General features: G+C 43.4%; 1 protein-coding gene across 1 annotated transcript; it reads left to right on the top strand.

Annotated features, from left to right (window-relative positions):
• The first annotated feature begins 26,755 nt into the window (after positions 1-26,755).
• LOC124116659 (BMP and activin membrane-bound inhibitor homolog) lies at positions 26,756-52,649 on the top strand. Its single transcript, XM_046478091.2, has 3 exons — positions 26,756-27,266; positions 41,306-41,623; positions 51,850-52,649. The coding sequence occupies exons 1-3, from the start codon at positions 27,206-27,208 to the stop codon at positions 52,290-52,292; spliced, it is 822 nt and encodes a 273-aa protein (XP_046334047.1). The 5' UTR covers positions 26,756-27,205; the 3' UTR covers positions 52,293-52,649.
• The last annotated feature ends 19,440 nt before the right edge of the window (positions 52,650-72,089 follow it).

The following is a 72,089-nucleotide window of genomic DNA, read 5'->3' as shown; positions in this document are numbered from 1 at the left end:
ATGATAGATTTACAATTCCCATTTCCGAGTGTGTGAGTGAGTGAGTGAGTGAGTGAGTGAGTGAGTGAGTGATTAAAAGTAAAATCACTGCGTGTCAGATTTATTTGGGCGGAAGGCCCAAGGTGTTGCAGATCGTAGACGTTTACCACATGGTGCTAAGATTATATAATTCTGTGTAACATACAGAGTTCTTGCGTTGCGACATTAATGCACCATTTGGAAAAAGACATAAATGTTGTTGCTCACTTCTATTACAGGCAATGGTGTGGCATCTCACACCATGCCACATTGCGCATGCTCATAAAGGGTCACGGGTCAACAACGAACCCGTGACCCCCTGCTACGGTCCAAATTGTACAACCAGACATGTGACACGTTGATTTCAGAGGACGCAAATAAAGCCTTTGAAATGCACGTGCAATAAACGGTGCATTCAATTACCTGCCCGACCACCAAAAGGCGCGAATATGTATGACGTAATGACACGCCGGGTTCAAAGGTGTTGTTCTCAATCGGATTGCCTCGGCCAGTTTCGCCTCGGTCATACAACTTTGATGAGCCGACAGTGACGTAGTGTCAACAGGAAGGGTATGTTAATAGAGTCAAGTTTGTAAGGCGAGCTTATAACAAGGTACGAGTGATGCTTTGAAGTTTCGTAATACCAATTATTCAATTAACAGTTGTGATTGTTAGCGGCAGTGTAATATCAGACACGTGCGGGTTTATTTTGGGATATTTGATATCCATGAGAGTTCTTAAGGTCACTGACGGGAGATGTTGAACCGAAACGTTGGGTCTACAGTTCCATACTATCTGCGCTTGATCTAGTCTGTCATACAGACCCGGAAATAAATATGTCCATGACAGCCCATGCAGTTCTTTAATTATTTAGCAAGTTTAGATTACTGCAGTATCTGAAAATCTCTGGGCTCCTATTCATTATATTTCAAAACTATAATTTAACCAAATAAATATCAGTAAAATATATTCATTTCAAAGACTAGATGTCAGTCTACGGTTTATTATGCAGTCTACTTTCAGTTCGGTAGACTTGCACAAGTCTCTAAGGAAATAGATATTAGTTTAAATAATATTTTCGAGATTATTTAAATAATAAGGACTGGCGTCCTTTGATGCACCGTCCGCTTATGTAGACTTGCCTGTTATAAGGGAAGAAATACTAAAAGTCCATGGACTTATCATTCAGTACAGCCTTAGAGCAAGTCTACCAGTTGGACACTGGCTACCAAAGGCATCAAGAGTTTAAACATGTCAGTGATGTTCAGGACCCACATAACATAGATAGATTGACAAGCAATAGTAATTGTGATCGTATTAATTATCAAGTATACTACGTTTATAACGAACACGCTTATAACGAACTGACGGATATATAACAAACTGCCTTTTGGTCCGGTCCATTTGCTGTAAATATGCTTATAACGAACTGCGGTTATAACGAAATAAGATTAGTGGTACCTTTTAGTTCGCTATAACCGTAGTTTATTTATATTGATAACTGAAAATTAATACCACCATTATGCTAATATATGGCTTCACAAATTGAAGGATAAGGCCCCGCAAGTGTGTCACTTGTGCTGAAGCCGTTTGATCTTTCGCAGTTAAATATGTACAAATCAATCACAGGCTGAGTAAATCCTATTAGAGATCTAACAAAATTATAGTCCCAGTATAATCAATGGAATGCAAAATGTGTTTGCATTTTCGTTCGAAAAATGATAACGGTTTCGGGTGTTTTTAGGACGTATCTTTCGCAAGATTAAACACCGTGTGCTGTAATGTAAGTCTTCACAGAACTAGAGGCGGAGAAGCAATGTGCTTCTTGAAGATTACAGTACAACACAGAAGCATGATTACAGTCTGACCACCTTCTTTACTGTATGTTGCTTGCCGTAAAAAGGTGACTATGCTTGTCGTAAAAAGGGGACTATGCTTGTCGTAAAAAGGGGACTATGCTTGTCGTAAAAAGGGGACTATGCTTGTCGTAAAAAGGGGACTATGCTTGTCGTAAAAAGGGGACTATGCTTGTCGTAAAAGGCGACTAACGGGATCGGGTGGTCAGGCTCGCTGACTTGGTTGATGCATGTCATCGATCCCAATTGCGTGGATCGATGCTCTTGCTATTAATCACTGGATTGTCTGGTCCAGACTCGATTATTTACAGACCGCCGTCATGTAGCTTGAATATTGCTGAGTGCGGCGTTAAACAACAAACCAACCAAACAACTTTACTGTATGTGTAGGGCAATCATAAAAAACATGGAAAGAAGGAACACGGTTATTTTGTTAAATTCGATCCTGGGTGAATGTAATTGTAAACGTGCTGAGGCCGGCGATCATCTCAATGTTCAATGTCCCGTTATTTCTCAAACTGAAATCTAAACACATGAAACTTTATTATTATATAATAAAACCTTGGCTCTTAACGACCAGTAACAGGCCTATAGATCAAAAATCACTAACACAAATAACGGAGACGTGTGGTTAGTTCTTCGCAAACACTTATTATATTATGTCACAACATTCATTTGTAAATGTGCCATGAAATATGGCACGTGAGTTTGTGAGTCATTCATTCAGTCAGTCAGTCAGTCAGTCAGTCAGTCAGTCGCCAATGTCCCAAGTAATTCATGCGGAATATCAGTAATTCAGTCGTGCCCATGACAACCAGTCTTTGATACCAGAAACAATGGCAGATCGCACATTTTCGACCGCGACCCTCCTTAAATGGGCTACCATGACGGGTACGCAGGGTTTGCACCTCACCTGACCCCCAACGTGGTCACGGCTTGAGAAGTCACGTTTGCGGTGGAAGACCGCGGTGCTTGTAAAATTAAAAATGTCAAACGAGTTATCCCCCTTCCATTGAACACGAGCCATAAACAAACTCTCCTTTGTGACGTCAGTAGATGTAATCACGTGACCACTACGGGCAAGTCTACAACAACTCAAATCAAACATGGCCGCGCAAGTGTTTGCCAACCGTTCTCCACTAAGCGGTTTTGAATTTGTAAAACATTTTTCAGCAAACATCAACATGTTTTCACAGAGTCACAATGTTTTGCCAGGCCGGTAATACTAACAGATCTTGTTGACACGAGGGCTACTATATTTCCTATGTTAACAATGATTTTTTGGGGCCGCGCACATCACTGTTAGCTGAGCGAGCTACTGTGGTGTAACAGTGGTTGCATTCGGAACGTTGAGGCCTCAGTTTGAGTACCTTGGCAGTGGCGATACTGGCCGAGTGGGAGGTGCTGTGTCTCGGGATAGAGTCGTGACGGAGGTGTATATTGAGAGGGAATTAAAAGCAGCTGAGTATTTCGCCATTGTCGGTAATAGCGGCGGATATGTTAATAAGTTAGTGGTGACGTTTTCACAACGGTTTGTAAAGACACAGGGCCTTGATTTGATGATTTGAACAGACAAAAGAGTGAGTTGGGTTTATCGACGCTTTGAACAATATTTCAGTTGTATCACGGCGTGTCTGTTGATGTGGGATGAAAGCCAGAAGTGATGTAGATCTCAGACGTTTGCCACTTTGGTGAAATCCCCGAACACGGTATGGTGCTGACCAACCTAGGAACATAAATGGGGCGAATCGGTTTCGAACCCACAATCATAGGTTTCTGGAGTGCCCAAGGGACGCAACTCTGTATAGCGAAATGCGTCGCCTTTGACAAATGGGCCACCCGTGCCCCCATAAAGACAAAAGAACTTTGATAGAAATATATTTAAAGCCTAGTAATATATAGTTCTGCACCATGACTGTGGAATATATGTATTTTAGAAACAAAACCTTAATTTAGAAAAACAGCAAGTCTAGCCAGCTCTTTTGCACAAAATCAGCATCAGAAAAATAAATTAGAGGAAATGTATTGTGTAATTAAAGATTTCATAGACTATATGTTACACAAGTGAAATTTGGTATGCAGGCGTGAAAAGCCACGTGAAAGTTTAATGAATCCTTAAGAGGGGCGGTGATGCATCCTTGTGGTTAAAGCGTTTGCTCGTCACGCCGAAGACCCGGGTTCGATTCCCCACATGGGTACATTGTTGTGAAGCCCAATTCTGGTGTCCCCGCCGTGGTATTGCTGGAATATTGCTAGCGGCGTTAAACAATGCTCAGTCACTCACGAATTCTAAAAGTAAAAAACAATAACGCATGAGGTGTACATGCAAAACATGGAAGGTCATCACAAGCGGACTCGCTGACTTGGTTGATGCATGTCATCATCCATAATTGCGTAGATCGAACCTCATGACGTCAATCACACGATTGCCGTCATATGGCTAGAATATTGCCGAGCGCGGCGTTAATCAACAAACAACCACTAACGGTACAAATAAGCGGGTAGCAACACAAAGTGCAGGGTATATCGATACGTATATGGATGGGTATCACAGTATCTTTATATACTCACCGCCAAAAGAAACGCGAATACCATACATGTTGGTTTTATATGAAGAATTATTCATATTCAAGAGATATTAGATTGGTTCGACGCACAAACGAACATACTAGTATGTAGTGTGAATTGACGCTCACGAACGCATCACATGTGACGCCCGTGACTCGAAATGCACCATTTGTCTCGTGCAGGATTAGCGTGTAAAGTTTGGCAATAACGTGCAGCATATCCTGATAGAAATAAAGACACTCTGTGGTCACACTTTACTGATTGTTAGTTTTGTCATCCAATGGTACACATTTGAAACATCGCTTCTTAATGTACATACTTCTCTATATGTTTCTAGGGTTCGCGTTTCTTTTGGCGGTGAGTATATATTGTAAATGTAACGCATTAACGCAAACTTTACTCGATAATCTTACCTTATAAACTCGTTACATCTTCGGTGGACAAAAGAAAAGAAAACTAAAAAGTGCCAAACTCGTTTTTTACACGTTTGAACCCCGATAATAAAGATACTATAAATAAATTAAGAAAACATACAACTTAATGGATAACAACTTCTGGTTTATTGCATATAGCGACGTTTCGTTGTAGATTCTTGCACTGATATGAAGCTGGGGTGACAACAACCAAGTGATGTTGTTGTTGGACTGGATGTATTTTTTAAGTCGACTGAGGACGTTGATGGTGTTAACTGCCACGTCTCCATGGAGACGTCTTACTAACTGTTTGATTGGCATTGTAGAAGTTTGTGAGTTATCACGTGGTTGATGTCACGCCAGCTAGCAAGAATCGTCATCGAAACGTGTCTATATGCAATACACCAGAAGTTGTTATACTTAACGTTATAAGTCTTCTTACTTACCAACTTCTAGAATGATAATCAAACAGTTATAAATGTACGTTTTCCAATCATAATCGACAAAATATGTGGCTCGAATAATCACATTTACTTTCCACCTCCGAAACGGGATATTACGTTGCACCTCTTTTTCAATTTGACGGCCACTTTGACTGACAGGTGACGTCAAAAGCACTTATCTCCCCTATCAGGCAACAGGGGGCGCAGTGATAACGCGTCTCTTTGATGAAAGCCGCAAACCCATCATAATGGGGTTGTTATCTAATCAAAATTATCTGAAACACATCACTTGACCGTCATAATGGCGCAATATTGCATAGTCACCCACCAGGGGGCGTGTACTATGAGACTCTTATATTAACGCCATCTCATTACTTAGGCCAGTGGGATTGGGGGTGACGCAAGGCACTACCCCCCCCCCCCCCCCCCCCACACACACACACACACACAAACCCCCCACCCCCCACAGTCCAGATGTCCGTAAAGGGGAGATGGTTGTTTTACGAGAGTATTGTTTGATGGGTAGATACAGATGTTCCCTTTTGTTGGTTGGTCGTGATTTTATTGCAAGGGCGTATCGTGTGTTGTTTACAATCTGTTGCTGGTTCAACGAATGCTTTTATCGAGTCATGATGATGATGTTGATTGTCAATATCATTATTACTGTTGATTGTTTTTGATGGTGATAACATCGCCACCGTTGTTGTTGATATTAACATAGTGGTGACACCGATAGTGTTTGTGATATACAATAACATAATTATTGTTATTATTATCATCATTATCAATTGATCTGTTTTAGATTATTTATTGTGAATTAGAATGACGATGTTGTTATTGACGGTGACGGAGACGACAACGATGATCTTGCTGCTGCTGATGATGATTATGACGACGATGATGATGATGACGATGATGTAGCTGCCGCTGATGATGATGGTGGAGCAACTATACGCTCACACCACGCACAAATAATTATCACTCCCACAATAGAACCGGCAATAAAGATCAGTCAGTATCCCGATGGCTTTCACCGCTTCGGAAACATTTGTTCCTTACGGGTACCCATTCTACAGATATGTAACATAAACGGCATTCCAGCAATATGGCGGCGGTGGGGCACCGCATATTTCACATATTATACCATTAAGAGGAATCGAACCTTGGTCTTCGGCGTGATGAACCAAAGCGTAAATCACTAAGCTACCTCATCACTCGCAGCGTTAGGTTACGTAACGTATCCAAGGGAACACCCTGACAACTGCTGGATTCGAACTTGTGTGGTCTAGACAGTGTACGTCACTTAACTGATGGGCGTGATGCGAGCGTGAATGCTGGGGCCATGACTTCAAAGTGATCCCCATAAATATAGAAGCACAATGTAACATTCCTCCCAACAAATATTTTACGAAAATATTGATGCTCATCTCTTCGTAGTCTAACTGTTATCTTGACCTCACATCACAACAGTCTTGCGTGTTAGTCATCTAATTCGTATTGAAACGGGCGGTCGGGTAGCCAAGTGGATAATGTGTCCACCCTTCACATTGACGATCCAGGTTCGATTCAGTGAGTGAGTGATATTTAGTGTCCCTGAAAATATGTCCGCCTCTCGAGGCCACATGCACATGGGACACAACTCCGTGTGTTAGGTTATCACGAAATCCATCTTTTGATAGTGCCACAGTAGACGCGACTGGGTATAGATGGCGCCACAGTAGACACGGCTGTGTATAGATCGCGCCACAGTAGACATGGCTGTGTATAGATAGCGCCACAGTAGACGCGACTGTGTATAGATAGCGCCACAGTAGACACGACTGTGTATAGATAGCGCCACAGTAGACACGAGTGTGTATAGATGGCACCACAGTAGTCACGACTGTGTATAGATAGCGCCACAGTAGACACGGCTGTGCATAGATAGCGCCACAGTAGACATGGCTGCTGTTGATAGCGCAACAGTAGACACGGCTGCGTATAGATAGCGTCACAGTAGACGCGACTGTGTATAGATAGCGCCACAGTAGACACGGCTGTGTATGGATAGCGTCACAGTAGACGCGACTGTGTATAGATAGCGCCACAGTAGACACGACTGTGTATAGAAAGCGCCACAGTAGACGCGACTGTGTATAGATAGCGCCACAGTAGACACGGCTCTGTATAGATAGGGCCACCGTAGGCATGGCTGCGTATAGATAGCGCCACAGTAAACACGGCTGTGTATAGATGGCACCACAGTAGTCACGACTGTGTATAGATAGCGCCACAGTAGACACGGCTGTGCATAGATAGCGCCACAGTAGACATGGCTGCGTATAGATAGCGCCACAGTTGACACGGCTGCGTATAGATAGCGTCACAGTAGACGCGACTGTGTATAGATAGCGCCACAGTAGACACGGCTGTGTATGGATAGCGTCACAGTAGACGCGACTGTGTATAGATAGCGCCACACTAGACACGACTGTGTATAGAAAGCGCCACAGTAGACATGGCTGCGTATAGATAGCGCCACACTAGACACGGCTCTGTATAGATAGCGCCACAGTAGACACAACTGTGTATAGAAAGCACCACAGTAGACACGGCTGTGTATAGATAGCGCCACAGTAAACACGGCTGTGTATAGATAGCACCATAGTAGACACGACTATGCATAGATAGCGCCACAGTAGACACGACTGTGTATAGATAGCGTCACAGTAGACACGACTGTGTATGGATAGCGCCACAGTAGACATGGCTGCGTATAGATAGCGGCACAGTAGACACGGCTGCGTATAGATAGCGCCACAGTAGACACGGCTGTGTATGGATAGCGTCACAGTAGACACGACTGTGTATAGAAAGCGCCACAGTAGACATGGCTGTGTATAGATAGCGCCACAGTAGACATGGCTGCGTATAGATAGCGCCACCGTAGACACGGCTGCGTATAGATAGCGCCACATTAGACATGGCTGCGCATAGAACTCAAGTAGACATGCCTGCGTCCGGCCTTGTGTGCCGAAGGGGACAAGTGCCCTCCCACATATGACTCCTACCTTTAACACTGACCACTCGAGGCGAACCTGCTACGTTCCAGCTCAAGGCGTGTTATGACGGTAATCGTATTTCGGTATTTATCTCCTAATTTCAAAGACATTTGGACAAAATTATCCATTCAGGAAGAGTCTCTTCGACCAGAGATTCGGAAACTTCCCCGCCATGAGTGGTAGAATCAGTTCTGTTAGCAGACAACATCGACTTGAGACGCCGCGCAAGATACGATTACACGATCATTTTGTCCTTAACGGCGCCAGAGCGAAAGAACAAACCAAAGCCTCTTTGAAATTGGCATGGGCGTGATAGCGTTAACCATCAAGCTCTGGAAGAAACAAACCAACATCACGCATCATCAGCCGGATCATTTCGATTATCATTTCAAATTTTAAAACACGTCACTTTGTACATCAATATGTGGAACTGTCAGTTTCAAATATGTTGGCGTTGGGTTTTAACGCAATTGGTTCCTGTTGGTTCCAAGTGTTGTCAGATTAAGGGTTAATGGGAGATTTACGAATAACCATGTATAAAGATCTCTGTCTCCCATTCGTCTCGGGGCGAGCCGATATGCTGGATATAACACGAGGTCTGATATACTGTGAAGTTGTAAATGAACAGTTGGCATTTTGCGAACTTGTATAATGTATATATGTATGTGGGGGAATGTATGCGTATAGGAACGCAGTAATACTGCGCTAATGGCGAGGTGTGGGAAGGCAAGTCTAGATTAGCTCCACGCCAGACGGTGGAAATATTGAGATTAATCTCGAGATAATTGATGACGATGAGATTTGGTGTTCAATTAGTATGGTAGACAAGACAATGAAAATTATGTTATGAATGGCAAGTGTTTCTTCCTGTCTGGGATAACCTAGACGTGTATTTAGTCGAACATTAACTTTATTTTATGGTGCTCAATATCATAAATAACTTGGCCTGAAATGTGGTTAGTCTACACTGGCATCCATCATGGCAAGACAAAACGGCATTGGAAAGTCTGCTTGACTCGAATGTAGTTTAGTCTGTTTACGATAACATGCCCTTTATGCATGAACCTAAATGTATTGTGGTGTGAGTGAGTGAGTAAGTGAGTTGGGGTTGACGCCGCTTTGATCTGCATTGCTGTTAAATTATGACAAGGGTGACATAAATTATTGTATTGACAAGAAACAGACCATGTGTCCTTTGCCAGAGTGAGTGAGTATGGGTTTAAGCCGCTTTTAGCAATATTCCAGCAGTACGCGGCGGGGAGAGACCAGGAATCGTGTTCACACATTGTACCCAAGTGGTGAATCTTGGCGTGACGAGCGAACGATTTAACAACTAAGATTCGCACTTAATAGTGAAGTCAAAAACGTTTCAGTAGAATTAAAATACGCATGTCAATATATTCTTCTTCCGCGAAATATTTATCTGAAGATACACTCAAACATTAACATGATTATCAAATAAAAAACACACTGATGGTATAATTACTGAGGACGATGTTGGATAACTGATGAAGTCTCACACTCGGTTTTTTTTTATAGAAAAGATAGAAAGATATCTCGTCGATTCAAAAGACACGAGATCTGTATGGCTCAGACTAAAACTTTGAAGACACAGACTGTTTAAATGCCATTCAAAGAGTTGAGACTGTTTCCAGTTTGCAGGGTACACCGAATCTCCTCCCCTGTTTTATGGTATGTACATACACGGTTCGCGAGGTGAGGGACACTTGTTTTTCAAAGCCAAAAAAATACACTCTTTCTCCAGATAGTCTAGACTCTGCAGACACGCGTCAAACACCACTGTCAGTATATTGCAATTTGATTTCTTTTACACACTTAATGGCGTGATGATTTTCCTGTGTGGGGACATGGCGGAAAATATACTCCAGACTGTACGATGTATGCCAACTCGGCGGGCTGGACGCTACACACGTTGGTGTGTTTGAGTGAAAACCACTTATGACAGATTACCGTTAGCTTACACACTCAAATTGTCCTAGTTTAAATGAAGGGTAAATAGTTTTGTAACTACACATAGATAAAACCCACTCAGGAAACATTTGCTGGAAGAAACATCGCTACTTCTGATATCTTTCATACCAGACATTTTGCTATCAGGACACCGCACATTGTGGACATAATTAAAACAGACCTCGCGTATTGTAGGCATTTTGGACACCGGATACCGCTAATCCGGACATCTCCAGTCCATACGACTCGTATTCCATACACCCCGTATTGCGGTCATGTACATTCAAGACCGACGCCCATTACGGACACCTTCTTATCTGGAATCAACACACTGCACAGGCATATTCTTGACATCCATCCCACCGGACACTCCACCACCCTCATATTCCGGACACTCCACCCCATATTCTGAACATTTACCCCATTCCAGACATACAGCTATCCCAGACACCCTAATATGAGGAACCTACACTCCGTACAGCTATACACCCACCCACATACCAAACACCCGACCCGCGAAGATCCGGGGTAGAATAGGTCTTCAGCAACCCACGCTTGCCGTAAAAGGCCACTATGCTTGTCGTAAGAGGCGACTAACGGGATCGGGTGGTCAGGCTCGCTGACTTGGCTGATGCATGTCATCGATACCTATTGCGTGGATCGATGCTCATGATGTTAATCACTGGATTGTCTGGTCCGGACTCGATTATTTACAAACCGCCGTCATATAGCTGGAATATTGCTGAGAGCGGCGTTAAACAACAAACAAACAAACGAAACACCCCACCCCACCCCTTATTGAGGACATCCTCATCCAGGGAACTATGGCTCACTGTACATGCATGTTCCGGGTGTCAGGCTTGAGGACATGGTATCTGCCACACGTTACCCGAGTCCTGTTATTACCGACTACCCAGAGTACCATGTTACCTATCGCTTATAACAATTACCCTGTCGCCGTAACTCCTTACTGTGGCCGATTCGAATTCGGCGACGTCAAAATAGCATCCAATCATATTACCCTCATGAGCGAGATAATTTCTATGCGAAACCATTGATTCGAAGAGAGCTGGAGATCGTCACTTCCTGAACGAAGCTAAGGTAAGCGAATGGAAAAGAGGATAATTTATCATAATATGCTGTAGAAATACCCTGGATTGACACGAGTGACAAATCCATAGGAAACAAATCCATATTCCGAACACCTCCCTGCCTGCGACTCCTCTCCCGAAAAGACGTTTATATTACATCAATATCCCGATCACTTTCATCCCAGAGACACATGATGCGACCACCTTCTCACGGAGACACATATTACGGACACTTTCCTCACGGAGACATCTTTCGAATATACAATCACTGGATTGCCAGGCCCCGACTCGATTATTCGCAGACCTCCGTCATATAGATGGAACACTGCTGAGTGCGGCTTTAAACAACAAACAAACAAACAAATGCGGAGCCACATATGTCTAACATACATATTCAGGAAAACAATATTGACGTGCTATGCACCACGTGCTCCTAGTTAGGTGTCTGTACTAGGACCTTGGCCCCGTTCCACAAAGCGATCGTAACCCTGTGACTGTCGTAAGTCATTGTTAAATTATGGGAGTTACGGTCACCTTAGCGCTACGATCGCTTTGTGGAACAGGGCCCTGGTGTATAAATCATCTTCCTGATGTCAGGGGTTATTTATTTCACCAGGAAAGGTATGTCATGCCATGCATGAGCTTCATAACTGTCTGTGCATTACTTCCTTTATATCACCTTATAAGTCAACACCGAAAACATAATCACCAATTTAGAAATGTATAACAATCATTTATTATTGATTTATTGCTGTTCTTCCGTTACAAGATTTATACTAAGGTCTAAACGATGACGATAACGGTCATATTTTTAACAAGTGCACACCGCACGTATATGAATTAGCAGGACGTAAAACTGTAGCAATAAATTCTTATCACATGTGGAATTCCCACAAAGTTCTCATTATTGTAAAGGTTGGGGAAGTTATTGTGGCATTAAACGGTATTGATTAGTTACTCAGAAAACGATATTAAGTAGTATAAAATAGCCACCCAAATGGGCGTTGTCAACCATTTCAATAAATCCAATTGTATTTGGTCATGTCAAACATTGAGTGTATTTAATTGCGCATTGCATAAACGTCAGCAAAGATCTTGAGTTTACAGACATGTTTACCCAGATTAACTTTTTAGACCACCCATCATTTTTTCATCTCCTCACGAACAAACTCTCTCTATACTATCTCATAATTCAGCTATTAACAGCACTTAGCGAAAATTCTCGAAGCAGTAAACTTTAAGAGTCCTCTAAACCGCCCTCCTTCGGTGATATCGCTACTGTGGAACACCGGGGGCCTCCGCAGTGAGAGGGACTCATCGGGCGGGTGGGATTTACGATCTATGGCGGCCATCTTGGATTGGAGCGGCGCTATATTGATCCAGTCCGTATGACCGTTACACGACGTTGTCAATCTCCACAAGACGAAAGATATTGACTGTCACTTTTGCATACACAAGTCGGCACAACCCTCGACACATTGTCTTTGATGGCAGACATGTACAAAACCTTTCTCCTAGCGGGTTCTCACGGCGACGCTAGGTGGCGTTTTTACGGCGAGATTTGGCGAGACTTAATGGCGGGCCGCGAGACGGGAGAATTCGTTTGAGGCGAAAGGGAGTTGCGGTCTTCGCTAAGCAAGGGCCGCGAGCCGAAGACGAGGCCAGGCAACTGGAATTTTGTCTCTGGTTTCGAAGGTGTTCCCGTGACTGGGTTCTCGACAAACAGAGCATTAGCTGCACTGTGTTTACACGTAGAGGTAGCCAAACTAAAAATCCAGTGTTGGTTCTCAGTCTAAGAGTTTTTGGATCAACGTTTGTTTGTTAAAGTCTTGGTTACAAGAAGGGTGAAAAAATAGACGTTTGTCCAAGTACAACTGCAACACACTCTACAAATAAACACAATTTCTTGGAATTTGCAAACTTGACCTAATCAATAGGAACATCTATAGTTACGGGAACACCGGGATCAGTCATCTTTAATCATCACTAAAATATGTAGACCACGTATCTTGTTCAACGTCATCCCGTCTGATCGCAGTGTCTGACATCAGTGAAGATTGAACACATATATACATTTAATAAGAAAATATCTCGAATCAATGCTCGCTTTATCAAACCTGTGACATGCCCATGTATTTTGTACTTTTTTTCAATTCGTGTTATATGATACACACTACAAACATAATTATAAAAACTATTTCATACCAAATTCATATACAATTATTTTTTCTCCACAAAATATGAGACCCACACAATATTGTCTGAATTGATCGACCTCCTACGAAGATCATATTTTTGTTGCACATGTTGAACTTAAGCTGTTTACAAAGCGTTGGCCAGGTCGAAGATCTCATAGATGAACAGATATTCTAATTTGGCAAGAAAAGGGCATAAAAAATGGTTCTGCTAAAATATTTAAACAATTGCCTAAATTTTAAACCTCTTAAAATCTATACCTGCGTTATGAGGAAGGTCACACACGAACATATATGGAGCGGAATTTCCCTAAAACTCAAAGCTTTCGTTTTCTTTAAAAAAATTAGAAGAAGACGTCGAGGTAATTTGGCAAAGTTTGAAAAGACGAGCTGTTGTCCTTTTGACTAATCCCGTTGTGTTAGAAGTGGCTGTGGCATCACGATGCCTTGTTGTTTGATAACGAACGTCTTGTACCAAGTTTAATCCCCGTTCAGACAGACTTACCTTCGCGAGTGCGTGGCCTGTTTCGTGAATTGTACCGCAAACAGTTAAAAAAACAGGATTCGATTTTCTATATTGCATGTCACGTGGGCAGTCATTGAGGACTCGGTTTTTATAAGTATTGTGTGCTTAGGTTTCTTGTCGTTTGGTTTTTTTAATTTTCGGCCTATTTTGTGTAGAGTCTGAATATTCAGACACTGTTGCGGATTGAATTTAGCTTGAGATCCCCTTGCAGGCTGAGTGAGTGAGTGAGTGAGTGAGTCCCAACTAATTCACGGAGGATTAGCAGTAATTCAGTCGTGCCCATGGCGTGAGTGAATGAGTGAGTTATAATAGCAACACCAACAGCGTTTCTTCTAGCTATGAGTATATCACAGAAATTGTTTTGCGTATATTTTTGTGTAATTTTATTTGGTGACGCTGCTTAGTCACAATTGTACGCGTTCATGTTGAGCTTTCTGTAGACATCGCAATAACATAACAAGCGGCATATATTTGTCTCCAGTCGCAGCTGGATATCGTTATATAAAGGTTCATTCCTCGGCGTGCAGATGCTGAGGAACGGACAAAGTTCAGGTAGAAACAATTGGTCTAGCAGACGCAGCACTGGCTCTGTTGACATAAATAATGTCGACAATATACTCAACAGCACAACGCTTGTGCATAGTGATGAATGATCGACTGTTTCTTAATTGGGCCATAAACTATCATGAATCAGGACAGGAAATGGGAATGCGTTGTGTGTTTCAGAGTGTGTTGTCATGGCAAATCAAATCCTGGAACAAGTAGTAGAAAGAGTCTGTGTGGATCTATGATTAACCGTTCGCTCGTTTTTTCGTACGTTTTTTTCGTACGTTTTTTTTCGTTCAAGTGAGTGAGTGAGATCATAGATGTTTAACACTTTGGTGAAACCCACGAGCTGACCAAGGATCATAACCGAGCGGAATAATCGAATCCTATCACGACAAAGGGAAGCAACTTCTTAAGCACCTTAGGCCACTGACCCCATGCCATCATCATAGTACAGATGAAGTAGACTGGATACACGTTGTTACGTGGAACTATTCTTGGAGACATCAGACAGCCTTATGTATGACTTACCTTCTCTGTTCTCACGCATCAGACACTGAAAACAAAATGTCCGAGAACTCTCAAGCAAGTCTGCATATTTTCAGTTTGTCTGTAATCCTTGACAGAACTAAGGCGTGCGTTTTTTTAATCTTATATGAGCTAGCCTGTCTCCCAGCAGTCCCTAGAGAATAAATTAAAAAATGAATCAAACTCTAGATTGATTTGGTAATTTAAATTGCCTCGGTTCTGGACCTAAAATTATGCATTGCGTCATATTTTTAGCATGTAAAAATATTTTTAAATAAGGAAATTTATCGGGTTTACTGCTGACAGACAAGAAACAGACGTTTAATAGAAAATTAAATAAAACCTGTTGAACTAAAACATTTTAAAAATAATTCTGTGATAAATTACTGAAAACACTCAACAAGTAGCGTGTATAAGTACACGTGTAATACTTCTGGTCGCAGGGGTACAAGGACCAAGACACCGGCCTCACCACCCCATTCCTTTGTTGGCTGGCTTTCCAACAAAGCGGATGGTGTGTTCGAATCCCAAATTGGTACTAACCATCATCCATGGTTTGTCGGCACCATGACGTAGTCGTAGGTAAGCATCTACGACATGAACTGCTTAACGCCATCTTCACACATATTACTGCCAGGAATAGTGAGTGAGTGAGTGAGTATGGTTTTACGCCGCTTTTAGCAATATTCCAGCAATATCACAGCGGGGGACACCAGAAATGGGCTTCACACATTGTACCCATGTCGGGAATCGAACCCGGGTCGTCGGCGTGACGAGCTAACGCTTTAACCACTAGGCTACCCTACCGTCCCACTGCCAGGAATAAACCATAATACATGACTGTTCAATACTCATTCATCTGCAAACTGAGATGATGCTCATCAGTAAAGCATATCAATTGCAATGAATTGGAAATTCTATCAGAGAACGACGTGGAATATTGCTGATCACTTATAAACATACGAGGAAGTGTTCACTAGTGCAGTTAATCTACTATCTATCCTGCAACGTTTAGTTCGTGTTCACCCGTGTAGTTAATCTACTATCTATCCTGCAACTTTGAGGTCGTGTTCACCTGTGTAGTTAATCAACTATCTATCCTGCAACTTTGAGGTCGTGTTCACATGTGTAGTAAATCAACTATTTGTCCTGCGACTTGATCATCAACCATGTGTCCTGCAACTTCAGCTATTGCTGGGCTGTTAATCAACCACCTGTCCTGCAACAACTTGAGGTAATGTGCGGCATTATAAGATCCTGTAGTCGTAGAAGAGGTGTGGGGTCAGGACGTACTGTGCAGACGCAGTTCACACTTGTCGGACACAGGGACAAGGTGCATAAACTGCTGAGCAAGTGAAAGTATACATCCATGTTTGGTGGTGACTAAAAATGAAAGAAGAAGGAAATGGTTATTCCTGGCGATGTTTTTGATACGGGCATTATGTTTGCCGTGTTTTCAGCCCAGTAACGTTTTGATAATGTTTGTATTTTTTAGGTCAAATTCAATTTCAAGTGTATAAGTTCTTTTGCCTGGCTGTTTAAGTTACAGGATAGAACACGTCATTCAAAATCATTAATTCCGGATGCAATAACACCGAGCGAGTATTCATCTACAGCTACACTTAAAAATTAAATTTTGATAAAAGGGACAAATTGAAAGTACTAAACATTTGGTTTTAAACACTGAGCATGTTGTCAAGACGTCCATTGTTGTCTTGGGCTGGGCAGTAGGGACCTTGATGATGACAAATTCAAAAGATTTATATCTGATAGATCTGACGGTTCCCATGGATACCAAACCGAAAATTCTCTTCATTATTTCTCCAGCTGTGCCAAATATGACATTATTTGAAATATACTGTAATATATTTTAATCGGGAATATAATGCTTCCTTAAAATAAACAAACTTAAATGGAAATCAGTCCATGCCTTCATCATAAACAGCGAGAGATGAGATTTAATCAAGTAGCTGACTGCAACCTGCTGTACATGTGTACTGATGTTTATACATTGTCAACATGCATTCCGCGTTTATAAGTATGCGTCCAACTCAAGTCTAGATTGCCCTGGCTGAAACTAGGGATAATTCTGGGATCCGTCTTGATATTTGTTTCTTATGTTGTAGATATATCAGGAATAGATATGTTTTCAGGAATCGTGCATGTCATAGTCTTCTCACACGGAACACCGACTCATCCCGAGTGACATTTAGTCTGCATGATATTTCGTCCTTCGGATAATCCAGCCCCCGTGTCTTTCGGACAGGGTGCCTGTTATTGACTAAAGTGGCAACCACGCCTCTCTGAACAGGCGACTGTCATTGACTATAGTGGCTCCCACGCCTCTCTGAACAAGGGACTGTCATTGACTATAGTGGCTACTACCCCTCTCTGAACAGGCGACTGTTATTGACTATAGTGGTTACCACGCCTCTCTGAACAGGCGACTGTTATTGACTATAGTGGTTACCGTGCCTCTCTGAACAAGGGACTGTCATTGACTACAGCGGCCACGCCGCTCTGAACAGGCGAATGTTATTGACTATGGTGGCTACTATGCCTCCCTGAGCAGGCGACTGTTATTGACCACAGCGGCCACGCCTCTGGGAACATGTGACTCTTACTGACCATAGAGGTCCACACGCCTTTCGTACAGGCGGTTACCGTTGACTTGTGAAGGCTCTGTTGCTGCTGAGTAGGGTGTATAACCTCGGTTAACCACCTTGTGATAAAACCCGACTCAGGTGAGGATCAGTTGACCACAATGGTGACAAAACCCGACTCAGGTGAGGATCAGTTGACCACAATGGTGACAAAACCCGACTCAGGTGAGGATCAGTTGACCACAATGGTGACAAAACCCGACTCAGGTGAGGATCAGTTGACCACAATGGTGACAAGAAGTTTGGGATGTGCCGAAAGAAAGCGCCCTCGCTGAAATAGATTGTTTAAGGCCGCGTTCAACACTATTCTAGCTTTGTGAACCATCCTGTAAATATTCGAGTCTGGGCCAGATAAACCAGTGATTGATATAATGAGGAACTATCCACGGCTCCATATACCAGAGTTAGCAGGACAAAAGGCGTACCAAGGCATCGATCCATGTCACCCCATCTACAGATGGATTTCATATATATATATATATATATATATATATATATATATATATATATATATATATATATATATATATATATATATATATATATATATATTGTATTCACATAAAGTGAAATGGATTTCGTACACGTAATGACAAGTTGGAAAGAACACTCTTAAGCATACAATGGCAGATATGCATTTAGCACATAGGTATCAAAGGGGTCCGGACATTGCCCCACATATTGATCTAACACGGTTAAGACCTGATTTCGGACATTGAGTAAGACGAAAGTCAATATGTATTATTATATTTTGTCAAATGTAAATAAAACGGCGATTTAAATCGTATGTAGTATTTTGTTTTATATCATTTCATAATCAAAGTGGGGAAAAATTCAAGAATGTTAGCGTGAGGTTTTGTCCGAGTGTGAAATTGTCCGCGTGCCGAATGTCACACACTCAGGTTAGTCGATAGCTATTCTAAAAAAAAATCCCCACGGCGATATCTTCATGGGGGATGTTACCCCCAAAAGTCAGCGTGTACCACTTATCAAACTAAAGAGTGTGATTTACGTTTCCATATCTATATTATCAAATGTTTGAAAATATTTGTGTTTTTAACAATCAATGTTATAGACCGGAAGGTCGGTTCTCCCGGCAATACCTTATCAGTGTATTAATCAGCTCCACGTCAAGCCTTCCCTAGCCATTGTCCAGTGCTCCCTGACCAATGTCCATCTCAGCCCTTACATCAACAAGTGTCTATCAGGTTGAGTAGTGCTAGATCTGATCTGATTTGACCAGAAACACCCCAAGGACACGGTCCGGAATGTCTGGAGCCTGGTCAAGCCTAATCCCCAGACCAGACAGTCCGACTGCCCACTTAATTAGCCACAGAATAAGTCCTTAATCGGGTTAGGGGATTAGAGTGGATTCATCTATCTAGTGGGCGTCTGTCAGCTGCGGTAATCCTGGCGGCGGAGTGGATGAGGAGGGTTAATTAGACTTCCGACTCCTGTTGGGTTAATCCGGTATCGGGTTAAGCTGCGGAAACTGGGGTTAATCCCGTCAGCTGTATTGCACGGGATGAGGACGTGTTTGTTTGTGTTGGCCATTTTAGTTGTGGAAAAATAGATAATCCAATCCCTATTTGGAATTAAGCAGCAATGGGGTTAATGGGGTTCTATTCAACGTCTGGTAAATGGCGGAGTAGTAAAGAAAGAGTTAATCCATACCGGCGCTGGCGTGTCGGGGAACTAGCATGTGAAGGGTTAATCTGGTTTCTGGAAATAAAACAAGATAAATGTGACACGCAACTGAAGATGTACAATAATGCAAATATTTATTTAAGTATGTGTCTTTTTTTCAAACTATATCCATGCCTAATGTCAAACTATACCGGTGCTATCATTGTGCATGACGATCTGATATTAAATATTATTATATTTTGGTTATATCATCTAATATGTTTCTTCGTCGTGTGTTGGATATCCGGCTTAGCGATTAAAATACATATGACCTTCTGTTGAGGAACCGTTGAAAATAGTATGTCTTGGGTTTGATGGAAATAGTGTGTCCTGGTCGCAGTTGGACATGGTGCCTCCTGTATTTGTGTGGACATGGTGTGTCCTGTGTTTGTGTGGACATGGTGTGTCCTGTGTTTGTGTGGACATGGTGTGTCCTGTGTTTGTGTGGACATGGTGCCTCCTGTATTTGTGTGGACATGGTGTGTCCTGTGTTTGTGTGGACATGGTGTGTCCTGTGATTGTGTGGACATGGTGTGTCATGTGTTTGTGTGGACATGGTGCCTCCTGTATTTGTGTGGACATAGTGTGTCCTGTATTTGTGTGGACATGGTGTGTCCTGTGTTTGTGTGGACATGGTGTGTCCTGTGTTTGTGTGGACATGGTGTGTCCTGTGTTTGTGTGGACATGGTGTGTCATGTGTTTGTGTGGACATGGTGCCTCCTGTATTTGTGTGGACATGGTGTGTCCTGTGTTTGTGTGGACATGGTGTGTCCTGTGTTTGTGTGGACATGGTGTGTCCTGTGTTTGTGTGGACATGGTGTGTCCTGTGTTTGTGTGGACATGGTGTGTCATGTGTTTGTGTGGACATGGTGTGTCCCGTGTTTGTGTGGACATGGTGTGTCCTGTGTTTGTGTGGACATGGTGTGTCCTGTGTTTGTGTGGACATGGTGCCTCCTGTATTTGTGTGGACATGGTGTGTCCTGTGTTTGTGTGGACATGGTGCCTCCTGTGTTTGTGTGGACATGGTGTGTCCTGTGTTTGTGTGGACATGGTGCCTCCTGTATTTGTGTGGACATGGTGTGTCCCGTGTTTGTGTGGACATGGTGTGTCCTGTGTTTGTGTGGACATGGTGTGTCCTGTGTTTGTGTGGACATGGTGTGTCCTGTGTTTGTGTGGACATGGTGCCTCCTGTATTTGTGTGGACATGGTGTGTCCTGTGTTTGTGTGGACATGGTGTGTCCCGTGTTTGTGTGGACATGGTGTTTCCTGTGTTTGTGTGGACATGGTGTGTCCTGTGTTTGTGTGGACATGGTGTGCCAGGGACAAATTAGAAATGACGCCTCGATCTTCTGCTCGATCAAACAGCAACTGACAGTGCCAGCTTGACACGATTAGTTTGAAACACATTTGACATTTCGATTGAAAACCAACATTTAAGAGAAACTTTAACACACTTTCATTGCCATACACAAATATGAAATTGAAGGCGTGAAGCCATTGGAAGCCACGGCATCTTCTTGATGAGTCGGGATAGCTCTTCCTGTTGGATTCCAGTGTTAAGAGTTCTGGAAGTCCATTTTGTGAACAAACACGGATATCTCAAACATATCTATGTTCCAAAAATTGAGTAAATTCAATATCCTTGAATTCTAAAATCATACTGAGAAAGGCTGAAAGTGAAAATGATTAAGGTATTTTAGGTGACATTAATAATCAAGTTAATACTATTGTATATAAAATGTTCTACTGCTGTTATAGCATTTCTGAATTTTGATTTAAGATATTATCTTGGCTTTGCCTGTTTATCAAACCCCTTTCACTGTATTTGTGGGAGATTAATATTATGAACACAAAATGCCATTTGAAAATTAGTCAAAAGTAACAAATGTTATATTTGGGATGACACTTTTTTTTAGTAAAGTACAGATTTTCGTACTTTTGGGGGTTCAGTCCCATCCGGGATTTATAAATGAATATTGTTTAAAAAACCCAAACTGATTGAATCATAGCAAATTTACAAATAACGACGTACCAATGTAGAGTATCTACCAATAATTTTATCAAACCCTGAATTGTTCCTTTCTATTTACCGCCCAGCTCTTCAAATTTAGCCATAAAATTCAAATAAACCGATCGATCTCACAAAAAACGTTAAAGATATGTAAACACTAAGTCTAATCTCTTTCCAAATACGTTCAAAGATTTTTGACCTGGTATATTTGCACTAGGACGGGTTCCCATCGTGTTTATTTTTTCGCATTGGCGCAAATTGCGAAACGTGATCGCGTAGGCAATGCTAAGTTTATTTGTTTGGATATGCACGCTTTAGACGGAATAATGGTCCTGAAATTTGAATTCCTGGAAATGTTTTGATATCGATGACAATGCTGGGGCACAAGTGCGAACATTTTGTTTTATCTATTGACCATGCGGGTTTATATGAATCTAAAATGGCCAAACATATTCATATGTGAGCTTGTTCTAAATATTCCGTTGTACAAGGATGATGTGGTGGACAAGTGTACATGAATATTCACACCCCAGGACAGTCGTAGAAAATTAGGACCACAATTGCTGGTCAGATGTATTCGAACATGGAAGAGCGAGATGAGATGTCTTTAACTCCGCTTTTGAACAAAATTTCAGTTTTATCATGGGAGAACGGCGCTAGTTACGACCTGTTAAATTACGTGAAATCACCGCAGTTATTATGAACCACCGGTTTCATTTCCAAACGTCGCTCATGTTATCAACCGCCGGTTTGATTTACAATTGTTCCTAATTTTACCGCCCACCTGTTTGATTTCCTTGCGTCGCTCATATTATCGACAAACGGTTGAAATAATTTGTGACGTAGTTGTGATAGTGTTAACGTTTGGAGCCAAACGGAATTCACCAGCCAATTAGTACGTGGAAGCTAAAACTATGCCACGTTAATTGACTCAGAAGATGCGACGGAAATATATATATACGTATGGTTATTGTTGCAGGTGGGGCATGAGATGTGGATGTTACGAGAATAATACGGTCTGGCCCGTGGAGACGCGGGTCCGTTAGAGGCGCCTAGTGTCCCGTAGCCCCTGAGTGAGTGAGTTGAGTTTAACGCCGCTTTGAACAGTTTTCCAGTTATATCACGGCGTGTCAGCTTAATGTGGGAGGAAAGGCCGAAGTGGTGCAGGTCTCAGACGTTTACCACTTCGGTAAAACCCACGACATGGACATGATGCTGACAAAACTAAAAATATAATTGGAGCGAACCGGGATTCGAACCCACAATCATAGGTTTCTGGCGGATAGCGGTGCCTTAGACAACTGGTCCCTCCTCATGTACGGTCATAGTACCGGGAGGTTAGTTCAGCTCGAGTATGAACACTGGTAGCGTGGTCTGGGTTCGACTCCAAGCAGTGTGTCACATTTATAGTATCACACTCTGCAGATGGAATAAAAAACGGTATTTTGACATCGTGAGAGGCGGAGGTGTCGCCATGGTTACGGACAAATATCAAACAATCCCACTGCGATTAGTAACCATTATATACGCATGTCCCGAAGCCCGTCACCCTCCCCAACATACAGTGACATTCACACTGTATATTGCACACACACACATACAGTGTTTTGTCAACGTCGCATTGCTTGCCACCCAATGGTGTGTGTGTTCCCCTGTAGTGGCAACGCCCTTATACAATCACCAGACATTACCGAGACAATGTGGATAATTAGTGACTAACCCGGATAAACACATAATGGCCGCCGATGTGTCATACACACGCAACGTAGACGACATCCTCGTTGTGTCTGTATACTCAGCAACATTAGTAACGCACCATAGTTTAGCTTCCAGTAAGCGCCCCGCAGTGTGGATATACTCAGAAACATTAGTAACGTAACGCACCATAGCTTAGATTCTAGTAAGAGTGTCAGGCGGTGTGATTGTATATTCAGCAATATTAGTAACACATCATAGTTTAGCTTCTAATGAGCGTCAGGCGGTGTGATTGTATACTCAGCAATATTAGTAACGCATCATAGTTTAGCTTCTAGTGTCAGGCGGTGTGATTGTATATTCAGCAATATAAGTAACGCATCATAGTTTAGCTTCTAATGAGTGTCAGGCGGTGTGATTGTATACTCAGCAATATTAGTAACGCATCATAGTTTAGCTTCTAATGAGTGTCAGGCGGTGTGATTGTATACTCAGCAATATTAGTAACGCATCATAGTTTAGCTTCTAGTGTCAGGCGGTGTGATTGTATATTCAGCAATATAAGTAACGCATCATAGTTTAGCTTCTAATGAGTGTCAGGCGGTGTGATTGTATACTCAGCAATATTAGTAACGCATCATAGTTTAGCTTCTAATGAGTGTCAGGCGGTGTGATTGTATACTCAGCAATATTAGTAACGCATCATAGTTTAGCTTCTAGTGTCAGGCGGTGTGATTGTATACTCAGCAATATTAGTAACGCATCATAGTTTAGCTTCTAGTGTCAGGCGGTGTGATTGTATACTCAGCAATATTAGTAACACATCATAGTTTAGCTTCTAGTGTCAGGCTGTGTGATTGTATACTCAGCAATATTAGTAACGCATCATAGTTTAGCTTCTAAAGAGTGTCAGGCGGTGTGATTGTATACTCAGCAATATTAGTAACGCATCATAGTTTAGCTTCTAATGAGTGTCAGGCGGTGTGATTGTATACTCAGCGATGTTAGAAACGCACCATAGTTCAGGTTCAAGTGAGTAGGTGAGGTGAAATGTGGTTTAACGTCGCGTTTAATGCCATCGCACATTTTCCAATGTGTATCCACGTGTGTGCTTGAACCATTCCGGACTAAAGCTGGTTTTATTGTACTTGCCCACTGAAATACCATGCCGCAGTTTGACATGACATACCCTACTCAGACACAGTACACTGACTCCGACCCCACCAGTCTTTGTTTATCCCTTTAATGCCGAGCGCCAGGCAGGGTAACAACAAGTACCATCACCTTGTCTTTTGGTATGACGCGGCCTGGGATCGAAACCCCGACCTTACGCTCTCCGAACAGACGCAATATCCACCAAACCACGGATACGACCTTCTAGTGAGCGTCAGGCGGTGTGATTGTATACACACCAACATTAGTATCGCACGGCAGGAACTAGCAGATCTACTTTGATAGAAGGAAACATTGACTTGGACCTACACTCGTGACAGCCGGTCGACGTTCGATCATTCGTCTCTCAGACGTTTCTCAAATAAAGCTTCTTTGAAGATACGCGGATACCTTTGTCAGGTGAGAGTCAACTTTGGTAGGGTTCGAGCGCTTAAATTTGTTCGTTTGTTTGACGCCGCAATCAGCAATATTCTGGACCAGACAAACCAGTGATTGGCATAATGAGCACGTAACTGGGATACGATGACATGCATCAACCAAGTCAGGGAGCCGATCCCGTTAGTCGAATCTTGGGACAAGCATTGGTTGCTGAAGATCATTTCTAACCCGGATGTTCCGGCTAGCTCAATTGGTCGGAGTACTGGGGACCTTCTACGAACGGGGCAGCTGCTAATGGCAAAGACAAATACGTTTCACAAGATCCCGTAAAAGACGGAAAACACGACAAGACGACGGATACAAACCAACAAATGCAAAGAAAATACTTTCACCGAAAATTAAATTTTAAATACCAAAATCAACTAACATTACAATACGTCATTAACAATAAAAGAAAAAGTAGCCTCTTGAAGCCATTTGTAACATTTGTAACATTTAGCGTTTTTCAACTTGAAACTTCAGAAATACAGAATATACTTCAAGATAAAAACACTGATTACCACAAAACGGTAAAAGAAAAGAGACGGAAAAGGGTTACAACATGGTTGAAAGTCGGTATATTACTGCAGGAAATTTAGCTGTTTAGTTTTGAAATAAAACAAAAACTCATATAAAGATATAAATTGAAATATCATTAAAGTTAAACATTTCACAGGAATTTTTAAAGCTGAAGTTTACATAATTTCATCAACCGTAGCAAGTCTATGTTTACTGCAACCACGTGACGACACAAAACGGTTGCGCGGCACGGACATGCGCAGTGCGTGTCGCATCGTGAGTCGGTCAATCATTATTTTAAGGATGGGAACAAGCCCTCTCAGCGGGACATTATCTGATTTCCCGCAGGCTTTTTGCTTTGGCAGTTAAATGACCACACCGACACTAATTATGTAATATCCAAGTCTATGAAATAGCAGAGACCATATACCGATATCGATATACATGGTATGTGGATTTAGGCTGCGTTTGACCCCCAAGTTATATCTTTTTCTTGACATTAAAGAGTAGATTTAAAGTGATTCTATTTTCAACAAATGTTATATTTAGGAAAACACTTTATTAGAAAAGTACAGGTTCTCGTACTTTTTGGGGTTGAGTCCAGTTTTAATTTTATTTTTTCTGTATATGTTCAAAGCAAATTGCACATATTTAGTTGCAACAGCATTAAACCTCAAAGTTTAAAATAGTTTAACTTTTAAACCAGTTGAATTGATGTAAGTATCAAAACCCAAATGTGAAATTCATCACCCGTTTCAAACTTTTTCCATTCTGCCGCTAAAGAACCTTTCATGATTGTAAAAAAATTTGTTTATACATCTTCGGGAAATACTTCACATTGCTTAAAACTCTCTTCTCCCAAATCGAAAACGTCAATTCTAAAATAACTTTTCATCATTTTAATTCCTAATAGTTTGCAATACGATTATAATGAACTTTGCTATTTTAAATATGTACATAATCTACACATCAAACTAGTAGAACGAATGCAGGATAAATCTACATATCACTTCTTGCGTATAATTATGTCATACATGCTAACATATGTGCATTAAAGTCAATCGGACCTTTTCCGAAGTTTATTTGTAGAGTTCATCCAAAACATAAAGCGCTTACATCTGACATAATATGAGAGGGTAAGCTCTCTCCTTAAACAGGGAGAGACAGTATAATCGGTTTGCGATCGGTATATCAACAGAGTGGCCCAAAATCAACAGACCATTTGGTCTGACAGTACTCTACGTTGTATCAGTCGACTGCCGACTAAATGGCGCCTGGCTGCACACAACTGCTAATAACCATTACTCCACTTGCCCCGCCCCTTAACTCCACCCCTTCGCTTGAAGCAGCCATTCAGAACGCCGAGGTGGTTTACGACCGTCTGACAGTGGGCTGAACTTGGCTAGTTCGGCATGGCCGCTGTATGTTATCAGCCGTGTTTTGGGCCGAGGAGAATTAGTGAATGCATGTTTTGATGGTGATTACTCGTGTTTGTGAAACAGTCTCATGTGGGATACCATCATGGAGAGGTAGATGTACCCCAAGACACAACATCGACTGATGCAGTGCCGAGCTGTTCACTTGGGACTTTGCAAAGTTTGTGAACTCCTAGCAGACTTCTCCTCGCGTGTTTTAACGTTGGTGTCGAGCCCTTGTGTGTGTTCGTGAACTGTTGACAGTGATTTCACGAGCTCGGGTCGGGCTGTTGTGACTCCTGTGGCAAGTTGTGGTTCTCTGGACTTGGTCATATGTTTGGAGGACCCACGGGTTAGTTTGTTACTCATTTGAACAGTTTACCAGGATTACTAGCGGAGGGGAAGAACCAGGCCTGTAGAGGGTTCCTCAATGGATTCAACACTAGCGCTTCTCTTGTTGTTTCTCGGCTATTGTTTTGCTGTAATTGAAGGTGAGTTCATTCCGTTTTCTTATCGTTTAGACCCATTATGCCCCTGCTCCTCAAATGAATGCTTGTCCCACGACTGATAACAACTGTCTTTTGACAATAATTCACACACGGTGCTGTCTGAGAATCGCCCGCCCGCACACATGCGTCGTCTGCTACATTCCCACGACGTCCCGATCAACTCTGTGTTTCGCCGTAAATCAATACCGAAATACTCAATCAGCTGAGTAGCCCAGATTTCGTGGGAAAGCATCATTCCTTTGAAATTCCCACCAATGTACGCCGGCTGTCGTTACGCCACTCTACGTTCAATATCGGCCAACATACCGGCCCACCAAGGCTGTGTATAGCTGTCCGTTCGTGTGTCCAGTAAGTGGGCTCATATCCCTGTGTGTTCCGAGCTAAGTGCAGGATTCTGCCGACCTCTCATCTCCTCCAGAACACCTGTTCACTGATGAATATACCTCGCATGTTGTCGTCTGCTCTGCCACGCGGAATCTTCGTGTAGCAGACGACAGACGAACCAGGACACAAACTCGTGCTTTGGACAACGAACAGTTTCCGAATCAGAACTGCACATGTTTACATGTTAGGCAGAGAAAGAAGCAAGGCAGGTTCATTTTAAGGGAATTAATATGACAAGACGTGTCTTTTAACAGCCATACAGAATAGGCCTATTAACTGAATGGGTCGAAAAAAGGCCAACTTCAAACTGTCAGCGGACTTTCCTTCAGGCAGTTAGGCCATGTACTTCATTATTTAGTGATCCCAATCTTACGAAAATGATCTCCTTTCAGTAATGGTCTTTTATGAATCTCCCTATTCAGTACAATGCTTTTGAATCTGTGCGAAGCGAGGCGTACGGAAGGTAGATACACCTTTCCTCCTCACACTAGGGGACCGAGTCTGGGGAACAGTGTGGTAGCTGCATGCATGCGTGGTCCTTTCCTCAGCCTAAACCTCGGCAACGTCAGGCGAACGACATAGTTCTGTGATTTTATCTGTTCATTGGACTATATCGGACCTGGCAAAAGCACAGTTTCTCCATGGCAACATTTCAAGAGAAAAGCTTGCCTGAGGTTATCGATCAGTGTGAGCTCCCAGTGGAGACAAACGGGCTGTGGTATGTCGCTCGTACATTATCATTTGTCGGAAAGAACGTCTCATAACACCACTATCCAGTTTATCCATCAAAATATGACGTCTTATTTTGAAGAAAAATATCAAATCTTATAAAATAAAGGCACAAGATGATTAACGTAAAAAGTACTTTAAAGTTCTAATGAAATATTAAGTGATATAAATAGGGTCGGTGGTTATGGCGAGAACTTGTCTTGATCTAACCCTAATATTACTGTAAGAGTTCATCCTTTTAATAGCAAAATAAATAACTTTTCTTGTGAAGGGAAAGTAAATATTCAAGAGAGTTTAAACTTTTGCCAAGTGCTAAGCGACCCATTCCGAGATGTTCCTGGGTCCTGCGCTGCTTCAAAGCCCACGACCAGAACGATGACAACCATTTTTATTTTCGCCAAGTATAAACACCGACTGTCATACTCAAATACAACAACCCTCGCTGCGGATGCCATGTTGGTTTTCGCTATCGAATTGTTCACAAAGACCCGGGATGTTTCGCCAGTAAATATTTGATATAAATGCCCCTGCTACGATATAAACAGTAGCGTTCAGACTTGACGAAAATCACAAAATATTTTATGTGACAATTTGGATGAAATGATACAAAACAGTTCGAAGGCGGCGTATGATTGAAACAGGATCGTAGACGCCTTGATGTACAAGCTGTAAAAGCTTTATTCTGGGTTTGGTGTGAAATTTAGCTTAAATATTTCAAGCGAGGTACGATGCAACTGCGACATGTGGGACAACACAAGAACACACCGTCAGAATTCAACAAACTTAAACCCGGTTTTACCGGAATTCGTCACACTCAAACGCGGACTTAAGAATACCAGCACAGGTAATGGTGATGTTTGAGAATACCGGGTAACGCTTACATCACATTTGAAGACGAGCCCTTGACAGAGAGATCACTTTTCTGACGGCCTGGCAATGGGAGGTTCATGTCGCGTTTGACGACAGGTGGAAACCATGCCCCGAGCCTTGCAACCAGGAACGTGCTGAGTTTGTCGTTAATGTCTGAATTTCATGTCCCATAGTTCTATAGGGTTCAGGTATATATTCAACAAATAAGTAACTCTTAAGCCATCATTTGATAGTCGCTGGTTTTAATTCACAAAACACAGGCAAGATACATGCAGTGGAATCCCTATTAATACTGCGTCGAACTTACGTCTTTAGAAAATAATACAACTTAGATTACGAGTGTAAAACGTGCGTAAAATTAGCATGTGTGTGTATATATTACATTGGTTTGCAAGTTAAAGCACTCTAGGTTAGCCTACTGGCCTGACGAAAAGGTTTGTAGTTAAACGTTTATGTGAAAATATGTATAAGTTGTGGACTGAGCAAGCTAAGTAATTTATCTCTGGGTTTGTTTGAGGGTCGCGGGGTCGCTCTGTGCAAACGTTGGTTTTCTCCACTGATACGAGGCAAGCGTACAGGCGGCTCTAGATAGCTCTAGATACAGTTTTGCCGGTGTAAGACAGACTCAAGTAGATACGGCAATTCCCAGAGAGGTGCGGCCTTCCTGCAGTGGTCAAGCAGCCAGCCAGCAAGTAGGAGAATCGCCAAGGAGAGTGAATAGGGTCGGAATATAGTCAGGTCTCGTTTATCGATAATTTTAAAATGCTTTTAAGTCGTTTTTGTTTACCTTAGCGCCGGGGCTACCCCGGGTATGTTCTGAGTAGAAGTGTGACCCTGTGTTTGTTGAGATGCGGGCGCTCTGCTGCGCGTGTGGGGGAATATGGCGGGTAGATTGGTGTACCAAACGCCGGTCTGATTCCACCAGGTGGTGAAAGTTATAAAATATAAAATGAAAACGACTTTTCTTAATTTGGGTCTTAAAATTACGTTCACCTTAAGTTTGGTTTTCATGAGACTTCATGTTAAACGTTCCCTGGTTTAACGTGAAATGTTGCACACGCGATTCCTGCCATCAATAAAAATAAGATATTACAAATAAATAATGTTTTGAAGCATGTGTTAACAGAAGGCATTATATACATCTGAACTGATTATAAAAACATTCATCAAAAGCTGTTCACTTTATGCGTATGAAATCGTGATATTAATAAAACTCGAGATTTGAAATATGAGCCTGATTCACATCTGTGCTGCTATATGCGCCCATATGCTATCAAATAATCGATAGGCAGTAAAATGAACACTTGGGTAAGCAACAGGTTGGTCGTCTCTCACAAAATTGACAACTTGCTAATTTCAACTCTGAAATCGACATCCGTTGACGTAGGTGTTAGAAGCCATAACTACTTAGTGAAAGGTTGGGTGGCGCAATGGGTAGTTAGTTGAGTTCGATTCCCAGAAGGTAAAGCTTCGATTTGATGTCCATACAAGTGGATGTATCTTGACGTTGACTCTCGCTTCATGTTCAGTACATATGCATGAATTTAAAAAGTAAATAGATAAAACATTCATATTTATGAATTCAGCGAGTTCACGAATGCGAGTGTTAGATCAGCTGGCACATGGCGCCGAGGATTTGGAAAGTTCATATATCATACACTGTAACACCCATTGCTGAAGGTCTGCATTACGTAAGGGTTTGACGCAAGACTCGTGACTGAGAACGATGCAAGAGAACTGATACTGTTAACCCCGTCTACCATAAGGCGTTAGCACGTTATATCAGTTTACAGTGCAGCGTTGCGTAAAGCGGCAAAAATATTTTGTGAGTTCCAGGACAGGGATCCAGCGCTTCCGAAAGTTGACGATCCCAAATTAATAATTAAAAATCTGATCCCCTTTCCCACAAATTTAGGATTACGTAATCATGAGCGCGCCAGAGCTATATCCATTTTAATCCGAGTGTCGCCATGTCGATTACCACTGCCCCGTTTTTTTATCAGCAGATCCCGACAATATACAATGAATGGTGTAGTTAAATCATACTGAACGAGACGACCGTAGTTGTCACGGACTGTCCCCTGTACACACATGCCAACTGATAGAACACTAACACGGTTTTGGCAGCATGTTTGACGCAACAGAAGGAATAAGAAGGTTTGAGACATCCTCATCAATTATGAGCACTGGTGCTGATCTCTATCAGTGTTCGTCACGTGATGCGTCTAGACCTATGTGGATGACAGTGAAATGTTCGTTGTTTTTGCGTCGTAATTTACATAATGGCATTGACGCGAATTCAAAGATGTTTGAATTTTAATTTGCTTCGGGTATTATATGGTGTTTCTACGTTGCATCGAGATTAATGATGCACGAGACAAGGCTATCCATTGAATGTGAATGTTATAGGGCGCAAGTATTGGCGACTGAGAGGCGGCCAAAGTAGATATCTCTACGGTGCTTGTCTGAAATATTCATTAAGCGGAAACATCTGGACCAGACATACAATGGCTCTAATTATGTGTAGTGGGAAGCTAATGATATGACTACCGTCTAGCGCCAATAACACCTGGGATGGCGATTTGCTTGACCAAGTTGGGAATCAGACAGGGTGCTATTCTTCTTCAAGCAGCATTAAGCCTAAATTCATAAAATATTTTTCAACAAATCTATGAATTTCACGGTGTCAGAAAAATCGGGAATATTTACGAGCGTGGTGGGCGATGATTTATTCCTCAACGACGTGGACGTCTTGCATTGTCATGCTTTCATTCCGCAGATGGCAGCGTTGAGACATGGGCGGGTTGATATTTCAAATTATAACTTTTCTAAATTTCAACCTACTTATTTATTTTCTCGATAAAGTTAAAACCAGCATTTAAAGGCTAGACCAGGACTGTGGCTGTTGGGAGACTGGTCGCCAGGAACAATTCCTCTTCGACTACACTGGCCGCGGTGTATTATCGAGGTGGAATCTACACTCTTCCGCGACAGGGTCGCCTCGCACAAGGGACGGCGTCTCGCATGGCTTGTCCAGAATAAAGACCCGACATAGCCGAAAATAAGCAGTACATTATCCGTCTGTTAGCATACCCCCCTTCCGAATACATCACTGACAAACGATGAATAGTGGAACCACAATGGATGTAATTCGATTACATGCAACGTGGAAGGATGGATATTTAACAGTGGTGAAAATAAGCTCCACATGCCAATTTTCGGTTATTTGAGACTTCCAAAAAGCGTCATCTGCTAACTTGAATCACACACAGCACTGTTACGCGAGTCTCATACTTGAGAGCGGAGTCGTGATACTGGAATTCAGAGACAATTATTAATGTCAATTTGCTCCCAGGGGAGGGAAACAGTGACGAGAGGAATGCTTGAGCTGATATGTGTCCTGAGTGTAGACTTTGAGTAAGGGCTGAGACTGCGGCCGGTACCGGGTATGTTTCACTTGTTATGCTGACATTCTAGATAATTTTCGCGAAGCAAATGACTCGTAAACAAGTCAAGTGAGACTTAATTGTCCCCCGGGGTTTTGAAACTGGTGGTTGAGGCCCGACCCCAGGGGAAGGCGAGACCGTGCCGCTCGTGCAGGTCCCCGCCATTAGCACCTTTCAGGGTGTTTGAGCAGACAATAATCTACTCAGTAACTACACCGCAACCTTGTAAGGATTAACAAGACATTTATTGTAAGACCATATACAGTCTTAATTTAATTATCGTTTACTTAAGTCTTTTTAGACACACCAGGAGGGGTCATTATCAACGAACACCGACCATTAGGCTTGAGGAACCTTAATATATATTTTTATATTTATATATAAAAAGAGTTGAATAGATTGGTCCTAAAACTGATGAGTCTTTTCCTGGTTTCTATTTCTCCAATATTGTGATTATTAAAATGTAACGGATACTAGCCAGTTGTGTTCCCAATGACGAAAAAACCGTAGCCATGCCTGGTAGTGAGGGCGACGTTGTACAGCGTACTTGAAGAGCGGTCTAGCTGGTAAAGGAGTCGCGCTCAACCAGCGGGTCTCAACTCAAGTATCATAAATTTCCAAGCCCTTCACTTACGAAACATTAAGGACATATGTTGCACCGGTCCTCGACATACAGTGTGTCGGAGCTATTATAACTCTATTTGCCTCTTCCTTATCTCCTAGTAACATTTTGTACACAATGACAGCGAGGCTGACGGCGTTTGAATGAACACGAACTGATCTGAGATATTATATTTATGTGTACTTGGTGCTGCCTCGGCCTATTGTCTCCCTCTCAAATCGTGGCCATCTCAAACCGATCGTCTGTAACCCGGACGTCAAATAGTTTAGATATCTACGTTAAGATAAACCGTTAATGCTCCAGTTCACATTGAGTTATGTAATGGCATAGCCCAGACCTATGCCTATACTGTTTTTATTGCTGACATTTTGGAGATCCTAAATCCCTCCCCCGTATGCAAGACGGACAGGCGTCCCGTGCATAATGTATGACGTGTCGGCCATTATACGCCTATGTTCATTTCATTTGGCTATAACCCGACGGGATGTTAGTATTCGTCATCTTTGTCGGACAATATTAAAATATTCATTTTAAACTATGCTCGCACATTCCCACATGGCGACCTCGAAATTTATCATACTTATGTCGTGACAACAAATTCGAAAAGTTCTATTTTACAACAACAAAAAATACCATCGCGATCTCTATGTATAGGTGAAGTTCAATCGCATACTGGCAGCTTTATCCGACACACGGGTCTACACTGGCAAGCGTCCGTGTGTTCTAAATGAACTGCTTCATGTGAATTCTCTCGAGGATGGGTTCTCAATTTACTGCAGTTACAACCGGGATTCTACCGATTATCCAGCATATCCACTAATATTCTTATCGTAATGACCGCTGCAGTTATGACTTCGCACTTGACAACCGATTGTCACTGCCACGCTCTGGAGACTTAATAACTTCTACAAGATACATTAGGCTGTATATCATCCAGGGAATCGCTACAATACCTCCCTTGTGGCAGAGAATGGCTCCTAATGTATCTGTTTATGCCCGGTGGCCTGTTTGTGACACCAACACACCCACGGGGCGCGAACTGCAGATCAAAATGGCGTCTTACGACGCATTGCCTGTGGCGAGAGAACGAAGGGCCCCATGGCGTCGACCGCTGTGGAAAGACCGTTGTTGTATTTTCTTATTCAACTTGTCTCATGTTAGCCATATAAGCTTTGTTTTTTGTTTGTTTGTTGTTTAACGCCGCACTCAGCAATATTCCAGCTATATAACGGAGGTCTGTAAATAATCGAGTCTGGACCAGACAATCCAGGGATTGACATCATGAGCATCGATCCACGCAATTGGGATACGATGACATGCATCAACCAAGTCAGCGAGCCTGACCACCCGATCCCGTTAGTCGCCTATTACGAAAAGCATGGGCTGCTGAAGACCTATTCTACCCCGGGTCTTCAGGAGACAGCCATATAAGCATAAAGACGGATGCGGTTCGTCATCGATCATTATCATATATACTACTCAAAAGAAGTTAAAGAACGCCCGGTGCCTTCATATTACTACAGGTAATATGTCATTGGTGAATCGGGGTTTTGTAACCCTTTGATTAATATTTATCAAATCATAATTACCCCGTTTCTCCGTAAATATAGTGAAGTAAATTAGGCAGCGCACTTTGAAGTTTTAAATGAATCTGGTGAAGGTTGTTCATCACACAACCGAACTAACCATGACTCAGAAGCCAAGATTCAGAAACATCTCTAACTTATCTTCATCCTGCATCTGCTTTGCCAAAAGTGTTTCAAGCCGTATTATCAAATATGTATTTTGAGATCTTTCGCTACAGAGGAGTTTCTCTACAATAAACTTCTGCCTTTCTGTTCACAAGTCTTCTACGCTGTCAGAGAATGAACACACCTCATCACTGAGGTACGCTACAGATAAGTAATCCTTTGAACTTGTGCGCTTTTAAAATCTCAAAACATCTCCAGGAGTCTTTCATTAAAGTCACGTGGACGGAAGAGCTCATTTTCTCTGTACAGTGCCCCCTGGTGAGAGGGTGCTCATTTAAACTCCATTTCGTACATCGATTCTGTGAAGAAACAAGACGAACTGCTGTTGGATCGAGCTGGGACATTAACACGAGAACATATAGCGTTGGAGATTATATCTACAATTACCGAATCTTTTAGGCTGCGTTTGTTGATTGTCAGTTCGTTCTCTAGGGGTCTATTAAAGATGTGAGTTTCGAGAGTAAATGAAAGCGTTCGGGGTCTTTGCTGCTGCCTATTTAAGACCACCATGAATTTTCATTTCATACAAAATTGTACTTTCATGTTCGGGTTACTCAAAATGTCTGGGTGGTTAGTTGTACAAAAACGGAAAAAGAGCAACATTGTGCATATAAATGGTAACATTTAATACATTTAACTTCGACTTATATAATTAAATATTTTGAATTGATTGTAATTTATTAGAATAATGAAAAATTTATAAGAAAATTTGCAGTGAGGTTCTTGACCATGAAAATACAGAGGGAGGTAATTGGGACTTCTGTGAAGCAGGGTTCTGGCACGTCCAAGTTACCCCCTCGGGCATCGCTAGGGGTATCAGCAGAACGTCATAACTCTCGGTTCGGCCACTCCCCGTGGTAAATAAAGGGCGACAAGCTTTGTCTGGGTCTACTATTTACTCGCCCCGGGAACCTCCATTATGCAACGTCAATTATCAGATGTTGTGTCGAATTTTGTAATAAGGACGGAATTAGTCGGTCGAGATTTTTCAATCGGCGTCACTGTTTATCAAATTTGGCGTTTTAAGGCCCGTAGTGTGAAATTAGATTGCAGTGTGGCGATAATTTTCGCGACTATCGCTGCCCGGCCTAGACACAAATCCTGCTCGCAGGGATGCCCGTTATTGTATTGCGTCCCAGATGGACTCAATTGAATGTGGTTTTGTCAGTCACAGACAACGTTAGCCAAAAAATCACGCACTTTATTACGAACGGGCACAATTTGAAATTTATATTGATGTGATATGTACGTAATTTGTCTTCTGCAACAATTGTGAAATTATATATTTTTTTGTTGTCTTTTAATGCATAAACGTTCTCGACGGGGCTACATATCATTGAAGGTAATCTGACCTACGTGTGTCAAACTCACTCCGCGTAGGTACGGTTGTATCGGGGAATGGAAATAATTAAGGTAGTAACAATAGAAGCAAATGCCCCCCGTGAATAATAATAATAATAATAATAATAATAATAATAATAATAATAATAATAATGCAACGATTAAGACCAATTAGAATGTTTACTACCTCTATGCTGCTGCTACTGCAACTACTTCTACCACAACAACTACAACTACTACTACTTATAAAACTATAAAATCATAATATTAGAGCCAAAAGTTCCAATGTGAATAATAATAATTATAATATGACGAAACAGATAGTAAAAGGACCAAATGGAATGGGATGATGATGATGACGTTGCTAATTACGATGCCGGCAGAGACGTATCCCTCTTCAAGCAAGAGGTCTATTTTTGCTGGATGTCCACTGAAGGCGACTTTCGGCCATGATCTGGTCTAAGTGGCCAGTGATTGTAGAGTAAATAGCCCATACCTTTCACGAAAGCCACCCCTTCAATTTGAGTGTCTCTTGTCCCCCGCTAACAGCGGCGTGTATCCTTTACCTCATTAAGATAAAGCCAGCTCGGGTCCCGATAACCCTCAGTAGTCGACTGTTTACTTTGTATCGTTATAAAGTTATCCGTCTTACTTACTTCAGCTTGTTCCTTCTATCTTTATTAAGTAAATGGAAGCAAAATGAATGAGCTCACAAACTTCAGATAGTTTACGATCTTTTAGGATCGTTTTCAGACGCGGAAAGTATGCAAACACAGACATGATAAACTCTAGCTGGCCAACTGCACACCAGACTCATACTGAGCAATGTAATGGGTAGACAAACACACCCTACACTCGAGCCGCTCTGCACAGGGGAACAGTGCGTGAAGATGGATGTAGTTCGTAGATTGGGGAGACTCGGATGTCGATTATTGGTGTTTCGTGTAGTTATACGTGTTGATTTGTTGCACGAATAGTTCAGACGGGGTCATGTTTCTCTATCCCTTTAACTGACGCATTTGATCATTTTAGTTGACTCATTTGATCATAATTGTTGATTCATTTGATCATAATTATTGACGCATTTGATCATTGTTGAAACATAATTTGACTCATTTGATCATCATTGTTTAAACATACGTTGACTCGTTTGATCATAATTGTTGAGTCATTAGTTGACTCGTTTCATCATAATTGTTGACTCATTAGTCGACTCGTTTGATCATAATTGTTGCCGCGTTTGACCCTTATGGTTACGTCACTATATGGCTGAAACAATGCTGCGTAACGTATTTCATTAATAGCATGGTTATCGTAGTTGCAACTGATGCTTTTCGTACAAAAATGGAAAAATATCCAAAATGATTGACGTGGGTATAATACGTTATCCGTTTGTCTTGGTCAGTGGTTCGGGGTGGGATCACCCTATTACAATCTTTACGAAATCGATACTGCGCATGTCAATCTAAGCACAATTTTCCCTAAAACGGTAGATATTCAATATTATTACCGCCCCTGCTCAGAGGCGCAATTAGAGGACTGGGTGACAGGGGAATAAAAGAGGGATAACGAAGACGGTAACAAATTATACTTGCTCATTTCTGAGATAGGTTTAGGATGTGAGACTGTCCCCTAACGAGTCACTTCCCACAAAGCAAGCCACAAGCAGGTGCCTACCTGTTACAAATATGACACCCTCGCACCTACCATTACTCAGTCAAACGGCTGTCTGACCTGATCTGGTGTGCAGATCGAGTGTTCCACGTCGTATTGTATTTACAGTCACGCGGCTTTATTTCTATGGAACATCACCAATACGCTAACACTCCAGTCAGTGCCCGCCAACTATTTCGACCGTCTTTATCTCCGGCCATCTTTCCCGAGGTCCATTTTCTTTCAAAGGAAGACAGTGACGGTGGAGGCTAACGTGGCTGCTTCGCAATGTCCCAGACAAGATGTCGTCTGCTCACCAATTATTTCACGAGGCGATGTTTGACGACGGTTAGAAATACACAAGTGACGGATATTAATCATAAGTACACGTTACCCGACTTAGGGTCCAGTTCGAGTGAAACTTGCGGAGTTCTATGCAATAGGGCTCACCAAACACATATTTCATCAGACGCAATTCTACAATTGCCTAGCTTGTTAACTGACTAGATTGTTAACTGACTAGATTGTTAACTGACTGTGTAACAGGAAAGCTAGTGAGGAATCAACCTATAGCAATGGATGTTGTTTTGTATCAGTCAAGACTTTATCTATTGGTTTGATCTAAGAAATTCTGTTCCTTTCTAAGCTAGCTTCATATGGGATTATGTCGGCAGAATGGAGGCTGTATGAAAACATTGAGGAGGGAAAGGTCGTCTGGCACGACAGGACCGCCTTCGTGGTCTGGCCTGAGAGCGAAGGTCGGTTGTTCGATCCCTGGCCGCGTCATACCAAATGGCGGTAAAAGATGGTCGTGTTTCTCTGCCTGGTGCTCAGCATAACAGGGATGAAAGAAGGACTTGTCGACTTGAGTTAGTATGCTGTGTTTGAGTGCACATCACACATACTTCGCTAAATATTCTCAATAATCTTGAACGGGAGACGTAAAACCCCATTTCACCTCACCTCACCTCTGGCAAGACAAGTTTTGGCATAGACTCACCTGTCAATCAGAGTTTTAATAAAACTAGGCCTATTGGCCGTGTTCTGAGCGCAGAGGGCAGGACTCGCTCAACGTGATGAGAAATTTTGGGTGCCCAAGGCGAGTCTGTCATTTAGGACGACTTGTCAAACGTCATGTAGAATGGAGTTACATGCTCCATACTCAACTCATCACCAGTTGTCTCCCCTTGCCATCACGTCACCAACACTATCTTCATGTACAGCTCTATATTTTGTGATGTCCTGATATAGGAATGTCGTTCAGAGGACGATATGCTGCACATTATTTGGCCCAGTACTGAATTATGTACCTCTAACCCGACCGCGGGTAGATTACCCCCTCACCCCTCCCATCCTCCACAAAGAAGTCGGAAGTACACTACATGCGACCCGTCACCGACGCCGACTGGCAAACAGCGTTCTCCCATGAAAATACTTTCAGCTACCGCACACCCCGATGTCATCCAAACAGCTGTTATCAGTGGACTATGGACGTACCGTCTCATTCAATGTACATGTGGAATCGCGTGAATTCGAAATTTGCAGTTCGAAGGATTATTTGGCAATTGTAGCCTTCCGCGAACCATCTCTTTGCAATGACACCATGGTGTTTGCAAAACGTTTGTGAGTTTATGAGTTGTTACCAGCCCTGCCTCAGAAAACACTGCTGTTAACATAACTATTCTAGTTTGATGATACCGCTTGCAAGCAAAATTTTAAAATTTTTAGCAAGCAAATTATGACTGTCATTGGTGCAGGTATTTGGATACAACCAAGGTTAGACCAGGTACTTCAGTTGCAAAATAAACATATATTGGTTTCACATGGACATAATTTTCAATGCATTACTTTTCATTTGAGCCATATTGATATTCCTTGAAATCCGGAGACTCAACTTATTATGTAAGTCGTGACAGTGACGTTTGATTAATGAGCTCGGTCTCTCTTGAGATAAAACTCACCATCTCACGCCAGTCTCCACCCCCACCGTCTCTGTCTCAGATAAACGGTCTATCACTATCATAAAACTTATCGGATTTTCTCAGGGTCAAAGGTCAGCCATCAATGTCAGATAGACATGCAAGAACTGACCCCTACGCTGATTGATAAATAGCCCAACTTAACTGACGTCTGATTTGGAGTGGCTTTGGATCGAGAGTTTTTTACTCTCTAACGACGCGGATATCCTTGTTTTAAACATTTCGGCATCACTGAGATCTCATGCCTCTGCAGTATACAATTGGCAGGGCCGTGTTCTTGAGGACGATCTAAGTAGCCCCCAACCGCGATGCTAAGGCCATTAAGCGTATCCATTTCGCTGCGGAGCGCAGTCTTCCTACGGTGGTCGCTGTAATGGCGCTCATTGGTATGGCGTCTAGAAGGGCTTTCGTAGGTCGAGAGGTAGGAATGAAGCTATTATCCGAGTGTGCCTGGTGTTTGTTTAGGTAGTTAAACGATTATTAATGGTGAAAGGAGGACCTCTTATCACGTGACCTCCGCCATCGGCCACCATTTTGCCTGTGAGGCCGCCATTTTGTTTCGTGTTACGGGATCGTGAGATAGAGCAGACGTCATTTCAAGTGGCGTTTTGAACGCCACGTAGTGAATTGTTTTGTTTTCCATTCGCGCAGATGTGGGCTTTTCTCAGCCAACTACTTACAAACATCTCACCCTTTATTCCTCCCTGAAACGATCCTGGTGCACCCCCCCCCCCCCCCCCCCCCCCCCCCCCCCCCCCCCCCTCCTCGCGAACGACTTACATGGCTTCATTTACAACTTGAAAGTAAAGATATTGGAATACATTTAAGGATTTCACACAATAAGAAAAGTTCCCTGTTTTTCCTGGTACGTAACATGATATGTGTTTGTTTGTTTGTTTGTTTGTTGTTTAACGCCGCACTCCGCATTCCAGCTATATGGCGGCGGTCTGTAAATCATCGAGTCTGGACCAGGCAATCCAGTGATTGACATCATGAGCATCGATCCAAGCAAATAATATACGATGACATGCATGAACCAAGTCAGCGAGCCTGACCACCCGATCCCTTTAGTCGCCTCTTACGACAAGCACAGTCGCCTTTTACGGCAACATGGATTGCTGAAGACCTATTCTAGCCCGGATCTTTTTCGGGTCAACATGTTGAATGGGTGAATATTGCTTATCGCCGCTGTTATTATCATTATTAATATGAATGTAGTAGTTAAATTATCTGTTTTATTTTACAGGAGAACTTCGGTGCTATTGTAACGAATCCGGGTGTGTCAGTACAGGCTATATGTGCAAGTCCAACATCGGCAAGTGTTATACGGCCATGGAGACCGAAGGGGAGGTAACTCGCACTCGGCACGGTTGCTATGACAACTTACCGGCGTCATTGAGGACAATGTGTGGAGAAGGGGAGGAGCTTGTTGAACCACGAGACTCCCAATCAACAGTGACAGTTATATTCAAATGTTGCAAAGACGATATGTGTAATTACAAAGAAAAAATCATAGACATTCCTATAGTTCAAGCTTCTAATTCGAACGGGAGTTCACAGAAAGGTATGTACACTATTGTTATAGCCTTACATGTTAGGATTAATCCAGTCAAATGCGTCGGTCCAGACTGTGACATGGCGTGATTCAGACAGTTTGGCGTTAAAATCGTGTGCTTGCGTACATTATATAGATTCCACAACTCATCCTCGGTATTCAGCGGTCAGAACTCGTTGAACACCGGAAGGGAGGAATGAATAGCTAAGATATAACAGAATGCGTCTGCCAATTGAGAGTGAGGTATCACGCACAACAAACTGTACCGATGGCGATGTTATTTGATTCAAGATAATTGATTTCATACACTGAGGAAGTGCAGCAAACGGCCGTCTCTGGTAGGTCCTGTGGGGGAACACGGAGTATGATGGTTATTATACAAGACTGCCAAACAAATGCCGAATCGAAAACAACCTCTTCCGAAATAACAAAAAACATTTCAGAGAAATTTATGGAAGCAACGTCAATTTCTGGATCTCCCAAACGTGCTTGATCGCAAAACAGGCGTCGCTCAGCTATAGGTTTAATTCCTTACAAATGCGAATACGGCTCTTTAACCTTTATGAATTATTTAATTCTTTTTCGCACAAGAGGCGAGTATTGTCTCCCACAGTGGCGCGTATACGGGACTTCCGAGGTTTGAGTGTAAGATAAAAATCTTGTATCCGTAACCGACCAGGGCTCTTCTGTATTCTTTTATCGGCATTGCAGTCTTGGCATCTCCTCCTTTTTTCCTCCAAGAAATTGACAACGATGCAAAATATGACGAGATGCTCGCGCGTCTTTATTGCCCGGATTTTACCCGCCCTGAAGGAATTATCTCCCTTTGAACTTCTCACAGATGGCAATATCCTGGCAGTTAATGTTACGTCTTCCCAGCCTGGGGTTACTGCTTTGCTCGTGTGTTTGTATGTTTGCATGGTGGAATGTGTTCAGTGGAGTTGGGAGAGCGGGCGACAATGCAGATCGCTGGCGTAGATCTCTCTGTTATCACAGAAGCATCTTTTTCGGAACTGGATAATTTTCCTGGGCTCCTAACACACTCTCAACGTGTCAGGAGATTAAATCTAAGCCTGAGATTTTAAAATGGCGTCTCGTTCGTTGAGTATATTATTACCGAAATAGTTCTGGCTCCGGAGAGTTATGTAAGAGTTATGAAGTGTATATAGATGTTCTACAACATGATTTGTTTATTTCTAACGTGTGTACCATTAACCTAAGATACACTTCATAAACGGATGTGAGTAAACACATATAAAATGTAAACGCTAGTGCACATTTAAAGTTGATCGGCGTATGAATACAGATCATATCATTCAACGCAAACACTTGTACGGCGCATACAAACATGAGTTACAATCGGCATGCAATCTTTTCATGTCAACATTAAACAATAGCAAAACGTGCGGGTTCAAATGAAAATTTGTCGATACTTCGCCGATCTCCTGAGCTGGCGACTTTCTCGCAGTGTGTTCGACTCGATGAGTTAGTCAAGACTGCCAGTGCTATCGTCTTTCATAGTTAAGATCTCTATCTCAAAGCACGACTTGCTCAGCGAAAAAGATCGTATCTTCAAAGATTTCCAAGTACAGATCTTTTGACTGGATTGTCGGAATGGGTTCAACGTCAGTATAGTCTCTTACCTCAGTGAGAAGGCGGACGGAATCACGCAAGCAGCGCTGTTGGGTTGCAGGCATTGTATTATGGGCACAAGTTATACTGTCGTGCATTTTTTCACCCTAACATCACCGATTTCACCGATATATACTGAACAAAAAATGTTAGGGAGCATGAATATTTTGGGGGTATTTCTATGACATTTTGTGCTTAGCCTTAACTACCAAAAATATCCCAAATATATTCATGATCGAAACTTTTCTGTTCAGTATATGTTAACTTTGAAAGTGTGAAACATTATAAAAATAAATAGATTGACAGCTGATTGACATGGCGGGCCATGTATTAACGTCATGCTTAATCTGGATGTATTCTTGAATGTGTAAATTTGGAAAATATGGATATTACATCTGTGAGCTTCACGCATTTGTGAATAATGTATGTTGTTTAAGATTTAAATAAATGTGAACTGTATGTAATAACGACTGCAGTTATTTAACCATTTGCGTGTGGGCGTGTCTTTGGGAATAATTCAGTTTGGATGTCCGTTGTGCGTGTATCCCTCCCGTTGACGCATCCCACACTGCCCTTCCCCGACCTCACGACAAATAGTGTGACTCAAAATGTCCCGACGTCTTCACTTGTAAACGACGTTCTAAAAGCACATCAAGGCATTAGCCTACCCCACCGGGGTCATCACTAGCGGTATATTGGCAATCGCAGGACATGCAAGTGTGTAACAAACGTGATTCACGCCACGGAATCACCGCCGCCATTGTTTCCGAGCTAACCCCTGTCTCGCACACACCCGTCGCCTTTCTGTTAGCACATCAAAAACTGGTTTCAGTATGTCCTGTCATGCCACCTCGCAATACGTCACTGCTCACAGCGATTGTGATAGACCAGGACAGACGTCTAGCGCTTGTATTGTATTACCGTCCATGGCCTGCGCTGATCTCGGGCGGGTGACGTTGCTTCACGCTGCCGCTAGATGGCGCTGACGTCGTGACGTCACACTTGTCGCCGTTTGTTGAAGTGATTTGGATTGACGTCCTCGATTATCGTTCTAGTTTGATAATTATCTTGGACCAATCGCTACCTAATCGTTTAAGCAAGACGCTAAAGAAACAGTCACTAAGGAACTTACTCAAGAGGGCTTAGGCAGCGCAATTCGTTGTGCAGAGTTGCGTCCCTTGGACAAACCAGAAACCTAAGCTTGTAGGTTTGAGTACCAGTTTGCCTCGAATATTTACGTCAGCACTATACCCGTGCTCATGGGTTTCACCGAAGTGGTAAACACCGTGGTATAACTGGGATAATGTTCAAAGCGGCGTTAAACCCAACTCACTCACTCACTCACCTAGTTACAGGCAACTATGAAGGAAACGATGACCTCGTATGACCTAAACGGTGTTCCATACAATTCCTTGTATGGGTTGAGGACTTGCACAGGTACTGAACGGCAAAGGTTCAATATTTATATTTCACTGATAGGCTCCGACGATTTGTCTATACTATCCATTGGCAGCTGTTCTATCATGCCCTTTCACTGCCAAGTGGCGGGTTTAAAAGTGTTTGCAGAAGACCGTTCCCCCGCCTTCTCTCTCTGTCAACCAATGTGGGCACGCTGAGCTTTTGTGCCTGACTTGTTACGGAACAACAGACTCGAGAGTTAGGGGTAGAGCTGGCGGTAAGGTAGTATACTACTAATTATCACTCTTTGTTGATGCTCCACGGGCAACTGCCTTTTTCAATACGACGAAAAAATTGTGAAGTTCCTTTGCAAATTACTCGACTTGGGGATTGTAACGCACAATTGTCGAGCGCTCGCGGTATTTGTTTGGGTTTTGTCACATTTCAATGAAGCCCACTTGAGAGAGTTTTTCACAGCAGTGGTACAAGAACACCAATCAACAGCATGAACAGCACCATGTACATGTGTGTATCTGGGGGGGGGGGGGGGGGGGGGGGGGGGGGCTATGGGAGTGGCAGTTTAAAAAGTAAACCATCTTATAAATTTATCAATTATTGCGTTTTTCATTTTTCTGATAATGGCGAACATGTGTAATGATTGGCAGTGGCAGGTAGACACTGATACAGTACGTCTTAGTCTATTAGTATATTAGGTCCTTTAGTATTATAACCCATAAGATGGCGCAGTGGGATAGCTCCGTCTATTGGTATTTTGAGGTCTTCAAGAACTGGCATTCTGTGCTGAAATAACCCACAAGATGGCACAATTGGCCATCTCCGCCTATTGGTATATTGAGGTCTTAAGACCTGGCATTCTGTGATGAAATAACCCCCAAGATGGCACAAGGAGATCTCTGCGCCTATTGGTATATTGAGACCTTCAAGACCTATCATTCTGTGCTGAAATAACAATGCTGAAATAACCCCCAAATGGCACAAGGAGATTTCTCCGCCTATTGGTATATTGGGGTCTTCAAGACCTATCATTCTGTGCTGAAAACCCACAAGATGATACGAGGAGATCTCTCCGCCTAATGGTATATTGGGGTCTTCAAGACCTATCATTCTGTGCTGAAATAACAATGCTGAAATAACCCCCAAATGGCACAAGGAGATTTCTCCGCCTATTGGTATATTGGGGTCTTCAAGACCTATCATTCTGTGCTGAAAACCCACAAGATGATACGAGGAGATCTCTCCGCCTAATGGTATATTGAGACCTTCAAGACCTATCATTCTGTGCTGAAATAACAATGCTGAAATAACCCCCAAATGGCACAAGGAGATTTCTCCGCCTATTGGTATATTGGGGTCTTCAAGACCTATCATTCTGTGCTGAAAACCCACAAGATGATACGAGGAGATCTCCCCGCCTAATGGTATATTGAGGTCTTCAAGACCTATCATTCTGTGCTGAAAACCCACAAGATGATACGAGGAGATCTCTCCGCCTAATGGTATATTGAGGTCTTCAAGACCTGAAAACCCACAAGATGATACGGGGAGATCTCTCCGCCAATTGGAGTACTGGTGTCTGTCATTCTACGTCGAGGGGATCATCAATCCTGCGCCCAATAAGGCATAAGATGAAACAGATTATTTCTTTACCAACCTTATCCCATTGTGACTGCTACGTTTTTCTTATACGTAGCTAGGCATGTATTATTCTGCTGTCCCGACTTGGCCGCTGTGGAGCGAGTACGCATGCCTGAACGCCGGAGATCCGTTTCCTGAAATCTAGACCAACAATCCAGGCATTCTTCCCCTTCAGGGGATACCGATATGGTCACGTGACCCGGCGTCTCATGACTACAATCTCCCGAGGTCTTTTTTACCTCTTTTTTTTCAAAATGGCGTCCCTGTATCCTAACCTGACGTCGCGCTTTTCGCCTGTCAAGTTCGTCTACATCGTCAATTCTTCACTTTGGGGGCGACCGGTACTACTTGCGGCTGAATGTCCTGTCGCGTTATCAACGTGTGGAGAATTGGTAGATAGAGACTGACACCCTTTCACGTGCAATCAGCTGATGGGGCCCAGATAAAGTGATCAGCTTGATTCTCAAGAACTTAAAGGATGTCTTTCGGGAAGGGTTCTTATGTAATCGCCTAAACTGTAGCCACTCGCAGTCGAAGTTTTTTTCTTGAACCTAAATAGCTGAGCTGCGATTTATGAACTCGTGAAATATTAAGAAGGGCTCGTGATGTACTGGGCTGATGTTACGAACGTAATAAACAAAACGCCCGACCGATGCCCGTAAATATGTTTAAGTCAGTTTTGATAGGCCAAGCACATGTTCCATGTATTATGACTGGTGTGGTAGGGTGGACCGACGACATTGTTTCTTGTTGTTTTGTTGGGGTTTTTTTTAGGGGGAGGGGTCATGAAAACATTACACGCAGAAAGAGGGGGGTCACCAAAATTTGTCACATCGGAGGGGAGGGGGTATGAAGAATTAGCAGTTCTATTTAACGATTTCAAAATGAAGAAAATGGTTCATGCAGTGAGAGGAGGGAGGGGAATAATGTTACAAAAAACATGGGGTGGGTGGGGGGTAGGGGGCAGCACAATGGGATACAGTTCTAAGACCATGCCATCCGGCTGTAATATATTACCAGTCCCCGAGCTAGATGTCCTCGTTGAGGAAAGTATATTACCTCACTTTGGCAAATGTACCAAATGGAACCGAAGCCGAACTGGGCAGACGGTTGCGAACCCAAGTGTGCTGCAGAGTCTCGTCAGATAGCATCACAGGGTAATAAAGAGATCTCTTAACTCACTTCCACAACTGTTACAATGTATCGCTAAATACCGCGGAGTCCCGCCGCCTCGCGATGCACCGTCTCCCTCCGACAGTGCACGTGTAAAACCCACGAAGCGACTTCCTACTTTCAAATACGAGGATGTATTTAAACTTTGCCATGAGATACCCAAATACTGAAAACCGTGTTCGCAAGCACAATAAAACATTAAATCGATTTGCCTGAACTAATATCTTTAATAAATCAGCCATATTTTCAGTACAACAACGGCAATTTCACCCTCCATCAATATTGTACTATGAGAGAAGCGTAACGCGCGATATAAACGTTTTAGAAACATAAATCTGTGTATTGAGGAAGGTTTTCTCTACTAAGTAAGAGATTAAAAGCCGGAGGGGTCCCCTCTCCTTAGGGAGTAGGAAAATACCCGCCTATGAACACGCGATGCACCGCATCTCAGTCATGGTTGGGTCTGTTTACTTACCGTCTTAAGACGTTTCATCGACTGCGGTAGGTACAAGCCTATCATTGCTATGTAACAAACATTTGTGTAAAAATCCCTTTGTTGGTTTATCCGAGACGAAAAACCAGTCGAAAAAAACAACGAAGAAGCAGGTAGAGCCGCATGAACGTCGTGGTCTTTGTTTACATCCTCATCGTATGTTGCTGCTCTTAACAGCGTTAAGGTCAAAACTGAGCATACGCTATGTCACAGTTGGTCTTGCTAAATTACACTCTAACGTTTGATCGCACGTCATATGAAGACGTAGGAATATTCATAGGAGACGTATTTAGCTGGCAACACTGGACCTATACTGCTACACGCGCGCGTCCGGGTCCATGGCGATTGCTTCAAAGATTGTCTTTGGTTAAACATGAATCAAAAAGCAGAAATAATGATTGCTTTTGTACATGGATCTACAGACGCTGGAAGATTATCTGGTGCCATATGTTTGGGAAAAACAGTTGAGTCTCCGTGGTAACAACTGTTCTCTGATAACACTGGGCAGACCGATAGCGTCTCATTATGTCCACTCATCAACTAAAATGGCGGAAATCGTTGGTAATGAGATTTGTTGTCGCAGTGTGGCGACGGGAGGACGATATTTAAAGAAATAAACCTATTACCCTGCCTTGTTATTCCATGTTAATCAATCCAGTCTTTCCCCACTCGCCACTGGCTCTATCATTTACAATCCGGTCGTCATTGACTGGTAATTCGAGACCTCTTCAGCAGTCATGTTGTGGCTCGTATTTAGTTCACTTTGAGTAATGTTGGTCTAAACGGGTCGTATTAGGCTCCACCGGCTTACAATTATCCCGAAAGAAGCAGACTTGACATATAAGCATTCATACCAGTGATCCCATCCATTTTATCGCCGGCTGTAAGAAGCTAGATATATGTCGTCTGCTCCGCGTTCACCGTCATCGCGAAAATCGAAACTGCATTGAGACAATGGATGGCAGGAGAGCATGGCACCTGCAGAGTCTGCTGCAAGCGAAGGATGAGCTCCGCGGCTAATTAAAGCCTCTAATGACATAACTGAGGCTACAAGCCTTTCAGACTTCGGCAGAACTATGGTCACTGTCGCCAGTGGTGCTGATTTCAGAGATATCAGTCGCCGAGATGTCGCGACGGAAACTGCCGAGAGCAGACGGAAGGAGAGGGAAGCGTGAGTCGGCTTGTATGTTGTCCCCAATGACAGTAGTATGATTGTAAATATTGTAGCAGGCTTCGACCAAGCTCGTCAATATTTATACAGCATTGTTTCCCCTTTATAAGACGATTGTTGGAAGAGGCCACAGTAGGATAACATCGCAGGACTCACGTACTTAATAATTTGCTGTTTGAAACATGATTGACGTTTTGGATATTTTATTATACAAAAAATATTTATATATACTGGTTTGAACTTAAACAAGATATTTCTCGTTGTCTGTCTTTCTTGGCTAATTCCATGCAATTTTAGTTCATATCAAATATAAATATAAATTAATTTTTTTGATTTACGAAACTGGTGTGTACGGAAATTATAAACAAAGAAATTATCAACAAAGTAAAATAAGATATTTAAAACAATAAACGGGTATCATATCAATGGTTCTATATCAACCCCAGTGCGATATATACCAGTACGTCTTTGCATTAAAATAAATTATTGTATCTTCTACACTCTTGTCGAGTTTCGCCTGTCTAGGTTGAACTTATAACCGATTCAATATTAGCCAGACTGCCACTAGGAATGCCCAACAACTCCAGCTGAGAATCCTGCTTTAGCTCAGATAAGATGTAGTTTTGAAACTTTATAACACCACCTGCAAGGTTCCCCCAAGAAACGCACGGCCAGGTTAGAGCGTCGCACAGGTAAACAGTGCTGAAAGTTGTGTTGCGTGGTATAACGAATCCGAGGTAAATATTGTAACATCGTCGTTCAAAGCGGACAAATATTGTAGAACCTTAGAGAGCAGGCCGGTGTCAGCGTTTACTAGTGTTGACGTGCTGAATTTATGCATTAAGTGCAAGCTGCACTTAGAACTGTGCTGCGAAAGTATAAAAAAGTGATTGCATATAAAAACTGCAACCTCCACCAGAGGCAAAGCTTGAGGTCGAAATGCGGTTAGAATGTCGCTAGAGGTTGTCAGTACACGCGGAGCATTACTACAGTTGGTGAAGAGACCGCATGTAGTCGCCTCCAAGTTTCATCAATCGTGCGATGAAAAAGAACCTTTGGGTTTTAAGCAAGAAAACAGATGCAACGAAAAGAGATTTTAACGTGCAAGACACATACCAACTTTCATATGGTATCGGCGTGAAAATATGTATATCAATATTGGCTATATCCTCTCAATGGCTTCCCAAGGAATGTTTATGAAGTGTTATGAGAGTGCTTAGGTCTTGGGACGATGAATGCTTGCATGAATACACTGTGTACATGTATCAGGACGCAGTATTCATGTATCAGGGTACACACAGTATTCAAGTATCAGGGTACATATATTTATGAAGTTAGAGTTCATACACCAAACATGGATGTGGGTTTTTTTTAAAGTCACGTGACAAGACACTCAAAAACCACCATCATTAAAATATTCTATTTTCAAGCACAAAGAGTTCCTGTATATTTTATGACTTCAGTTGAAACGATTAATTCTAATTTGCACGTTTAACCTTATGAAAGTTTCATCCCGGCGCCAATGTTCGTGCAAAAAAGTGTTTTACGTCCATGATATACGTATTAAATATCACGTGAAGGGAAAGGGTAAACATTGGGTAATAAATATATTTTACTGTATTTCTGTCTAGAATGAGCCCTTTATTTAAACTTGGACATATTATCAAATGAAACAGTGCTCCTTTGTGCCGACGTGTTGTCTCCCAGTCGCCAAGGGAGCCCGCTAGCAGCGTCACCTATGTCGCCGGTGACGTTTCCGCGACGCAGCGCAGGGTATTATGGGAAGGTTTATGACGTCACCTGCTGTTTTATGCAGACACGCGCCTTGAGGTGCCGACGGCATGGAACGATCGTGACATTACAGCCGGCTGGATATAGAGGCCCTATTGGGGTGCTTTGATAGTGTACAGTCTGTCACAATTATGATGTCCCACGGAAACCAACACTTTCGGTACTCCATAGACTATATGAGTGTGATGTACGATCGTGGTTTTCCCAAGTTGATGGCGTCTAGCTATGATCAAAAACCTAGGTCCAGATTCAATCTTGTTAGTTCAAATTGCGGAAAATACATAGAATGATATAAAATCATGAGTATATAAGTGAGTACGGTTTTACCCCGCCTTGAGCAATATTCCAGCAATATTACGGCCGGGTACACCAAAAATGTGCTTCACACATTGTACCCATGTAGGGAATCGAACCCGGGCCATTAACGTGACGAACGAACGCTATAACTACTAGGCTACCCCACCGCCCCTCATAAACACGAACGTCTATTAAAGTCAAGGGGTAATGTGTGGCACAAATGATCAAGTAAATTAGCACTGTAAAACTTAAGTCGTTTGCCTCAATTCTGTTTTATCGGTAACCGGACGATGTGACTTTTAACACCATCCACGGCGTCATGTGACCGCTATCTGTCACGTGGCTCCACTGAACAGGGGTGGTCATATGTACCCCACAAATCCTTAGCCACTGCTTTGAAAAAACAAGGCTGCTTCGTCATTTAAACTCGTGTTCAGCCTCAACGCGGAAGTTTTAGTCTTCGTAACTCATAGGAATATTTCTGTTGAAAAACTTGTTTTTATGATACCATTTTAGATTGACAAAACGAAAATTGATTTTGAATATCATGTATATGATTTATGAACATCGATTTATGATATTTGTATACTTTATATATTCATATATATTCCTGTTTCGTTTCAGGACATACAAAGTCGAACCCGGCCGGAAATCACGTATACTATTCTCGACGAGATCCTGAACGAGACTTGTGGTTCAAGGCCGCCGTGATTGCTGTGCCCATCGCTGGAGGATTCATTCTTATTCTTCTAGTGCTTCTCGCAGTGCGCATGCTCAGAACAGACTCCAGACGCCATAGACGTCTAATCCAAGTGCGCCGAGAGCGCAGTCTGACCAAAGCTCAACTTTACGTCACAGATCATTTCAGCGACAAGTCCGAGAACTCGTGCACACTGTTCCCCGACAAAAGCAAACCGAGCATATGTCGAGACATCAACATCAAAGTCGATAAAGACGGAAGAATTTATGAAAAAGTTGGTGATAAAAAAATACACAGACACTCCCATCCATCATCAGTAATTATGTGGGGAAAACCATCAAAAAACGATCTGCCGACCGTTGTGTGATAGGCACGTGTATTGTGGCGCACGTGTAAACTGACAATTTTGCTACAGGTGTAAATGGGTTATGAATGAGTGGGACGTGTGCATGAATTTGACCATGAAATGGTCGGTTTGATACTTTCAGCGTGGGCTGTATTAGACAAGACGGTTGTAGAGGATCATGAACTACCCCGACTTGCCCATGGAAGCTGTATGGTGTGTTTTTCAACACGGGCTGACCTTGTCCTTGATGCGGAGTGTACGTGTACGGAGAAACCAATGTCAAACGGACTTTCATCAAATGTCATTATTTTATTTTATACAAATGGCTTATTTATTGATGTAAAATAAACACAGGACGGAAGATCCCTGTGAAATGTTCACACTCGTTTGTTTTGGTTTCTTAGTGAAAGGCGAACTCTAAAAGTGGCAATATATTAATTATTGGTTGGTACTTCGCATACGGCAGCACGTTACACTCACAGGACAGTGCATTAGTGCTAACGTATTACCATGACTCTTGCAGGGTTAGAAAGTCATCTCTGTATTGGAAGTAGCGGGGTATGTTCCGTAAGAATACCAGGCATAGCTGCGAGACACATGTGACACATATGGAATGAATGGGTATGGTTTTACGTCACTTTTAGCAATATTCCAGCAATATCACGGCGGGGGACACCATAAATGGGATTTCCACAATGTAACCATGTGGGGAATCAAACCCGTATCTTCGGCATGACGAGCAAATGCTTTAACCACTAGGCTACCCAACCGCCCTGTGACACAAATAGACAAATATCGACCACGAAGCGGTTACCATAGAAATTATCATGAAATGTTTCGTTTCAAGTAGAACCATGTTATCTGCGGGTGAAGAACGTCTAACAGAACAATGTAAACAGGGACGCTATGTACACCGACAGGTAGACAGAGTACGTCACAACACAACAAAACCAGAATAAGGCTAGAATACTTCTTAAAACTACAAAGTCGTGAAAGAGCTGCAATTAGAACACTACGCAGAACTCTTATCATAGAAAGAAAAGCAATAAGAACACTATGCAGAACTCTTATCATAGAAAAAAAACAGCAATTAGAACACCAATGCAGAACTCTTATCATAGAAAGAAAACCAATTAGAACACTACGCAGAACTCTCATCATAGAAAGAAAAGTAATTAGAACACTATGCAGAACTCTTATCATAGAAAGAAAACCAATTAGAACACTACGCATAACTCTCATCATAGAAAGTAAGTAATTAGAACACTACGCAGAACTCTCATCATAGAAAGAAAAGTAATTAGAACACTACGCAGAACTCTTATCATAGAAAGAAAAGCAATTTGAACACTACGCAGAACTCTTATAGAAAGAAAAGCAATTAGAACACTGCAGAACTCTTATCATAGAAAGAAAAGCAATTAGAACACTACGCAGAACTCTTATAGAAAGAAAAGCAATTAGAACACTACGCAGAACTCTTATTGAAAGAAAAGCAATTTGAACAAGTGTCTATCAAAGTCGACAATATCGATATCGTCCTCAATATAATCAGTTCTATGCACAACCAAAGTATCACAATATCAATATCTTCGACGATATTACCAGAGCACAACGCATAAACATTGCATAGGACTTCCATATAAAAGGTGCACCACTGAGACGCATATTATGAAGCACCACTGAGACCCATATTATGAAGCACATTGCGTAAAACAAGCGTGTTGCAGATAGAATGCACACAGAATGCTGCGTACATCCATATTTATGTAGTAGGAATGCATGAAGTACAAGACATAGATCTATTATATCGTAGAAAGAATGCATTCGGAGCACACCGTAGATACATGGTACCGGAGAAAGAAAGCACCAAGAACATAACACAGATCGACAGAATCATTGAAAGAATGCACTGAGAACATAACACAGATCGACAGAATCATTGAAAGAATGCACTGAGAACATAACACAGATCGACAGAATCATTGAAAGAATGCACTGAGAACATAACACAGATCGACAGAATCATTGAAAGAATGCACTGAGAACATTACGACGAACCACAGTGCAGTAGACATAATCAACAAAGATCGCCACGTAGATCAATAGTATCGGAGAGAGAATGTATGAGTGAGTGAGTATGGTTTTACGCCGCTTTTAGCAATATTCCAGCAATATCACGGCGGGGGACACCAGAAATTGGCTTCACACATTGTACCCATGTGGGGAATCGAACCCGGGTCTTCGGTTTGACGAGCGAACGCTTCAACCACAAGGCTACCCGAAAGCATGTATGAAGAACACTCTGCTAGACAATAGTATCAACGAAAGAATGTGCAAAGAACACAGCATAGATCCACAGTTTACTTGAAAGAATGCATTATGAATACTACGTAGAACCACAGTATCTGAGACTGGATGCGCAGTGATCATCATGTAGAACGTACAGTAATATCGTAGAAAGAATGCACGCAAATGTTCAATGAATACTAAATAGGTCAACAGTATCGAAGAAGGAAGGAACAAACAATCTTAATGTATGGACTGAGGAAGATGCTGAACTACTGAGTCTAGTAAGACCCACATTACAACACACGCTACAACATAGATACTACGTGTATAGATATGTGACAATGTTGTATGCACATGCGACAATGCCGTATTGTTACTGTTGATTCCTCAATTGAAACAATATGTTAACCCGGAAATCTGTACATAAACGAACCTCGTGTGAAACCAACAAACAACCAACAAGTCGTATACACTAACCAACTGTATTACAAAAATAAACTATGTTTACATAACAATAAATTACTGCACAGCAATTACAATGGCAGTACACAAAAGAGCGGTTGTACAATACTCGATTGGAATATATAAAATGATGGCAGTGTCAAATCCACACATGTAGTGGTGACAGCAGAAGTCAGTAATGCTAATATTTTATTCACCCAGCGGCGACAGTGGTCATGCTTCCGAGATGGGCGAGGCAGGGAATCAGGGATGATGAGAGATCCTCACATGAAAACTGGTTCCAAAGCGATGAAATGCGTGAGAGATACGTAAACATGCTATTGTCCCCTTTAAAACAACCTACCTAGCCACTGGAAAGTTCCACACAGTGCCCCTACAGTCCATCGGCATTAGAACATTAAAAACATACTATCATCGTCCGGGGTACACCGGACCGGAAGTTTTCACGCCACACTAGCAGTACAGTAACTTCCTGACGTATGATCACTTTCCCAACACTACCGAATCACTGAAACAATGCAACACAGCTACAACCACTGTTAATATAATAATACAGGTATATAACATTGTTGCATATTTTACAATGCTGGATATATATACGACACTGCCGCTTACATACCTAACAGTGCTGTATGTATATGTGCATGCTAGTTGCGCATCCGTCAACATAAATGCCACTTAAAACTATCCATCAACCTATCACATAATAGAGGCGTAAAACGTACAGACAGTTCTTAAACTTGAACACAATAAAAGGTATTTATAGGACGTTGTGTTTGTGGGTAGGCCATGCAAGAGCAACAGACTTATCTGTAAGAGTTCTGAATTAATGACGACTGTTACTGAGCTGATAGATTCAAGCAAGACTTCTGAATCGTCACAGAGGTTTATTAAATGGAATTATTTATACCTATCTAGATTTTGTGAAAAGTCAGATAGGTGGGGACGTCTTTGTCTGGTATACTTGATAACATCGTCGGTATAATTTCTTGATGTGTGGATTGGTCTGTGATATAGGTTTGTTTGTATACGTGGTAGAGTTCAAATACAGACAATATCTAGTCATACATATTAATAACACTAGTTTTTTAATGCATCACATGGCCAGACACGTTGTATTTAATCATTTAAAAATGTACGGAGATGTCAGGTAGAGTTGGGGAAACAGCGCCGGCAACCACGGTCTCTATGTATACTACTGGCAACCACGGTCTGTGTGAATACTGCCGGCATCCCGGGTCTGTGTGAATACTGCCGGCATCCCGGGTCTGTGTGAATACTGCCGGCATTCCGGGTCTGTGTGAATACTGCCGGCATCCCGGGTTTGTGTGAATACTGCCGGCATCCCGGGTCTGTGTGAATACTGCCGGCATCCCGGGTCTGTGTGAATACTGCCGGCATCCCGGGTCTGTGTGAATACTGCCGGCATTCCGGGTCTGTGTGAATACTGCCGGCATCCCGGGTTTGTGTGAATACTGCCGGCATCCCGGGTCTGTGTGAATACTGCCGGCATCCCGGGTCTGTGTGAATACTGCCGGCATCCCGGGGCTGTGTGAATACTGCCGGCATCCCGGGGCTGTGTGAATATTGCCAGCATCCCAGGTCTGTGTGAATACTGCCAACATCCCGGGTCTGTGTGAATACTGCCAAATCCCAGGTCTGTGTGAACACTGCCAATTGCCAGGTCTGTGTGAACACTGCCGGCAACCACGGTCTGTGTGAATACTGCCAATTGCCAGGTCTGTGTGAACACTGCCGGCAACCACGGTCTGTGTGAATACTGCCAGCATTCCGGGTCTGTGTGAATACTACCGGCAACCACGGTCTGTGTGGATACCACCGGCAACCACGGTCTGTGTGAATACTGCCGGCATCCCGGGTCTGTGTGAATACTGCTGGCATCCCAGGTCTGTGTGAATACTGCCGGCATCCCGGGGCTTTGTGAATACCGCTGGCATCCCAGGTCTGTGTGAATACTGCCGGCATCCCGGGTCTTTGTGAATACTGCTGGCATCCCAGGTCTGTGTGAATACTGCCGGCATCCCGGGTCTTTGTGAATACTGCTGGCATCCCAGGTCAGTGTGAATACTGCCGGCATCCCAGGTCAGTGTGAATACTGCCAGCATCCCGCGTCTGTGTGAATACTGCCAGCATCCCAGGTGTGTCTGAATACTGCCGGCATTCCGGGTCTGTGTGAATACTGCCGGCATCCCAGGTCTGTGTCAATACTGCCGGCATCCCGGGTCTTTGTGAATACTGCCGGCATCCCGGGGCCGTGTCAATATTGCCAGCATCCCGGGGCTGTGTGAATACTGCTGGCATCCCGGGGCTGTGTGAATACTGCCAACATCCCGGGTCTGTGTGAATACTGCCGGCATCCCGGGACTGTGTGAATGCTGCTGGCATCCCGGTTCTGTGTGAATACTGCCGGCATCCCGGGTCTTTGTGAATACTGCTGGCATCCCGGGTCTGTGTGAATACTGCCGGCATCCCGGGTCTGTGTGAATACTGCCGGCATCCCAGGTCTGTGTGAATACTGCCGGCATCCCGGGTCTGTGTGAATACTGCTGGCATCCCAGGTCAGTGTGAATACTGCCGGCATCCCAGGTCTGTGTGAATACTGCCAACATCCCGGGTCTGTGTGAATACTGCCAGCATCCCAGGTCTGTGTGAATACTGCCAACATCCCGGGTCTGTGTGAATACTGCCAATTGCCAGGTCTGTGTGAACACTGCCGGCATCCCGGGTCTGTGTGAATATTGCCAGCATCCCAGGTCTGTGTGAATACTGCCAACATCCCGGGTCTGTGTGAATACTGCCAATTGCCAGGTCTGTGTGAACACTGCCGGCATCCCGGGTCTGTGTGAATACTGCCGGCATCCCGGGTCTGTGTGAATACTGCCGGCATCCCGGGGCTGTGTGAATATTGCCAGGATCCCAGGTCTGTGTGAATACAGCCAACATCCCGGGTCTGTGTGAATACTGCCGGCATCCCGGAACTGTGTGAATACTGCCGGCATCCCGGGTCTTTGTGAATACTGCTGGCATCCCGGGTCAGTGTGAATACTGCCGGCATCCCAGGTCAGTGTGAATACTGCCAGCATCCCGCGTCTGTGTGAATACTGCCAGCATTCCGGGGCTGTGTGAATACTGCCAGCATCCCAGGTGTCTGAATACTGCCGGCATTCCGGGTCTGTGTGAATACTGCCGGCATCCCAGGTCTGTGTCAATACTGCCGGCATCCCAGGTCTTTGTGAATACTGCCGGCATCCCGGGGCTGTGTGAATATTGCCAGCATCCCGGGTCTGTGTGAATACTGCTGGCATCCCGGGTCTGTGTGAATACTGCCGGCATCCCGGGTCTTTGTGAATACTGCCGGCATCCCGGGGTGTGAATTCTGCCGGCATCCCGGTTCTGTGTAAATACTGCCGGCCTCCCATGTCTGTGTGAATACTGCCGGCATCCCGGGTCTGTGTGAACACTGCCGGCCTCCCGGGTCTGTGTGAACACTGCCGGTATCCCGGGTCTGTGTGAACACTGCCGGCATCCCGGGTCTGCGTGAACACTGCCGGCCTCCCGGGTCTGTGTGAACACTGCCGGTATGCCGGGTCTGTGTGAACACTGCCGGCATCCCGGGTCAGTGTGAATACTGGTGGCATCTCGGGTCTGTGTGAATAGTGGTGGCATCCCGGGTCAGTGTGAATACTGGTGGCATCTCGGGTCTGTGTGTATACTGGTGGCATCTCGGGTCTGTGTGAACACTGCCGGCATCCCAGGTCTGTGTGAATACTGCTGGCATCCCAGGTCTGTGTGAATACTGCCGGCATTCCGGGTCTGTGTGAATACTGCCGGCATCCCATGTCTGTGTGAATACTGCCGGCATTCCGGGTCTGTATGAATACTGCTGGCATCCCATGTCTGTGTTAACACTGCCAACATCCCGGGTCTGTGTGAACACTGCCGGCATCCCAGGTCTGTGTGAATACTGGTGGCATCCCAGGTCTGTGTGAATACTGGTGGCATCTCGGGTCTGTGTGTATACTGGTGGCATCCCAGGTCTGTGTGAACACTGCCGGCATCCCAGGTCTGTGTGAATACTGCCGGCATCCCAGGTCTGTGTGAATACTGCCGGCATCCCAGGTCTGTGTGAATACTGGTGGCATCTCGGGTCTGTGTGTATACTGGTGGCATCCCAGGTCTGTGTGAACACTGCCGGCATCCCAGGTCTGTGTGAATACTGCTGGCATCCCGGGTCTGTGTGAATACTGTCGGTATCTGTGACTCCTGTCATGTTCACGTCACCTGTCGTGAAATACTCATTCGTATGATGGATGTAATATCGCCTATCGATACATCATCATCGAGTAACAATTCCTTGTGGTTTCATGTCAGCTACCATCACACATTGGTGTATACTTTCCCTTGCCCGGCAGTGCGCCTTCTCCATCACGTCGACGGTGATAGACGGTGATAGACGGTGATAGACGGTGATAGACGGGATCGGGTGGTCAGTTTCGTTGAGATGGGTTATGCATGTCATCGTATTTCACTTGTGTGGATCGATGCTCATGATATCAATCACTGGATTGTCTGTTCCAGATTCGTTTTTTTACAGACCGCCGCCATATAGATGGAATATTTCTGAGTGTGGCGTTCAACAAACAAAAATGAACAAACATATGCCATATGACTTAAAGCTTGCTACATGTTAGGTGATCTATACAATATTTCAGCTCTATCACGGCATGTCAGCTTAATGTAGGGAAAACGACCGAATTGATGCAGGTCTTTACCACTTCAGCGAAACCCACGAGCATAGGCAAGTCGCGGACAAAGTGTGAGGTATAGTATATACAACACAGTAACACTTCTGTCATGGCTACTGTACACTCTGTAGTTGTGCATGTTATACAAAACATAAAATAAGATCTGGTTTCGAAATATTTAAAAGTTTTACTGTGAAATATTGTTATTGCGAAAGAAACGATAAAGTTTCATGAGGGTGATTTTACAGCTGCTTCGTTATCCTCTAAACACTGCACGAACTACCGACCTCATGAGCATAGTGAACGTCGCTCTATTACAGCAGGGCTCTCACATACGTGCGTGGTCTGTTCTCTACAATCTGTTACCCTTAGTACAGGCCTAGCCATTGAAATAACCTTTCATACCGTTTCTAAAACTGAAACAATGTTTTGTGTATTTTCATTAAACATGACATGAATTCAAAGCACATAAGTTTGAGTTAGCAACTCAGGGATGTTTTGTGTTGGAAGAACTTGAATCCAGTGTTCCAGGAGTGGCTGTTCACCCGAGGCAAGAAGTCCTTGTTGTTAAGTAAAAGCGAGGGGGCGAGTGACGGGGTCTGGATGGGAGGTACAAAACACGACAAACTCCAAGCCGAGCCTGTTTGTCAGAATGTCACACGTGGATGTCCCGATAATGTACGAGGCGTGTTCTCTGTGTAACCTATAGCACGGTTTAATATCACAGTTTGCATGAACTGTTGTAATTTTAACGAGTATTCCACGTGAAAAACGCCGATCTCGTATTGGGCAGCAGTAGTCGTTACCGGAAATGTGAGTGAGTATAAGTGAGTGAGTATGGTTTTACGCCGCTTTTGGCAATATTCAAGCAATATCACGACGGGGGACACCAGAAATGGGCTTCACACATTGCACCCATGTCGGGAATCGAACCTGGGTCTTCGGCGTGACGAGCGAACGCTTTAACCACTAGGCTACCCGACCGCCCCGTGAAATCATGAATATAAGTGAGTATGGTTTTACGCCGTTTTAGCAATATTTCAGCAAAATCACGGCTGGGGAGATCAGAAAGGACCTGTTGTCCTTGTTGTCTCACCTGTTGTCCTCGTTGTCTCACCTGTTGTCCTCGTTGTCCTCACCTGTTGTCCTCGTTGTCTCACCTGTTGTCTCACCTGTTGTCTCACCTGTTGTCCTCGTTGTCCTCACCTGTTGTCCTTGTTGTCTCACCTGTTGTCCTTGTCTCACCTGTTGTCCTTGTTGTCTCATCTGTTGTCCTTGTTCCACCTATTGTCCTTGTTGTCTCACCTGTTGTCTCACCTGTTGTCCTTGTCTCACCTGTTGTCCTTGTTGTCTCACCTGTTGTACTTGTTGTCTCACCTGTTGTCCTTGTCCCACCTATTGTCCTTGTTGTCTCACCTGTTGTCTCACCTGTTGTCCTTGTTCTCTCATCTGTTGTCTCACCTGTTGTCCTTGTTGTCTCACCTGTTGTCCTTGTCTCACCTGTTGTACTTTTGTCTCACCTGTTGTCCTTGTTGTCTCACCTGTTGTCTCACCTGTTGTCCTTGTTCTCTCATCTGTTGTCTCACCTGTTGTCCTTGTTGTCTCACCTGTTGTCTCATCTGTTGTCCTTGTCCCACCTATTGTCCTTGTTGTCTCACCTGTTGTCTCACCTGTTGTCCTTGTTCTCTCATCTGTTGTCTCACCTGTTGTCCTTGTTGTCTCACCTGTTGTCCTTGTCTCACCTGTTGTACTTTTGTCTCACCTGTTGTCCTTGTTGTCTCATCTGTTGTCCTTGTCCCACCTATTGTCCTTGTTGTCTCACCTGTTGTCTCACCTGTTGTCCTTGTCTCACCTGTTGTCCTTGTTGTCTCACCTGTTGTCCTTGTCCCACCTATTGTCCTTGTTGTCTCACCTGTTGTCTCACCTGTTGTCCTTGTTCTCTCATCTGTTGTCTCACCTGTTGTCCTTGTTGTCTCACCTGTTGTCCTTGTCTCACCTGTTGTACTTTTGTCTCACCTGTTGTCCTTGTTGTCTCACCTGTTGTCTCATCTGTTGTCCTTGTTCTCTCATCTGTTGTCTCACCTGTTGTCCTTGTTGTCTCACCTGTTGTCTCATCTGTTGTCCTTGTCCCACCTATTGTCCTTGTTGTCTCACCTGTTGTCTCACCTGTTGTCCTTGTTCTCTCATCTGTTGTCTCACCTGTTGTCCTTGTTGTCTCACCTGTTGTCCTTGTCTCACCTGTTGTACTTTTGTCTCACCTGTTGTCCTTGTTGTCTCACCTGTTGTACTTGTCGTCTCACCTGTTGTACTTGTTGTTTCACCTGTTGTTCTTGTTGTCTTACCTGTTGTCCTTGTCTCACCTGTTGTCCTTGTCTCACCTGCTGTCCTTGATGTCTCACCTGTTGTACTTGTTGTCTCAACTGTTGTCCTTGTCTCACCTGTTGTCCTTGATGTATCACCTGTTGTACTTGTTGTCTCACCTGTTGTCCTTGCCTCACCTGTTGTACTTGTTGTCTCACATGTTGTCCTTGTCTCACCTGTTGTCCTTGTTGTCTCACCTGTTGTACTTGTTGTCTCACCTGTTGTCCTTGTCTCACATGTTGTCCTTTTCTCACCTGTTGTCCTTGTCTCGTCTGTTGTCATTGTCTCACCTGCTGTCCTTGATGCCTCACCTGTTGTACTTGTTGTCTCACCTGTTGTCCTTGTCTCACATGTTGTCCTTGTTGTCTCACATGTTTTCCTTGTTGTGTCGCCTGTTGTCCTTGCCTCACCGGTTGTCCTTGTTGTCTCACCTGTTGTACTTGTTGTCCTTGTCTCACCTATTGTCCTTGTTGTCTCACCTGTTCTTGTTGTCTCACCTGTTGTCCTTGTTGTCTCACCTGTTGTCCTTGTTGTCTCACCTGTTGTCCTTGTCTCACCTGTTGTCCTTGTTGTCTCACCTGTTGTACTTGTTGTCTCACCTGGTGTCCTTGTTGTCTCACCTGTTGTCCTTGTTGTCTCACCTGTTGTCCTTGTCTCACCTGTTGTCTCACCTGTTGTCCTTGTCTCACCTGTTGTCCTTGTTGTCTCACCTGTTGTCCTTGTCCCACCTATTGTCCTTGTTGTCTCACCTGTTGTCTCACCTGTTGTCCTTGTCTCACCTGTTGTCCTTGTTGTCTCACCTGTTGTCCTTGTTGTCTCACCTGTTGTCCTTGTCTCACATGTTGTCCTTTTCTCACCTGTTGTCCTTGTCTCGTCTGTTGTCATTGTCTCACCTGCTGTCCTTGATGCCTCACCTGTTGTACTTGTTGTCTCACCTGTTGTCCTTGTCTCACATGTTGTCCTTGTTGTCTCACATGTTTTCCTTGTTGTGTCGCCTGTTGTCCTTGCCTCACCGGTTGTCCTTGTTGTCTCACCTGTTGTACTTGTTGTCCTTGTCTCACCTATTGTCCTTGTTGTCTCACCTGTTCTTGTTGTCTCACCTGTTGTCCTTGTTGTCTCACCTGTTGTCCTTGTTGTCTCACCTGTTGTCCTTGTCTCACCTGTTGTCCTTGTTGTCTCACCTGTTGTACTTGTTGTCTCACCTGGTGTCCTTGTTGTCTCACCTGTTGTCCTTGTTGTCTCACCTGTTGTCCTTGTCTCACCTGTTGTCTCACCTGTTGTCCTTGTCTCACCTGTTGTCCTTGTTGTCTCATCTGTTGTCCTTGTCCCACCTATTGTCCTTGTTGTCTCACCTGTTGTCTCACCTGTTGTCCTTGTCTCACCTGTTGTCCTTGTTGTCTCACCTGTTGTCCTTGTTGTCTCACCTGTTGTCCTTTTCTCACATGTTGTCCTTTTCTCACCTGTTGTCCTTGTCTCGTCTGTTGTCATTGTCTCACCTGCTGTCCTTGATGCCTCACCTGTTGTACTTGTTGTCTCACCTGTTGTCCTTGTCTCACATGTTGTCCTTGTTGTCTCACATTGTTTCCTTGTTGTGTCGCCTGTTGTCCTTGCCTCACCGGTTGTCCTTGTTGTCTCACCTGTTGTACTTGTTGTCCTTGTCTCACCTATTGTCCTTGTTGTCTCACCTGTTCTTGTTGTCTCACCTGTTGTCCTTGTTGTCTCACCTGTTGTCCTTGTTGTCTCACCTGTTGTCCTTGTCTCACCTGTTGTCCTTGTTGTCTCACCTGTTGTACTTGTTGTCTCACCTGGTGTCCTTGTTGTCTCACCTGTTGTCCTTGTTGTCTCACCTGTTGTCCTTGTATCACCTGTTGTCTCACCTATTGTCCTTGTCTCACCTGTTGTCCTTGTTGTCTCATCTGTTGTCCTTGTCCCACCTATTGTCCTTGTTGTCTCACCTGTTGTCTCACCTGTTGTCCTTGTTCTCTCATCTGTTGTCTCACCTGTTGTCCTTGTTGTCTCACCTGTTGTCCTTGTCTCACCTGTTGTACTTTTGTCTGACCTGTTGTCCTTGTTGTCTCACCTGTTGTCTCACCTGTTGTCTCACCTGTTGTCCTTGTTCTCTCATCTGTTGTCTCACCTGTTGTCCTTGTTGTCTCACCTGTTGTCTCATCTGTTGTCCTTGTCCCACCTATTGTCCTTGTTGTCTCACCTGTTGTCTCACCTGTTGTCTCACCTGTTGTCCTTGTCTCACCTGTTGTCCTTGTTGTCTGACCTGTTGTCCTTGTTGTCTCACCTGTTGTCCTTGTCCCACCTATTGTCCTTGTTGTCTCACCTGTTGTCTCACCTGTTGTCCTTGTTCTCTCATCTGTTTTCTCACCTGTTGTCCTTGTTGTCTCACCTGTTGTCCTTGTCTCACCTGTTGTACTTTTGTCTCACCTGTTGTCCTTGTTGTCTCACCTGTTGTCTCACCTGTTGTTCTTGTTCTCTCATCTGTTGTCTCACCTGTTGTCCTTGTTGTCTCACCTGTTGTCTCATCTGTTGTCCTTGTCCCACCTATTGTCCTTGTTGTCTCACCTGTTGTCTCACCTGTTGTCCTTGTTGTCTCACCTGTTGTCCTTGTCTCACCTGTTGTACTTTTGTCTGACCTGTTGTCCTTGTTGTCTCACCTGTTGTCTCACCTGTTGTCTCACCTGTTGTCTCACCTGTTGTCCTTGTTCTCTCATCTGTTGTCTCACCTGTTGTCCTTGTTGTCTCACCTGTTGTCTCATCTGTTGTCCTTGTCCCACCTATTGTCCTTGTTGTCTCACCTGTTGTCTCACCTGTTGTCCTTGTTCTCTCATCTGTTGTCTCACCTGTTGTCCTTGTTGTCTCACCTGTTTTCCTTGTCTCACCTGTTGTACTTTTGTCTCACCTGTTGTCCTTGTTGTCTCATCTGTTGTCCTTGTCCCACCTATTGTCCTTGTTGTCTCACCTGTTGTCTCACCTGTTGTCTCACCTGTTGTCCTTGTCTCACCTGTTGTCCTTGTTGTCTCACCTGTTGTCCTTGTTGTCTCACCTGTTGTCCTTGTCCCACCTATTGTCCTTGTTGTCTCACCTGTTGTCTCACCTGTTGTCCTTGTTCTCTCATCTGTTTTCTCACCTGTTGTCCTTGTTGTCTCACCTGTTGTCCTTGTCTCACCTGTTGTACTTTTGTCTCACCTGTTGTCCTTGTTGTCTCACCTGTTGTCTCACCTGTTGTCTCACCTGTTGTCCTTGTTCTCTCATCTGTTGTCTCACCTGTTGTCCTTGTTGTCTCACCTGTTGTCTCATCTGTTGTCCTTGTCCCACCTATTGTCCTTGTTGTCTCACCTGTTGTCTCACCTGTTGTCCTTGTTCTCTCATCTGTTGTCTCACCTGTTGTCCTTGTTGTCTCACCTGTTGTCCTTGTTGTCTCACCTGTTGTACTTTTGTCTCACCTGTTGTTCTTGTTGTCTTACCTGTTGTCATTGTCTCACCTGTTGTCCTTGTCTCACCTGTTGTCCTTGTTGTCTCACCTGTTGTTCTTGTTGTCTCACCTGTTGTCCTTGTCTCACCTGCTGTCCTTGTTGTCTCACCTGTTGTCCTTGTTGTCTCAACTGTTGTCATTGTTGTCTCGCCTGTTGTCATTGTTGTCTCGCCTGTTGTCATTGTTGTCTCGCCTGTTGTCCCGTCTGTTACCTGAATATACGATCACTGGGAGGCAGTATTGCACAGAGAATTGCTGCAGTTTGGATGACTGGGTATATGTGCTTTGCTCTCACAATTCCAATACACGTGTACATATTTTGCATATTTATAAGTTTCATAGGGACAGTTTAATTCTTGAATAAATAGAAAGGTAATTCTGTTGAAAAGTTCCTCTAACACTTCAAAAGCAACTAAAAAACAACGTTATTGGCAATGTCTATTTTAATGACCTTGCAACTGAACTTGGGTACTCAATTGTAATCTGTCACATTATAAAGTACATAGCTGTGAAAGGCAACCCAAGCCATCTCATCCATGATGCGAACAGCCATCAACTACACTACTGTTCAAAAACATGTTCCCCGTAGTTATATATGACTGTCAGCCAACCACAAAACAAACCAACCCTGTTTGCCAACCTCACTCTAGTTGTGCGTGTCGGTGGACAATCCCGTGGGTGATATTTAAGCAACGACCCACATCGTCGAGGTACGTTGACACGCCCTCAAGTCACCGAGTCTGACCACCTGTCTTTTACGACCAGTATAGGTTGCTGGGGATCAGTTCTAACCCGGAATCCCATTGATTGTACAATATCTCGACACACGGGCAGCCAGATGACAAAAACGTGTCCAAGAGGCCTGATCATTCCCGTAAGCTCGTGAGCTCGTGACTGAGTGAGTGAGAGAGTTGGGTTTAACTCCGCCTTGAATAGCAATCCAGTTATATCACGGCGTGCTGCGTTAAGGTTGAAGGGGAGTCTGAAGTGATGCGGGTCTGACCGCCTCGATCAGTGAAACCCACGAGTATGGTGTCAACAAACCAAGGATCAAAATGTGTGAGTCTGGGATTTGAACCCACTGCCACAGGATCCTCGCCCGGCTCCGGGACTTGCGGAGCCTTAGAGTACGATGACGCACTACAGCAACCCTACTTTGTAAGAACACTTCACTATAGCGACCATGCTTTGTAGGGACACTTCACTACAGCGACCATGCTTTGTATCTTGTAAGAAAATCCCAATATAGCGACCATGCTTTGTGAGAACACGACCACAATAGTGACCATGCTTTGTAATGAAACCCTCTCCAAAGCGACCATGCTTTGTAAGAACACCTCACAATAGCGACCACATTTTGAAAGAACACCTTCAGAATAGCGATTATGCTTTGTAAGAACACCTCACTATAGCGATTATACTTTGTAAGAACACCTCACTATAGCGACTATACCTTGTAAGAACACCTCACTATAGCGACCATGCTTTGTAAGAACACCCAGACGAATCAGCTATTGACACTGGCGCAGAACAGGGTCACAACAACAACACAACAATAATATAACAACAACACAACATGAACAGCGGAGACGCGATATACCTCTAAACGCCCGTCAACAGACGCGAAAAAAAACCAATAAACTTTTCTGCTGACTTATTTGTGTACATATGTATGCATGACTTCCCCCAACATTCCTGCCTATGTGAACTGCCCCAGTTTGCCTTCAATATTGCCGGGTAATGGGTACTTAGCGGCCGAGTGACAGCAATTCTCATCTGATCAACAACGATAACAACAACCCTGTTATAGACAGCGGAACGGGTGCTTTACGTGTTGGAGTCAACGCAGATAAAATCATGTGAACTATTGTGCTCAAACCATATTCAGTAGCATGGAATTCTTCCCATTACTCTGTGGGGAGGTTGTTAGTCGCAAACTTCACGTAACTATGCGAAACTTTCCGCCAATGCATTCACACAAAGACAAAATCTTGTTACTTTACGGAGATGTTGCACAGGTAGGTCAGTGGTCTTAGGCGCCAGATCTTGATGTACGGGGTTATATCCCTTAGCCGTGGAAGGATCCGTTGTTTCATCAAAATGATAAACTTTCAGGACTACATGCATCCCTTGGTCTTACGCTGGCACACACGTTATATCGGAAATATTGATGAAAGCTGCGTTAAATCCAACGCACTCAGCCACCCACCCACGCATGCACTCAACCACCGTTTCACTCACTCACTCACTCACTCACTCACTGAGACAACGTTGACGTCACTGTATATTCATGTTCTGGAACATGATCTTGCTTGGGCTTGTCCAGTTGTAGGGTAACAGAAATCTTGATCCTGTGTTCGGATCCCGGATCGCCCTGTTTATGTTTCTAGGTTTGTGAGCACCATGCCCGTGATCGTGGGTTTCACCAAAATGGTACGCATTTAATACTTGTATTAATTCATGCTTTCCTACTACGTCAAGCTCACACGCCGTGATTTAACTGAAATATTATTCAAAGCGGCTTTAAACTCAATCATTCACTCTTTGGAAGCTCTAATTTTGTTTCTATAACATATGTCTATGACTTTTCCAATCACAAATAACGGGCATAAGTCTATATGACGTTTTCTAATCACACATATGGTATGGCTTTTCCAATCACAAATAACGAGCATAAGTCTATATGACGTTTTCTAATCACAAATATGGTGTGGCTTTTTCAATCACAAATAACGGACATAAGTCTATATGACGTTTTCTAATCACAAATATGGTATGGCTTTTTCAATCACAAATAACGGACATAAGTCTATATGACGTTTTCTAATCACAAATATAGTATGGCTTTTCCAATCACAAATAAAGGACATAAGTCTATATGCCGTGTTCTCATCACAAATATAGTATGGCTTTTCCAATCACAAATAACGGACATAAGTCTTTATGACGTTTTCTAATCACAAATATGGTATGGCTTTTTCAATCACAAATAACGGGCATAAGTCTATGTGACGGTTTTCTAATCACAAATATAGAACACAAGTCTATGACTTCACCAGTCATATGACCCTCCCGATTTCCCTATCCACAGAGGTATCGATGGTTTCAATAATTGCAATTTTGATTATCCCTGTTCAGGGCAATACTTTACAAACTAATCAGCCCTGATCGAGCACAACGTCCAACAATTTGTCCTATTCGTATGTTTCCAGCGTCCGCCCGGAGAACGGAAGGTACGTGGTTCGATCCCCGACCGCGTCATACCAAAAGACGTTAAAAGATGGTACATGTTGTTACCCTGTCTGGCGCTCGGCATTAAGGGGCTAAAACAAGGACTGGTCGGCTCGGAGTCAGTATACTGTGTCTGAGTGTGTATTCATGTTAAACTGCGGCATGGTATCTCAGTGAACTTGCACTATAAATCGGCATCAGTCCGGACTGGTACAAGCAGCCACACACATTCGAGTTTACAGACTATCCCAGCGTCTTTCAACGTCAGGTATTGAACATCAGTCGAGTCCCACAGTAAACGACCAACACACATCCGCGATTAAAAACAGCTCACATTAAGTGCCCCGCAAGTCAGAGATAAGAGAAGATTATATTGTAAACAGTTATTTTTCAATTAACGACCAGACTACTAAATAATAGTTGCAAGCTATCTGAAGGCGAACGTAAGAAGCATGACGCGGCCGGTTCCAGATAAACACACGCTGTGGTGAAAACGGGTACAAAATATTGTTATCCCTGTTCGGGGCGGTTGCTACTGTTCTATGTGTCATATTCAAACGTCAGGCGCCAGACAAGTGCTATTATACATGTTTAGGGCCAAGTCGTTATTATCACAAGCCCGCATCGACAAAACGTATGTTTAACTTTGTCACGTCTGTGTCGTCAAAGGACGAGTTGAATATAATATTCAATGCACGGGCCATGACTTGTATATCACTAGCCCTGTTCGTGTCATGTACGTGGGTTCTTTTTGTGATGGTGGGATAATTGTTGAAAATTGCCACGTAAATTGTGGATATTTAGATGTCTCCGGGAGATAAAGCACAGTTATATTTGCTCGTGTTATCGCCAGATTTATGACTTCAAACCCCACCATTGCCGCTGTATCTTGTCTGTGCAGATATTTATGAATATTTATGATTTACTAAAAAAACTCTATTGTGTGTGGTCTTGTATTAACCTTTCTTTCTTCCGTGGCACTAAGCCAAGGAAATGCGCAAAAGAACAACTTTATAACATAAGTTCAATATTTTCTCGTGTGAAAATCCCAAAACGTAAACTTTAAGCAAACATTCCGTTTGGAAAAAGGGGATTTTTAAATATTGAACATGTCAATTCACTTACTGATATATGAAGTTCCTCGGCGTGATAATAGATTTAAACATAAACGTGTTACACTTCTCATCTAAGTTTGGGTGAGGACAGTTTGTCTACCAGCACGAGAATGGCACAATGAAGTGAAAGTCAAAAACAGAACCGCGTGTCTGAAGCTCACCTTCCTTATATTTGTATTTTGTGATGACGATGTGCTCCTGGGCAAGGAATAAAAATACTAACGGGATCGACTAACGGTACCGGGGTCGACTAACGGGACTGGGGTCGACTAACGGGACCGGGATCGACTAACGGGACTGGGGTCGACTAACGGGACTGGGGGTCGACTAACGGGACCGGGATCGACTAACGGGACTGGGGTCGACTAACGGGACTGGGGTCGACTAACGGGACCGGGATCGACTAACGGGACCGGGATCGACTAACGGGACTGGGGTCGACAAACGGGACCGGGATCGACTAACGGGACTGGGGTCGACTAACGGGACCGGGATCGACTAACGGGACCGGGATCGACTAACGGGACAGGGATCGTCTAACGGGACAGGGATCGGAGGGTCAGGATCGCTGATGTTACAGACCGCCGTCATATAGCTTGAATATTGCTGAGAGCGGCGTAAAACAACAAACAAAGAAATCACCCTTAGTCATCGTCACATTGCTGGTGAGTTTCAACATAGTGTAATTTAACCGTTAAAGATCTGCATCAGTTCACGTTTTCCTACCACAACAAGCTGACACATCGCGATAGAACTGAAATGCTGTTCAAAGCAGAGTTAAACTCAACTCACTCACTCACCCATCCACAACTGAGAGTTTCCGATGGACAACGGTCAACGGTTGCGGTTTTATGGAACCAAGTTGACGAAAAATTAAAAAAATGTGTAACGGTAGCACGGTACGTATGATTGCTGTTGTTGTTTGTTGTTTAACGCCGCACTCAGGAATATTCGACGGCATTGCACTCAGCAATATATGACAGCAGTCTGTAAAACATTTCGAGTCTGGACAAGACAATCCAGTGTTTGACATCAAGAGCATCGAGCCACGCAGTTGGGTTGGTTGGTTTGTTGTTTAACCCGGCACTCAGCAATATTCCAGCTATATGACGGCGGTCCGTAAATAATCGAGTCTGGACCAGACAATCCAGTGATTGATATCATGAGCATCGATCCACGCAATTGGGATCGATGACATGCATCAACCAAGTCAGCGAGCCTGACCACCCGATCCCGTTAGTCGCCTCTTACGGCAAGCATAGTCGCCTTTTACGGCAAGCATGGGTTGCTGAAGACCAATTCTACCCCGGACCTTCACGGTCAGGTACGTATGAGAAACTGTAGAGAGTTGCCTGTGAGCAATACACACGTGTTACTGTAGGAAGTCGCGTAGAAGAAATCCATACACGCGTTATTGTAGCAAGTTACGTAAGAGAAATCCACGTGTGTCTCACAAAAGGAAGTTCAGTATGAGAAAACCGCGAAAATGAGAAAAAAACGAGAAAATTAAGAATTCGTAAAAAATGTGATTAATCATATGAAGGTGCATGTTGAGTTTCCGCCATGCTGTAATGAACAAGCTTTTGTCATGTAGCCACGTAATGAATCAGTGACTGTAACCAGGGTACAATTCATCAATCTTGACCATTCTCACCATCCTCAGGCAATTAGTTTTACAAAACTGATTTGAGGAGAGCGTGGATTAGTCATACACAACGACCGGAAACAGAGTGGTACGTCCACGGTTAGATAATGACCTGACACTCGAGTGCCAGATCCATCACACAGGCTTTCTTCGGTGTGTTTGATCGTTTCTACAGCCACACGTGTGTCACCCTGTTTGGTAGGTCTGGCTTCGTGGTATTTTAACGAAACATTTGTATGACAAGCTCGACAATAGTACTGCGCAGTGGAAAATACGAATAGCATGGTAGAGTTTACAGTCAACTAGTGAGTGAATTTGGTTTTACGCCGCCTTTAGCAATATTCCAGCAATATCACGGCGGGGAACACCAGAAATGGGCTTCACACATTGTACCCAGGTACAATAGTCGCCTGTAGTTCACCCTTTGTCTACCCGGGGTAGAATAGGTCTTCAGCAACCCAT

This window comes from Haliotis rufescens, unplaced genomic scaffold (genome assembly GCF_023055435.1).
Source record: "Haliotis rufescens isolate VD_foot unplaced genomic scaffold, xgHalRufe1.0.p SCAF_43, whole genome shotgun sequence".
NCBI lineage: Eukaryota > Metazoa > Mollusca > Gastropoda > Lepetellida > Haliotidae > Haliotis > Haliotis rufescens.
This window is presented reverse-complemented; position numbering and strand designations above follow the sequence as displayed.

Bases quoted from the DNA above. Each gene is read 5' to 3' on its own strand.
- LOC124116659 (XM_046478091.2), top strand. From the start codon at position 27,206: ATGGATTCAACACTAGCGCTTCTCTTGTTGTTTCTCGGCTATTGTTTT. The intron at 27,267-41,305 runs GTGAGTTCATTC...TTTATTTTACAG, and splicing joins TTGTTTTGCTGTAATTGAAG to GAGAACTTCGGTGCTATTGT. The intron at 41,624-51,849 runs GTATGTACACTA...GTTTCGTTTCAG, and splicing joins GAACGGGAGTTCACAGAAAG to GACATACAAAGTCGAACCCG.